At 38.8% G+C, this 53230-nt stretch overlaps 3 protein-coding genes and 4 non-coding genes across 7 annotated transcripts; 5 read left to right on the plus strand and 2 right to left on the minus strand.

Moving 5' to 3' along the window:
• Nucleotides 1-4117: 4117 nt before the first annotated feature.
• trnar-ccu (transfer RNA arginine (anticodon CCU)) lies at nucleotides 4118-4190 on the plus strand. The gene has a single exon. It is a non-coding gene; the product is annotated as a tRNA-Arg (tRNA).
• Nucleotides 4191-4199: 9 nt separating this feature from the next.
• Nucleotides 4200-4271, plus strand: trnam-cau (transfer RNA methionine (anticodon CAU)). The gene has a single exon. It is a non-coding gene; the product is annotated as a tRNA-Met (tRNA).
• A 737-nt stretch (nucleotides 4272-5008) lies between these two features.
• Nucleotides 5009-5081, plus strand: trnar-ccu (transfer RNA arginine (anticodon CCU)). Its single transcript has one exon. It is a non-coding gene; the product is annotated as a tRNA-Arg (tRNA).
• Nucleotides 5082-5090: 9 nt separating this feature from the next.
• trnam-cau (transfer RNA methionine (anticodon CAU)) lies at nucleotides 5091-5162 on the plus strand. The gene has a single exon. It is a non-coding gene; the product is annotated as a tRNA-Met (tRNA).
• A 755-nt stretch (nucleotides 5163-5917) lies between these two features.
• On the plus strand, nucleotides 5918-28462 carry marveld2a (MARVEL domain containing 2a). The gene is made up of 17 exons (XM_053241467.1): nucleotides 5918-6199; nucleotides 6301-6364; nucleotides 6549-6572; nucleotides 8482-9659; nucleotides 13614-13646; nucleotides 13751-13899; nucleotides 13987-14158; nucleotides 15467-15517; nucleotides 16206-16314; nucleotides 19710-19764; nucleotides 19997-20648; nucleotides 20892-21059; nucleotides 21999-22126; nucleotides 23527-23709; nucleotides 27165-27336; nucleotides 27577-27618; nucleotides 27881-28462. The coding sequence occupies exons 4-17, from the start codon at nucleotides 8499-8501 to the stop codon at nucleotides 27977-27979; spliced, it is 3174 nt and encodes a 1057-aa protein (XP_053097442.1). The 5' UTR covers nucleotides 5918-6199; nucleotides 6301-6364; nucleotides 6549-6572; nucleotides 8482-8498; the 3' UTR covers nucleotides 27980-28462.
• Nucleotides 28463-30528: 2066 nt separating this feature from the next.
• On the minus strand, nucleotides 30529-39587 carry erap1a (endoplasmic reticulum aminopeptidase 1a). The gene is made up of 19 exons (XM_026943707.3): nucleotides 39371-39587; nucleotides 38701-39231; nucleotides 37438-37576; nucleotides 37162-37296; nucleotides 36943-37063; nucleotides 36456-36610; nucleotides 36238-36351; nucleotides 35756-35887; nucleotides 35537-35668; nucleotides 35064-35132; nucleotides 34694-34851; nucleotides 34527-34606; nucleotides 34246-34429; nucleotides 33983-34139; nucleotides 33257-33441; nucleotides 32996-33157; nucleotides 32737-32877; nucleotides 30998-31079; nucleotides 30529-30763 (listed from the first exon to the last, which is right to left on the minus strand). Exons 2-19 carry the CDS (start codon nucleotides 39168-39170, stop codon nucleotides 30614-30616), a joined length of 2766 nt encoding a protein of 921 aa, XP_026799508.3. The 5' UTR covers nucleotides 39171-39231; nucleotides 39371-39587; the 3' UTR covers nucleotides 30529-30613.
• Nucleotides 39588-47708: 8121 nt separating this feature from the next.
• On the minus strand, nucleotides 47709-52759 carry LOC113544740 (transcriptional activator protein Pur-beta). Its single transcript, XM_034312706.2, has one exon. It carries the CDS (start codon nucleotides 52689-52691, stop codon nucleotides 51651-51653), a length of 1041 nt encoding a protein of 346 aa, XP_034168597.1. The 5' UTR covers nucleotides 52692-52759; the 3' UTR covers nucleotides 47709-51650.
• Nucleotides 52760-53230: the final 471 nt, after the last annotated feature.

Raw genomic sequence — 53230 nt, forward strand, 5'->3', positions numbered from 1 at the left:
TCCCATACTAACTTCCTTTATCTATTTATTTAGTTCTTGCTAATTTCCTGGCCAATGATTTGTTGTTAAGACCATTAAAAGCTTAATATTTGGCCATTTTGGGGCTTTTTTTTTGTGTAGACTTTTTATATCCATTATATGTTACCAAGTAACCGGAAAGAGCTCTCTGTCTGAAAGACTCTCCTGTGACTGAAAACTTACTGGCCATTACAAAGCCCTGACACTGGAGACTCCTTTCATAAACATTACATAAACATTTCCTTACAGAAACCTTCACCATATCAACAACTTTATGTTTTTCTTCAATTTATTTATTCTTTAGCCCTAGATTATGTAGAACGCCTACGTCCCTGTCCCATATACATCCCTGTGCCAGCACTACTGTCCAAGCACTATTGCTTTAGAAAATTAATCAACACTTTCTAACCAATCTGGTTTGAGAATTGAACAGTTCTGTGATATAAGTACACATATATACAGTAACTGGTGTAAGCTTAGTGACGTGAATAATGCCACCTCTGTGTGTAATGTTACGAACATGTTTGCTTTTACGTAAAATCTATTAAATAATTCCTAACTAGACATGCATCATATGACACATAAGATACTTATTAATTATACATTAATGGATACTGAGACAAAGGATTTGGAAAATCCTTCTATAACTCATTTTTGTATTACTTTGTAATAGCTTTTGATTCATTTTTGATATTAGATATGTGACAGTACCCTACTATATGTGACCTTGTTCTCGTTGTCAGTGTTGTCGTTGCACTGATAATGGCAAATATAAACTTCAGCAACAGTATACTCTAAACCTGAGACCACATTCTGTGTCACATAACAATTTATAGAACAGAAACGAATGACTCAGTAAAAGTCTAATTACAGTACAGTTTATGAAATGCATCCACACCTACATGCAGCCTAGAGTATATCTATAGACCATTTCATAAATACATAGGCAGTGGAAACTCCTCAATTTCCACTCTGTCCTAATGACTGGAAGGCTTAAATCTTAAGAAAGCACTGTTTAGTACATTTATAAGCAGGCAGGAAAATAATGACCGAAAAATTATTCCAAACTCACTGGCACTAAGAGTGAAATAACAATTGAGTGCACCGAGTTGAGAAAAGACACTGATGACCTTAAGCTCACCAAAGGTAGCAAAAGAAACATGACACAGATATCATGCAGAAAGTCCAATAAAAAAACAGGGAAGACTAGAAAAGAACGTTCTCCAACCCAATGCTTTGACTACAGAAATCAGAGAATGAAATAAAACCATGAAAAAAAAAAAAAAAAAACTTCCAGTTTAGACTATCCAGATTATATGTGATGTATGAATAACTAATCAGTTTTAATTCTCATACCCAATGGTTAGCAAGAGGAAAATTCACCACACAGACTCCTTTTAATAATAAGATGTATTATCACATTCACCCTCACTCTGATCTCTATGACTCTGCACCTCTGTGTGTCCCCAGAAAGAAACTGCTTTATTCTGGTCAGGGCCAGATTGGTTCTGGAGTCTATCCCAGGAACAGTGGGCATGATGCAGGAATACACCCAGTACCATGTACACACATTCACACATTCACACCTAGGGCAATTTAGAGCTGTCAATCCACCTGCCAGCATTGTTTTGGAAGAAGGGAGGAAACTGGAGAACCTGGCAGAAACCCACACAAACACAGCAAGGACGCTACAGAAGAAGAGCAACAACGCTACCTGCTGCACCATCATACCATCCTCACTTTAAATTTAGCTACTTAAATAGAAATTGTGAATAGAAATTATAACAAACTTTCCATTTCCATTGAAAACCAGACACTCTGACTGAAAGCTAAACTCTTTTAAACTCAGTTTAAATTATGGTTTTTGTAATGGAAAAAAAAACTAAATCATTTCAGCTCTTTTCCTCCTTGAACCAATAAAATTCAAGTGAAAAACAAATAGAACCATTTTAGTGAAAAAAGAAAGTACAATAATGTGGTTGCATAAGTATGCACTCTTTTATAATGGGGCATGTGTGCTCAGAATTAACCATTCAAACTCATGTTCAAAAACAATTATCTTACATTATTTATCAATGAAGTGATTCTGAATAAAGATCAGCTGTTTCTGTAGGATTTTCTTGGTTTCATCTGACTGCTAAAGCCATGGTCCTCAAAGAGCTTACAAAGCATGTACAGGATCTCATTGTTGAAAGATATAGATCAGGAGAGGGGAACAAATTCTCTCCGTTCTGCTCTCCGGACCTGCCTGATCCATCCTGATGCCCTACTTCTGGTTGGATTTTTCATCACTTAGAAATCACACGCTGCTGCTGAGGATGGCTCCACACAGACAGCCTAAAGTTACATGAGATTACAATGACGATGGTACAACTTAGAAACCATCAAGATGGCTTTGGACTTCAACTGATATGAACAGTTTTGCTACGATTGCTTAGGACTACTATTGTCTTGATAGCTTTAGGACTGCAATTCCGACTAACGGTTTTCATTCAAGTCTCTATCAGTGAACAGTTGATAACGTCAACAAAATAGACTTCATGCGTAAACTATAATGAACTTTCGTGGTTACACAATTGCACTTTTTGACTATATAGTATACAGTTTAGAAGGGAATTATTTATAATCGCACTATCCGATGTCACCCAGATGAGGATGGGTTCCCTTTCGAGTCTGGTTCCTCTCAAGGTTTCTTCCTCCTATCGTCTCAGGGAGTGTTTCCTTGCTGCTTCAATAGGGATAAATTCATACATTTAAAATTTATATCCTGAATTTATATATTTCTGTAAAGCTGCTTTGTGACAATATCCGTTGTTAAAAGCACTGTACAAATAAAATTGAATTGAAAAGAATTTCCATGTACCATGGAACATCATGAAGGCCATCATCAACAAGTGGGGAAAAGGGGGCATCACAGTGACAGTACAAGACAAGAAGACAAGAAGAATTTATCAGGGAGGCTGCTAATAGACCTATAGCAACATTAAAAGAGCTGCAGGACTATCTGGCAAGCACTGGTCACTACCTGCACATGATAACAGTCTCTCATATTCTTCACGTGTCTGGGCTATGGGGTAGGATGGCTAGATGGAAGAAAAAAATCCAAGCCCCTCTAAATCACCCAAACCATGCGGTAAAATGTGTCATGGTCTGACGAGAACAAGTTAGAAATGTTTTGGGCATAACCCTAAAAGATATGCTTGGCGCAGGAACAAGACAGCTTATAACCCAAAGAACGCCATACCCATGGTGAAACATGAAGGCAGCTGAAATGAATAAAAAATTTTACCTTCCAGCATGATAATGACCCAAAGCACAAATCCAAGTCTACAAAAGAATGGCTTCAGAAGAAGGAGATCAATGTTTTGGAATGTCCCAGTCAGAGTCCAGATCTAAATCCTATCAAACCTGTTGAATTCCCCCAATTTGATATCTCTGGAGTATTTTTGCAAGGAATAGTGGAATAAAATTGCCAAATCAAGATGTGCTAAGTTGATAGACTCTTAACCAAAAAGACTGAGTGCTGCATTACAAGTAAAAGGTGCTTTAACAAAGTATTGGGTAAGGAGTGTGCACATTTGTACAACTAGGCTATTGTATGTCTTTTCTATTTCTTTTTCCCCCTAAAACTGCCCTACAAAAGACAAATGATAGTATCATGTCATATGAGGAACAGGTCAACATTCATTCCTGTTCATGCTGAAATGAGTTTTTTCAAGTTCAGTTCGTCGTTATGGACTGAATGCAGTAAGAGGTTGCATCCAAACCATATTTATAAATGCAGGACTGGGAACACTGGGTGTGAGTGAGGTGGAAATATATCCTGGATGTCATGTCAATCCATCACAGGGCTCTATGCGCACACACACCTTCAGCATTCCGAGGCCAATCCGGCTACTGGCATGTTTTTGGGAGTTGAGAGGACACTGGAACACCCAGAAGAAACCCACGGGGACATGGGGAGAACATACAGACAGTAAGGTTTTGCGATTGACCCAGGGATCCTTGAGCTGTCAAACTGCAAAGCTAGTTTGGAAAAGATCTGGCTATGAGCTTGAGTGAATGTGTGTGTGTGTGTGTGTATATGCCCAAAGCACAAGCCCCAGTGGCCTAATGGATAAGGCACTGGCCTCCTAAGCCAGGGATTGTGGGTTCGAGTCCCATCTGGGGTGAGTGCAGTTAGCAGAGTGGCGCAGCGGAAGCGTGCTGGGCCCATAACCCAGAGGTCGATGGATCGAAACCATCCTCTGCTAAGAGTATGGGTTTTTAATGCCTCTAACACAAAGAAGGCCTGGGTAGCTGTTTGGTGCATTTACCTGACAGGTGCAACTTGTAATTCTCAGACTACAACCTGGAAAAACCAAGGAAAATTCCTACTAAACTTTGGATAGTCTTCTCAACTACAAGTCCTTTCCCAATTTATGGTGTGACATCAAATCAACATGGCTGTGCGCAGCATCAGAAGTAAATAAAGTGCTGTATGAAATGTATTCATAAAATTTCCATCCTACAAAAATCATATGTTGCATAACTAAAAAAAAAACAAATAAAAGAAAAATGGAAATTAAATGTAAGTTTCAAAAAAATGCAAAATGGAGGCATAAAATGCTGGACAAATTTGGGGCACATCTGAGACTGAAAGAAGATTAAAATCATCAATGCAGTGTGGCATATTTACATAATTCAATTTCAAAAACTTCAATCTAATATCTCCCATTATTGGTGAAATTCATTAAAGAAGTAGGCCTCTCCAATTCCTAAATCCCAGTTTAACTCTGTATACATATCCTGCATTATTCTGAATTATGTGGCTATGAGCTTGAGTGAACATGTGTGTGTGTGTATATATATATATATATATATATATATATATATATATATATATATATATATATATATATATATATATATATATATATATATATATATATATATATATATATATATATATATATATATATATATATATATATATATGCTCAATGCACAAGCCCCAGTGGCCTAATGGATAAGGCACTGGCCTCCTAAGCCAGGGATTGTGGGTTCGAGTCCCATCTGGGGTGAGTGTAGTTAGCAGAGTGGCGCAGCGGAAGCGTGCTGGGCCCATAACCCAGAGGTCGATGGATCGAAACCATCCTCTGCTAAGAGCATTGGCTTTTAATGCCTCTAACACAAAGAAGGCCTGGGTAGCTGTTTGGTGCATTTACCTGACAGGTACAAGTCTCTAACACAAAGAGGGTCAAAAATGTTGATCTTTTCATTTACAGTGAAGATGCATCCTGTGAACAGTGAAGTACTTCCATGACATTTATCAGCAGACATTTTCCAATTCTTTCTACTCTAAGTAAGACTAAACGTAATAAGCCATTATATTGGAGGATGTATTCATAGACTTACCTAAAAAAAATCTAATTTTGCATAAGTAAAGCAAACTATAAGGCTATGGCACTGGCCACTGGCCTATATCACTCATCACAGGTAGCTAGCTAGCTAGCTTGTGGCTAACAAAAGACGAACATGGAGGCGTCCATGTTTTTTTTCCCACTTTGTATGTGGAATGCTCAGAGGTAACTACTAACGTCCTTTATCTATTTGTTTAATTCTTGCTAATTTCCTGACCAATGATTTGTTATTAAGATCATTAAAAGCTTAATATTTTGCCATTTTGGGCTTTGCCCTTTTTTAACCCTAGGTTAAATAGCACTCTACTTTACTAGAAGGTTAATTTAACACTATTTTGTACTATTATTTTATTCGTGCTGTATTATTTTGGACAGTAAACACGCTGAAATAATTTCTAAACCTGCCGCTTTTCCTTCGTTCTCACTGGAGCGTGGAGTTTCAGTGTGTGACGTCACGAGCTGGGATAGGCTGGTCACGTGGTATGAGTTTCCGAACCGCTGGTTTCAGGGAAAAAAAAATTTGCGAAGGTGTAAAAGCGTACGTATAATTTGGCTTGAGAGCGGTAAGGTAGGAGAGTTCACGTTTCGTTACTTATTCAGGTTAATATTATGTATTTAAACTATACTTTCTGTGAGTTTATTGTCTCTTTTAAAGTACTTTCCCAGAGAAAGGAAAGGTTCACTTCTGGCCAACACCACTCAGTGCTACCTGCTAACTTGTTTATTATGGCGCGCGCTGCATGATGACTGGCTGTGCTTTGCTCTCTCTGCTAACGGGTGTGCGTTTATTTTGCCGAACCATTTTTTTTTTTTTTTTTTTTGCGTAAATGAGTTATGCGTCTATGTACTCACTTTTGAATATTGTTTATATGATTAACAGTGTAGGCTGCATTGCTGAATTCCAGGAGCACAAAGGCTGTTCCCACTTACTTCAGCAATAAAATGTAGGCATGCTCTCACCTGCACTCATACAGCATTATCAGTGTCATCTGATCCATGATTAGCATTTTATTTGTAATGAATGTTATTTTTATTCTTTCAAGGACATACATTTGTTGTTTATTTGCTGGTTGGACGTTTAGGAGACAGACTGATAGATTTATAGCCCTTTTTTTTTTGTCCCTACAGGTCTCTGTGTTAATTAATGGCCAGGTAAGGTTTGCCCAGAAATGCATGTCAGTATAGGTCTTGGTGTGTGTGTGTGTGTGTGTGTGTGTGAGAGAGAGAGACAGAGAGATTAAGTGGTATTCTATCAAAATAATTTTTTAAATAATTCCGTTTATTTTAGGGGGGCACAGCGGTTTAGTGGTTAGCACTGTTGCCTCACACCTCCAAGGTGGGGGATTGAATTCTGCCTCTGCCGTGTGTGTGTGTGTGTGTGTGTGTGTGTGTGTGTGTGGAGTTTGCATGTTCTCCCTGTGCTTCAGGGGCTAACGCCAAGTACTCTGGATTCCTCCCCCAGTCCAAAGACATGTGTTGTAGGCTGATTGGAATCTCTAAATTGTCCGTTGTGTGTGTGTGTGTTTCCTGTGATGGGTTGGCACCCTGTCCAGGGTGTCCCCTGGTATAGGCTTCAGGCTTCAGGCTCCCTGCAACCCTGTGTGGGATAAGTGGTACAGAAAATGGACGGATTCTGTTTATTTTATTTCAACAGGTAAATTGGACTAAGTTAAGAAGATATAAAAGTCAGTGAACTCTTACAAATGTAACAGCTAAATAAATACTAAATAGAATCTTAGAAAAATAACAAAATAACTTGAATACACTTGTTCTGTGCTTTGGTGAACGGGAAGAATTCAGTTTTCCTCTAAATTCTGCCTGCACAGTATACGTTCAAGCCGTGCTCAAGCTCAGCAGCCTTTTTCTCTGCGAGTGAACCACAGGGTTTGGTTACAGTAGTATCAGAGCTACGTTCATGTTACACAGCTTGACAATCCGTCCTCGTGAACAGCTCGGTCTCCAGTATTGTCTTACTGTTGGTCCTCAGGTCTCATTTCCTAATACCCATTACATCCTGTGGACACTATATATAGGATGTATTTCATTTAGTGTTTTATTTCCCAGACTAGGTTATCTTATCCTGCCTTGATCTGAATTTTAGAAACTACACATGTATTTTACTTGCAAATGAAACTTGTCATCATAAAACAATACAAACATGAAGTACCCTCTTGTAAACAGAGGAACTACCATCTAAAGAGTTTTTCCAACTTCCCATCAACACACTGAACATATAGTCACAATTTGGCCAGCAGGAACCAGAGCTTTTGGGGAGCTGTTAAGGCTGTATTAGACTCCACTGCCACTCAGTAACCTCGGTATTATCCTGGTGTCCTGGGCTGCTTTATTTGATTACTAATCCATTATCTATTCCCTTGTGGACTTTGGATTAGGAGAACTTTTCAGCTTCCTGTCTGGGGATGTGTAAAACCTGCTTAAGTTGATCTTTATTGCGTCTCTTCAAATAAGAGCAACTTACTAGGGATGAAATTATAACAATGTGTCATGGTGTCAATCTAAAACCACCAAATATTATTCAGTGTTGCACACATACTGTTCTTCACCTCTCAGTGTGGTGGGTACAGGCTAATTAACTAAAGGCCTACTTTTTACATTACTGAGCATAGCAATTTAGGGTGACTGATGAAGATTGCAGTTTTCTTGACATAGTTTAGCCACTTATTCATTCTTGTTTTTTTTTTTTTTTTTTTTTTTTTTTTTTTTAAGTGGTACAACTACTCACCATGAGCACATGTAAACTACTGTGGTAAAATATGTATACAAAATGCAGAAATGCAGTTAATTTAAATCGCTTTAATGTCTGTAGCTGGAGTAAAATGGGTAACTGGGGTAAGCATAAACCTAATTTGCATTTCTACATGGGACTTCCAGTGTAAAACTCCAACTCAAATTGGCCAGAGGAAAATAGCAGTAAAACAAATTAAGAAATCTTTTAACTGTAAAAATCAGCATCTTTTGTAATTTATATTTCTCATGTAAAGGTATTCAGGTCTGTTGTATAATTTTCTTTGTTCACATAGCTAATTTTCTGTCTGTCTAGGTTAAACTGCATTTCTGATGTCCTCTAGTGGTGGTTCTCCTGGCCGCTTTGGGCGTGCCCAAAATGCACCTCACTATAACGATGTGCCTCCAGGCTCGTTACAGAGGAGTAACGACCTCTATAGTTTGCAACATCAGAGATCATCGGATTTGGCGCTGAGCTTGGACCCTCTGCCTCCTCCTCCTCTCCCTGACGAGCCTCCGATTGGACCAGAGTTTGACCCTAGTGACACTGAAAACTGCGATAATCCATCTGTTGACATCAAACCTGTCCACCGCTTCATTCCTGACTCGTGGAAGAACTTCTTTCGAGGGAGCAACAGAAGCAGCAATAGCTCAGTGCCTGTATCCAGTAATTTGAACACCACCACAAAGGGCATTAGGTGCTCTCCTCCTCATTCGCCCTCAGCCTCAGGGTCATATAACGATAAGTTTGGGGGCTCTGGAGGCAGCTATCATTCCCGCATAGAGCATGAAGCTATGCTAGGAGAACATCCAGAGTCGATGGATGGTCGCACTGCACACACCACTGCATACACTGCTCTGACCTACAGTGAAAGAGTTGAGGAATACCACCAGCGTTATGCCTACATGAAGTCCTGGCCAGGGCTGCTAAGAATTCTTGGTTGCATTGAGTTGCTCTTAGGGGCAGCCGTTTTTGCTTGTGTCTGTGCATACATTCACAAAGACAATGAGTGGTATAATTTGTTTGGTTACTCTCAGCCTCAAATGTATGGTGGATATGGTGGTGTGTACGGCATGTATGGGGACACTTATTACACAGGACCCAAGACACCTTTTGTCCTTGTTGTGGCGGGCCTGGCATGGATAGTGACTGTGATAATACTCGTGATGGGCATGACCATGTACTACCGTGCTATCCTTTTAGACTCAAACTGGTGGCCTCTTACAGAATTTGCAATCAACCTGGTTCTTGCTATACTTTACATGGCTGCTGGTATTGTCTATGTAAGAGACACAACACGAGGTGGACTGTGCTATTACCCCGTTTTTAACAATGGCATTAATGCAGCTTTCTGTCGCACTGAAGCTGGGCAAACAGCAGCTATCATTTTTCTCTTTGTGAGTATGCTGGTGTACCTGATAGGAGCTATTGTGTGCCTGAAACTATGGAGACACGAAGCTGCACGCCGCTACAGAGAGAAGTACGGCCATGAGGTGAGACTGCTGGCTGATTTACTGCATCTCTCTGGGATACACTATATGGCCAAATGTTTGTGGACTCCTGACCATCACACCCATATGTGGGTTTTTCCCAAACTGTTGCCACAAAGTTGGAAGCACACAAATTTGTAGGATGTGTTTGTATGCTGTAGCATTATAGTTTCCCTTCACTGGAACTAAGGGGCCCAAACATGTTTCAGCATGACAATGCCTCTGTGCACAAAGCAAAGTCCATAAAGATTTTGTTTGCCAAGGTTGGTGTGGAAGGATTTGAGTGGCCTGCACAGAGCCCTGACCTCACCCCCACTGAACCCCTTTGGGATGAATTGTAACACTGACTGTACACCAGGCCTGACCTCACTAATATGCTTGTAGCTGAATGGGCAAATTCTCATAGCCACATTCCAAAATCTTGTGGAAAGCCTTCAGAGAAGATTGGAGGTTATTATAACAACAAAGGGGGACTAAAACTGGAGTGTTATTTTCAAAAAGTACATATGGGTGTAATGGTCAGGTGTCCACAAACTTTTGGCCATATAGTGTATATGAGACCTCATTTATAAAGACATGCATAAGGACTGATTAGACTGTTTCCACCCACAAAACTGACTTGCAGAAAAAAATCCATCTATAGCTGTCTATTACGGGTGTAACCATACACAAATTTCAAATTCGATAGGATATGGTGATGCCTCAAAACAATACAGCAAAAATAAGCATCGTCTGAGTATGTGCCTTAGAGTTCCATTTTCAGTTGATTAAAACATTTAACATTATAAATGTACAGTAATTAAAATGTAAATACATTCAGACCCCTCAGCAGCATATACTGAAACTAAAGCTGTGTAATACAATGTAATCAAATTAAACATAGTTTCATTATTAATTAAGCTTTGAAACTAGCCCAAAAATTCAGGCCATGGAAAAAGGGAAAGCATTTTCATTCTTAATTGACTTAATTTTTAAAAAAAATTAAAGTTTCATTTTGGTCTCATCTTACCAGGAATCCTGGTTCCAATAACAAATAGTGAACTCCTGGTGGTTAGACAAAATAAAAGGCTTTCTTCTAAATAGTTTGTTGGCATGGAGATGACATCTAATATTCTGGAAATCTCTAACTCTGGATCTATCTCTATCTCTATCTCTGGATACTTCTTTTTCTATCTAACCATCCTCCTCACTCTGCATGAGGGCAACATACACTTGTGTCATCATTTTATTATCAAGATTCATTCCCATGTTCGGTCACTTTCACTTATGTAACACCATTGTGACTAAAAGTCTGGTGCATGAGCAAAAAAAGTTTGCTTGCATATTTTTTAGTTTTCTGTACATAGAATTTTTTTTTTTATCAGTTTAACATAAGAGCAAATCTGTGGAATATTGTCCTTGTTTGTATCCTGTGAGAACTCCTGAGTTTGAGTAATGTGAAGTGACTAATGTGAACCTCAACTGATCAGGTTCAGATGAATAATTGGCATCAGTTACTGCAATTTTATATATGGATTATTTATATATGGATTATTTATTTATATATGGATTATTTATGGATTATTTATTTATTTATTTATTAGAGGAAAACAAATTCAGTCAAATTTCAGCCATTCGTTGCATTTTAGTAACATTCATGCAGACCAGTGGCGGCTGGTGTACAAGAAAGTACACCCTCCTTCAGTTATATGTTTTTATGTATCAGGGCCTAAATAACGATTGTGTGGTCCTCACCGACTTCTATAAACAAACAAATAACCTCAGTTGACAACAAGAAAACACAACAGATTTCAATATCTAGTCATTTTTTCCCCCAAAAAGTAAACCAACATTCAGAAACCAGGTGGGAAAAATAAGTACACCCTTCCTACTTCCACAATCATTAAGTGAGTAATTAGCAGCCAGGTGTTACTAAGGAAATGCACAAGATTAGTTAACCATCAAGAAGTGTGACTACCTCTATAAAATCAGAACTTCTGGCAGTTTGGTGTTCTGGAGCACTCAGGTGTGTGTCTACATCATGCCTAGAAGGAAGGACATCAGCCATGACCTCAGAGAAGCAGTCTGGGAAGGGTTATAAGGCCATCACCAAACAATTTGAAATTCACAGTGAGAAGGTTTGCTTACAAATAGAGTGCCTTCAAGTCAGTTGCAGATTCAGTCCAAGGACAGACTGTTTAATGTTCAGAGATATAGAAAGCCTCAAGAGCTACATCAAGTGACCTACAGGCCACTGTAAGCACATTAAATGCATATATTCATGGCAGCACAATCAGAAAAAGACTGAACAAGTATGGCTTTCACGGAAGAGTGGCTAGGAAAAAGCCCCTTCTGTCCAAAAAGAGTATGGCAGCATGACTTATGTTTGCAAAATTGCATCTGAACAAACCACAAAAGTTCTGGAACAATATCTTCTGGACTGATGCCCTCAAATATCAATGAACTAAAGCAGTATTGGAAAGAATGGGTCACAATTTCTCCAAAACAATGTGAAAGATTGATAAACTTCTACAGAAAACATTTACTTCATTTTGATCCTAACCCCTTCTGCTCCTCCTCGCTGCCTGACCCATCCTGATGCCCTACTTCTGGTTGGAGTTCTCATCGGTTGAGTTTGCTCGCTGCTGCTGGGGGTGGCCCCATATGGACGGCCTGAAGAACTGTTTGGATTGCTGGGGATGGTGCCACCTGGGGGCTGTGGAGGTGGCTTGGGGATCACATATGGGGAGCTGTAGTGTAATGGCTTGGGACTGCGATTGCTGTGGTGGCTTTGGGGCTGCAGTTGTCATGAGCACCTTCGTACTCAGGACTCCATCAGTGGGCAGTGGATAGATTTTAACCAACCGGACTTCTTGCAAAAACTGTGATGAATTTATTGGTTGCACAATTGCACTATTTGTCCATATAGTACACAATAATAGAAGGGATTTATTTATAATTGCACTATCCGTTGCACCCAGATGAGGATGGGTTCCCTTTTGAGCCTGGTTCCTCTCAAGGTTTCTTCCTCATATCATCTCAGGGAGTTTTTCCTTGCTACCGTCACCACTGGCTTGCTCATTAGGGATAAATTCACAGTGATAAATTCAAATATTTACAGTATATTTTTGTGAATCCATTTATTTCTGTAAAGCTGCTTTGTGACAATGTCCATTGTTAAAAGTGCTATAGAAATAAAATTGAATTTAATTGAATTGAATTGAACTTCAAGTTATTGTTGCTAAAGGTGGTTCTACATGTTACTGAATTATAGGGTGTACTTATTTTTCCCACTTGGTTTCTGAATGTTGGTTTACTTTTTGGGAAAAATGACTGCATAGTGAAATATGTTGTGTTTTTTTTTGTTGTCACCTGAGGTTATTTGTTTATAGAAGTTGGTGAGGACTACACAGGTGTTATTTAGGCCCTGATACATAAAAACATAGAATTGAAGGAGGGAGTGCTTTCTTTTTCCTATGACTGTATATATACACACATTCAACATGATCAATAGGATTATATAAATGCACTTGTTGTAACATGTTATTGGTTCAAACACTGACAATCGATTTTACTGTACCAAGACAGCTAAAAGAACCTTTTTAGCTCCCTGACTTTTGAATTAACATCTTAGGTGTTGGTCTGCCCTCTTGTTTAATTTTTCTCCCCTCAAAACTATGAGCATCAAAAGACTTTTCTAAAATCAGGTCGACTTTAGCAGTGTCTGCCATTTCATGCCAAAAAGCAGCTAAGCTTTTGTTGAGATGGTTTTTTTTTTCTTCTTCTGTGCAAAAATATAGTTCATTAAAACATTGAATTCCACCAACATTGATGAAAAATGTAGACACATTTTGGTAAACATGTCGTTGCCGCATTTTAATGAAATTTTAGGGGAAGCCTGGTTTCCCGTGTAAATTTTAAAGCAATCACCTGTGATGCAGACATTCTCCCTCATATGTTTTAATTTTCCTTCCTCAGATGCAGACAGAATTACCTGTGGCTCGGCCTGTGGTAACTAATATTTTGCTTTATTTTATATTCATGAAGAGGATCTTCTTAACGTGGTGATTACCCAGCTTTTATTGTTTCTTGTTTTTTTTTTTTTCCTCTGGTAGGCTGGACTGAGGATCCCAGAGCCTGTCCCCATCTCTTCTGCTGCACCAGTTCACACAGATGCTCCTGCACCTTCCAAGGCAAAAGTGGTTAAAGGACATATTCCACCTGGACACATTCCCAAACCTGTGATTGTGCCTGACTACCTATCGTGAGTACTTTTTACTTTTCGCTCTAAATACACGTGTGCATGCAAGTGTGTGAGATTTTTGATTCTGTATATTTTGTTTCTTTGCAGTAAATACCCAGCAATTCGAACTGATGAGGAGCGGGACCAGTACAAAGCTGTCTTTAATGACCAGTACTCTGAGTATAAAGAGCTGCATGCAGAGGTTCATGCAGCACTGAAAAAGTTCGATGAGATGGATAGCATGATGCGGAGTCTGCCTCGAAACCTGTCCAGCCAGGAGGTCTGTTATTGTGTACTAAATCTTGTTTCTTGCAGTAGCTAATTATTTCAGTTTATCTTTGCACGGGAGAAAACTAAGTAGATTCAAGTTTATAATATTAATACACTTATGCCTAGCAATATTAGGATTGCTTTTGTTCGTGCAAAATGAGCAACAGGAAATGTGCAGAAATACAACAGTGAATGTCACTGGGGGATCTCCCAAAGTGTTTAGATATCATTTAGTATTGTCTGTCTTCAACCTAAGTATTCTCAGATAATATTAATAATGTATAATATGTTTGGCAGTCTGGGATGTTGCTGTAGCTGAATTCTGGTAAACAACCAAGCTAAAAAGTCAGTTTTGGCCAAAATAGATTTTTCTGCTTGTTGCATACTTTGACACCCCAGTTTTAAGAAACCATAAAAACAGGGTGTCCCAAAAGCCTTTAAGAATGCCTATGACAAAAGAAGAACGTATTGAAATTATTCTCGTGGCTGGATCAGGAAGCTGTCACAAGGTTGCGATGGACTTTAACAGGCAACATGGCAAGCACATCACACACATCACTGTTGCCAAACTTATTAACGGATTCAAAAAGACTGGAAGTGTTGCGGACCAACCGAGAAGTGGACATCCACGAACATCCACTGACGAAGGCACAACTGAAGTGGTGCTGGCACACATAGGTCCAGCCACGAGAATAATTTCAATACGTTCTTCTTTTGTCATAGGCATTCTTAAAGGCTATCTGAAAAATATATATACAATATTTTGTATATAATATATACAAAACAACTAAGTATTTATACTAAGTATACTAAGTATACTTAGTATAAAGTACTAAGTATGAATCTGTGTGTGGAGACTTTTGGTACACCTTGCATATTTCCTAAAAACGAAATAGACCCAAACCTAAACATATCTGTTTATAATCAGATATCAGCTGTCAAAATGTCCGTGATGCTCCTGTGCCGCAGTCCGAATGGAATGTTTAAATGCAAATTTCTCCCATTTCACTTTTGTGAGTAACGAGATCTTAAAATGCTGTAACTTTACCTCTGGCTGAGGTATGCACAAAGAAAAACATATTTCAGTTTTCAGAACTGTATATATAGTAGACAATGTCAAAATTTCACCAACGGTTTTCCCAGGCTGCCACACATAACTTATGACAGATTTGGAAAATGCATTCACTAGGCTGTACCTGTTCGTGTGTTTTATTTAAAATATTGAAATTTTATGTACCTCTTCTGCACACACACACACACACACACACACAAAAAGCAGAGCTAGTGCAATTTGAAACCAATTTATTTGTTCCCTCAGGAGTCCGACCGCATAAACCGGATCCTTCAGGTATATCAGCAAAAGAAAAATGTAAGTTCAGTGCATTTTTACAGACAAATCCTAAGTCCTAGTTCACTGTATGTACAGTGTTATACCCTGGTCTGCTGAAGTCTTTTATAGCAGTGTGAATGACCAGAGGAGGAAGAAGGGTGGGAGGGAAAGGGCCAGGCTCATTTTGTTTTTCCGGAAAGGAAATGACGCTGGACTCTTGACAAAAGAGGGATTATTTAAAAAATCCTTTAATACTTTAAAATGAAAACATGGTGAAATAAATACAAACCACAGATTAATGTGCCTGGCTGTCTAAAGATAATTATACATTCAGTAAAATGAATACCTAAAACTGCATAATTATCAATGTGGATTACAGACAGATCATCATCAACGAACGTGACGTGATAGGCAACTGCCTAAGTCACCACCATTTGTTTAAAATATAGTTTTATTTTTCACTTGCTTTAAACAAAATTCTTGTTTAATATGAATAATTAATATTAACATGTGAATCCTAATAATGTCCTACTCTCTGGGATGGGGAAGATGAACTTTATTTTCTTGCAGTGTTAGCATTAATTGGCACCTATAGAATTCTGCATCAAATAAAAGTTTGCATAAAAAATTGAGAGATCTACATTCAATTTGCTGTTTGTAACCAGAAGTTCAAAACACCAGGAATAATAGATTGTTTACTTATTTGTCTTGCTTTTTTTATATAAAGGATCCTTCATTTCTTGAGAAAAAAGAAAGATGTGAATACCTCAAAAACAAACTCTCTCACATCAAGCATCGCATTCAAGAATACGATAAGGTCATGGCATGGAATGATGGCTATGGATAAATCTTTTCCTGACTTCATGACAGTACATGCTATAATGGTCCTTCATTTCCACATGGAACATTGCATTATACTGCACAAACAGCCACGAAGATGTGAAATGACCCACATGCAATGACTTCAGACAGTTCAGCCAAAGGAAAGTATGAACAATATTTGCATAATTGTCTTAATATGCTCAACAAAATGCAGTATTGACTGGGGAAAAAATCTTATCTATATTAGTGGGTCATTCAGTTCCTCATTTTGGTTGATTAGACTCAGCTTGTGTACAACTACTGCTTGATATATGATGTTCTTAGAAATAGTTTAAAAAAACTGTGACTTGTTTGACTGTTTATTCCCCAATATGTATTGTATATTTACTATTACAAAAAAAATGCACTTATGTTTTTATATCAAAAGTTTTGGTTATTGTCCGCATATGTTCAGTTTGTCATTTTATGTGGTGTGTGCATACACAGAGTTGATATTCATTTATTTATGCACTTAGTGACATTCCCCATATTCCATAAAAAAAAAAAAAATGTTTTACATTTTCTATTCAGCAGGTTTTAGTGTGGAATGTATTAACAGTATTTCCTCATTTTTTTTTCATTAAAAATGTAACCAAACTTTTAAGTGTATAGATTTAACTGTTATTGGTCAATTATAAGGCATATACTATATATGTTTAAGATATTAAAATGTACACGAGGCAAGTTCCTTTGGTACACCTACCATCGTCATCATGTATAAGCAGTTGCTTAGGACCCCTGAGCCACCAGGGGACCCTGCAAGAATGCCAGATTTATATATATTAATATATGTATAAAATATCTTCTGGCAATAAGGGACAGTGAGACTATACAGGTGGCCTTTGTAGGTGTAGAAGTAATGACTGCAGTTCCCAACTTGTCAGCACCTCCATACCCCATCTATCAAAGTGAAAGATAATAGTAGGAGGGAAAATAGTAGGAACCAGGGCTTACACAGAGCATGGCACGGCTATGCATTTAACTATTCTGTAAAAGAAAATAACAAGTAAAATTTTAAATATTTCTATATCTGTCCCATTCAGGGGAGAAAAAAAAAGATTGTTCTGTGCCATCTTTAAAAATGGACCAGTCACCTCATATGATGTGGCTGTTGTGTTCTCTGAGCTAGGAGTAAAGTAGGCCATTTTCCCACAGGCCTGAAAGTGTTGCGTGTTTTTTCCCTAACCTACAGCATGTTGTTTACTGATATACTGATATATTCTACACACAACATCCTGTCTCTCAGCTCCAGCTATGGGTACTGGTGGCTCAACAGTTAAGACTCTGGGTTACTAATCAGAAGGTTCGTGGTTCAAGCTCCAGCCCTGCTGCTGTTGGGCCCTCGAGCAAGGCTCTTAACCCTCTCTGCTATGGGGTTGCTGTATAATGGCTGACCCTTCACTCTGACCCCAATTTCCTAACAACCTGGGAAATACAAAGGAAAGAATTTTTCTGTAATGTATATGTGACAAATAAAGGTTTCTTCTTAGGTCATCATAACATCAGTGCACTTCACAAGGTGAGTTCACACTACACAGATTCTCAGATTGTCACAGTGGATATACACACACACACAGCAGACTGATGTATGCTGCCGTTAGCTTGCGCAGGTTTGTTATTACTACGAGTCTGGACTTATAAGAATGGGTAATGAGAGAACTCGACTTTGATATTCTACATCTAATTTAACAGACTGAGGATTGTAGTATTCATATTCATATTCTATGATTCAGACAATTCAGTATGAACTAGTACATTCAGAAATAAAGCTGTACCTTTCCTTGTTGCTGGAATGGTGTCATCTGAGATGACAGTGTAGTTAGTACAGAAAGTTTTTTTTTTTTTTTTTTTTTTTTTTGTGATGGGATTACAGAAACTCAAAGCAAAATTCTTGTATAGCTTGAAAGTGTGTGGGTTTAATGAACATTTCAAAGATTCCTTTATTCCTTTATGCCTTCTATCAAAATATATTAGTTATTAAAAGTGAAAAAATGCTCAAAAAAAATTCCAACATGAAACTGTTTGTCTGGATTTATTTAATAATAATAATAATAATAATAATAATAATAATAACAATATAACCCAGTATAAGAAAAAAGAGGGCACTAAACTGTACCTGTCCTTGTTCTTTGTATGTAGTATTAGTATGTATCTTTTGCCTAGAAAGGTGCGTGTAGTGTACTTTTAAAGCATTAGTCTTAAAGCTTTAGGGACCATTCATGTGTAAAGGTTGCCTACATTACATCATAACATTTCCAGATGAAAGCTACTTATTAAAGGTACATATGATCTGTCCTTAAAGAGACCACCCCAGGAACAAGGAAAGATAGTTTAGTAGCCCACCCTTTTTTCAGAGAGTGTAGCTGTTTTCTTCTGTATGCCTGCATGCTGATCAGAGTTAAGCCCTCAGACACCAGCAGTCGTGGAGAAAGTGCACTAAACCGCACTGGAGACGCATTTTCTCCATCTTCTGCACAGGTTCCTGGCTCTTAATACGAGTCTAATGCTGGAGAACCCATTTCCATCCGAGTATTAGCCACACAATCAATTCATTTTTAAATGTACTGTTAGTCAGTTCTCCAATTATAACACCCTGTAAAGTAAACTATACACCTTTCAGCCATTTGTTTTTGTTTGTTTCCCTAACACTTCATTTCAAATAAAACTATTTTGGACGGTATATACACGGACCCAGAATACAGAGCCGCAAAAAATTAGCTTTTTTTTTTTTTATTATTACATTTTTATTTTTCTCATATACTGCTGCGGGAGTCAAAATAATTTTTTTTTACACAAAGAAAATTAAGGAAACGGTTGATTGAATACCAGCAGTGCCTCGACCTCCTGTTCAGACAGATAAGTATCACCTGCCACCGCTCGTGGTCTAAAGAGCCAATAAGACACGCCCTTGTTGCCAAAGAGGCGGGGCTATGACGCAATTTCAGGCTGTGGGAGGGGGAGGAGCTTAGACTACCTGTACACAGATGTGAAGATTGGCACGGAGTGTAGAGCTGAATCACTGTGAGGAGGAGTGTTTTGTAATAACAGGTGAGTTTCTTTTACGTTTGCCTCCATAACAATATTGTTCTTGCATTCCAGCTCGTATTCTGTGCGCTATATTTATATAAAATATCTAGTTTCTTTCTTGTGCGTCCTAGTGGCTTTAGGCTTCAGATATAAGAGCGAGATGATGTGTTCAATCTGAGTTTGTTAGCCTTCAGTGGAAGATTTTTAGTGTTTTTTTTTTTTTTTGCGGGTCTGTTTTGGGTTACAACTTGATTAAACTGGATTACTACAGACCTACTTCCAGGTTACTTTATCCAGGAACTGGATTGAATGATTACACTTTTGTCTTCTCCTGCAGAATAAACAATGTCTTCCAAGCCGAATGGGAGTCCACCTCCCTATGAGTCTGAACATGAATAGTAAGTCCATGGAACATTGTTTTATAAATTTTTATATAAGGATTTGTCCAAAAAAGAGTAATTTGTCCATTTTTTTTGCCATTTTGGTAGTTCTTGATATTGCTCAACACCTAGGCCCTGAAGTTATGTGTTCACAGCATGCTCATAGTTTGCCTTCCTGGTCAGATCAAATGAATACATTTAAATGTTTGTTTGTTTCTTTCTTTCTTTCTTTAAATCTCACCACCCATAGCGATATGGTGCCACAACCTGCATACTCCTATTATGCAGATGATGAAATCCAACACTTCTATCGCTGGAACTCGCCGCCAGGTATCATCAAAATCATGACGGTCATCTGCATCTTCCTGTGTGTTGGTGTTTTTGCATGTGTGGCATCCACTTTAGCCTGGGACACCTCTGGAAGTGTGACAGGCTTTTCTGGCAGCTACGGCGCAGGCTATGGTGCAGGCTACGGTGGAAACTATGCTGGAGGCTACGGTGGAGGCACTTCCTTTGGTGGAGGTTTTGGTGGTGGACCCTTCGCCTACGGCATTCTGGGTTCACAAAACGATCCGAGACAAGCAAAGGCATTTATGATCACAATGGCCATCGTTACCTTCGCAACTCTGATGGCGATCTTTATCATTATAATCTCCCATCAGCATTGGGCACAAAGCAGGAAGTTCTACCTGATTGTCATCATCATTACAGCCATCCTGGCTCTGTTAATGCTCGTGGCCACTATAGTTTACTTGGTTGGGGTAAACCCCATGGCACAAACCTCAGGCTCAGTGAACTATTACCAGGTACAGTCCCTCTGTGCCCAGTACCAGGGCCCTCAGCCTACAGAACTCATGATCAACCAGTACCTGTATCACTACTGTGTCGTGGATCCACAGGAGGTGAGCAGCCAGTTTTTCTTCATGCAGAATGACGACCAAAAGTCCAATGAAACATACATTATCTTCTTTAAAAAAAAAGCCTATTGTTTCAGATTGTGTAACTTTAGATATATGTGGTGTTTTTATATTTAACAGCATGTTTTTTGGTCAACTAGTTTTTACCAGAATCAATATTTTTAAAGTAGTAATATTCACATATTCATTTAAAAGTCCTGTCTTCCACTCTGTCCTCCACTTTTGCAGGCAGTCGCCATTGTTTTTGGCTTCCTGATCCTCGTTTGTCTTATTATCATCATGGTTTTTGCCATCAAGACCCGCAAGAAGATTAACGCTTATGGGAAAGGGAATATCCTGTGGCGTAGAGAGAAACCTGTCGAAGATCCTAACTCTCCTCAAGATGTAGAGGATTGGGTAAATGGATTTTCCAAATCATCCATGCATGTTTTGCCAAGAAAAAAAAATCTATCTTTATTCCAAAAAATCAGTTTTTGTTTCATTATATTTTGTTTTTTAACAGTCGATTCTAGGTGGTTTTTAAATGTCTTACATACAATTCAAGGCATTTTTGGAGACAGTTGACTTGTTTACTGTCTTGTCTCAGAGGAACTGTTTTTGAATGATGTGTTGACACACTCGTGATAGAAGGAAGGCACTTCGGTTTCTGACTTGTTAACCCATGAGCCACACTGAATTCTGTCCCAGCAGCTGAACTACATGCATTTGCTCTTTGCTAACATTGTGCAGGTGGAAAGACAGGTTTCTCTGTGCTGTAGAAGATGGGGGAAGGGAAATCGTGTACCTGGTTTCTGGGTGTGGTGTGTGGTGATAGTTTCACTGCGATGCTTTCTGGAACAGGCCTAGAGATACAGTTAAGAAGTAAAAAAAAAAAGGTTATTTTTAGTGAATAAAGCAGCTCACCAGCTGATATTTATATTATATATTTATATTTATATAATATTACTTTTTATATGCCACACATTACTGTTTTAGTGTAGCTCGGAGTAAAAAAAACATACATATGGTTAAACTGAACCACTAGGACATCATTAAAGTCATAATCAGAGGTATTATGAACTATGGTAAGATGAACTAGATCAGTGCTGTTAGGATGCATTCATTTTACACACACACACACACACACACATTATATATATATATATATATGTATGTATATATGTGTGTATACATATATGCCTTTGGACAAATGCAAGTCACAACTTGTCTTTGACTCTGCACTTGCTCAAAACCATATATTCAGGACTTTTTTTCCCCCCATTTGATTTATATCCCAAAGTAAATTCAATTAAAATATTTTGTTGTGGGTTTCTCTCTCTTTCTCTCTTTCTCCAGGTAAATAATGTTTCCGGTGATCCAGATCTTGTAAATAGTGAGTTTCCTGAAAAGTTTGGAGGTTCGAGGGAGCACTTGGATGACAACAGTACAAACTATGACAGACCTCCTGACAGTAACAGCTTTTTGTGAGTACGCTTCTTCTTTCTATCTATCTCCTGTTGTGCTTGCTTTTGTGCATGTCTGTGGTTGCTTATTTGTATGAAATTTAACAGAGAAATTAAACATGGTGTTCATATATCTCTGCCCTGTTACATAAATGTGAAAAGAATGTGTTCTTTTGCTGTTTTCTTTTGCAGATTTAATGGTTTAACATTCTGATAAAGTACATGATAAACTAAAAGCAGAGCAAATCAGAGAGATACACTCTCTCTCTCTCTCTCTCTCTCTCTCTCTTTTGTGTGTGTGCACACGTACACTACTGGGTGTGTGGGTATGCGTGAGTACATGCAAGTGGTTGTTCTGTTTTTTTACATGAACCAAAATGGCATGCAAGAGTTTGTTTTGCTTCTCTAAATTATGTCATAGGTCTTTTAAGCCCCTCTGGTTCTAGGCCCTTGATACAACTTCTCTGTCTTCAGTTTATTAGTGAGACATGAATTTCTACATACATTCACTGTCCACTTTATTAGGAACACCTGTACATTCATGCAGTTATCCAATCAGCCAATCATGTGGCAGCAGTGCGATGCAAAACAAACAAACAAACAAAAAAAACAACATGCAAATACAGGTCAAGAGCTTCAGTAATGATCACATTAAATGTCAGAATGAAGAAAAAATTTGATCTCTGTGACTTTGATCATGGCATGGATGTTGGTACCAGAAGGGCTGGTCTGAGTATTTCAGAAACTGCTGATCTCCTGGAATTTTCACACGCAACAGTCTCTAGAGTTTACAGAAAATGGTGCAAAAAACAAAAAACATTGAGTGACAGTTCTGTGGAAATGCCTTGTTGATAAGAGAGGTCAGAGAGAATGGCCAGGTTGGTTCACGCTGCCAAGACTGATATAGTAACTCAAATATAATAACTCTTTACAACCATCATGAGCAGAAAAGAATCTCAGCATGCACAAAAAACATCCAACCTTGAGGTGGATGGGCTACAACAGCTGAAGACCACATCAGGTTCCAATTCTGTCAGCCAGGAACAGGAATCTGAGGCTATCATGAGCACAGACTCACAGAAACTAGACAGTTGAAGATTAAGAAAAAAAAAAATCACTTGATCTTTACCCAGTCTTCACCTGTCTTCAACTGAGACATCTTGACAAGCAGCACATGATTATCACCAATTATATATTTTTAAGTTAACTGACTGTTAACCATTTGTCTACTTTGTTTATGATCTCTAAACAAAATATGAAATTTTCAAATCCTTACGCTGAGCTTGTATCCCAATTTTCTAGAAAGCATCCTATTAGTCAGTATGGTATAGCTGGATGTGAAAGCATTGTTTTTTCACAATTAGCTGTAGTATGTGTTATGAAAGCTACAATATGTTATTTGTTTTTTGTGCGTGGTGCAGGGGTGTGGAGCGCAATGTTCCAGTACAGAATTCAGTTCCCTACTACAGCAGTTCAGACATGGGCAGCTCAGCAAGCAAGCCTAAGCACAAACGCGCAGGACGCCCCCGCCGTACTGACGGTAAAGACTACGACACGGACTATGCATCATCTGGAGACGAACTTGATGACGAAGACTTCTCCGGGTAAGTTCATACAATGCTATTTTTTTAACATGCTCTTTTTCCTCAGCACTTTAGAAGCTTGATTCTCTAAGAAAGGGTGTGCAATATTATTATTTTTTTCAATGAAGCAATGATCCTGGAGCTCACTACGAACTACAGTTAACCCACTATAATTATAGCTCTTCTTGTTCTTCTTCGTGGGGTTAAAATGATGCCATTCATAATAGGATATGAAGTTATACAAACAGGAAGTTATTAATTACTTAATCTAAAACTCAGTAACATAAACAAGCATCAAGCTTTAACATAGCTTGACCTTGCTTGGGATTGCATTGCGTGTAGCGCACACTAGCAGTATGTCAGCCCTTTTTACTGATAGATTGGTGTGATCACACCAATCTACAAATCTTGATTACTCTGTAAGGGAGCTAACTGAGACCTCATATAAAATATGGCCAGAATTATGTGGACACCTGACCAATCACACCCATATGTGCTTGTTGACCATCCCATTATATATTTAGTTCTCCTTTGCTGTTATAATAACCTCCACTTTTCTGGGAAGGTTTTCCATTAGATTTTGGAATGTGGCTGTGGGGATTTGTGCTCATTCAGTCACAAGAGCATTAGTGAGCTCAGGCACTGATGTGAGAAATCTTTAATGCTACAGCATACAAAGACATTCTAGATAATTATGTGCTTCCAACATTGTGGCAACAGTTTGCGGAAGAGCCACATATGGGTGTGATGGTCAGGTGTCCACATACTTTTGGCTGTATAGTGTAGCAGTATATAATTGGACTCTTCGAAAAACCTGATTCATGCATGGAGCCAAATGTGCTTTGATCTGTTTTGCCAGACGTGTTTAAATCAGCCCTGAAAAATCTGCCTTGTGTGCCGAGGTTTAGGCCTCTCACTAAAGATTTCAGAGTCATGAAAGCAGCTATAAACCACTCTATAGCAACAACCAAACAGTCCCCTCCAAAAGTATTGGAATGGCAAGGCCTTTCAGTGAAGGTATTTGAGATTGAGATCAAAAGATGAATATAAGATAGATCAGAATTTCAGCTTTCATTTCCTGATATTTTCATCTAGATGTGTTAAACGACTTAGAACATGGAACCTTTTGTTTGTACCCACCCATTTTTCAAGTGATCAAAAATATTGGAACAGGTGTTTCTTGTTGCCCAGGTCTGCCCTGTTAGATTGATTTTTTTTTTTTTTTTTTTTTTTAAGCAATTAAAAGCTCTGCATGTCTGTTCTTGGTTTGAGCCCTGTGAAGACTGCTTTTATTGTTAAAAAGGATAGATAGACCTTTCCATGGGAGAAAAGCAAGCCATTTTGAAGCTGAGAAAAGATGGAAAATCAGTTAGAGCCGTCGCATAAGCATTGGGCAGAGCCAGTAGAACAATTTGGAATGTCCTGAAAAAGAAAGAAACCACTGGTGTGCTAACAACCAGACATCGAACAGGTCTGCCAAGGAAAACAACAACAGTTGATGACAGAAACACTGTGAGAGCTATGTAAAATATAACGGTCAGTGACATCACCAACAGCCTCCACAGGGCAGGGCAGTGAAGGTATCACAATCTAACATTCGAAGAAGACTTGGAGGGCATCAATATAGAGGGCATCACACAAGATGCAAACCACTCATCAGCAGTAAGAATCAGAAGGCCAGGTTGGAATTCACTGAGAATTACAGAGATGAGCCACAAAAGTTCTGGAGCCAAGATTAACCTCTACCAAACTGATGGAAAGGCCAAAGTGTAGAGAAAGAAACAATCTGCTCATGATCCAAAACATATGACTTCATCGGTCAAGCATGTGGAGGTAGTGTCATGGCTTGGGCTTGCATGGCTGCTTCTGGAACAGGCTCACTAATCTTTATTGATGCTATGACTCATGATGATAGCAGCAGAATGAATTCAGAAGTCTACAGAAACATTCTGTCTGCCATTTTACAGAGAAATGCAATTGTTATTTACTTTAAGGCTATCTGTTCCTAAACTTTTGCTCACCTAAAAATTAGATGGTCTGCCACTAAAGGTGCCATGTTCTAAGTTGTTTAACACATCTAGATCTAAATATCAGGAAATGAAAGCTGAAATTCCGGTCTATTGTTTTGTTCATCTTTTGATCTCAAACCCAAATGCCCTGTATAGCAAAAAAAAAAAAAAAAAAAGAATTGGCCTTGCTGTTCCAATACTTTCAGAAGGGACTGTATACCTGCCATGGTGCCTCGTCATTCTGAACCTGTGCTAAATCGGTTTCAGTGAAACATGGCATATATGACGTTGGTATTTATTGCAAATACTGTCACACATCACCACGTGACTTTGCTGATAGTTCTCTGTGTGTCAAAAAGATATCCAGTTGATTGTCGCTTTCCCTGGCAGTTATCCAGGGTTTATAGAACCAGCTACATATCTTACCAGTTATTATAACAAAAGATTATTTATAAGAAATAAGACTTTTTATAAGAAAAATTTATATGGTATAAAATATTAGTAAAGAAAGAGGTCCCTGCCTGCAAAAAATCTTCAGTTCTTGAAGAGGTCATAAAACAAACTTTGTGGTCCAGTCAGCTATTGAAATGCAAACCTGGCATAAGGATTCTTGTATAATTAAAACCATCATTGTTGGTTTGTCTCAAGAGGCTTTTTGTGGTCTTCTTCCCTCTCCCAGATTAAAGAAACAACCTCCTGTAGGGTAGAGAAAATAACTTTTAGAAAATCTGGAGCTCTCCTTCTGAACTGCTAGACCATCTTTGTACATAAATCAGCTGTATCACTCACCATCGCATCAACAACTTAACTACAACTTTGACCAGTTTCATTTGCATTTCAACTTGTTAATTTGTCGCCTTACTGACTGACAAAATGTATAAAATCTTACATTCATGTAACTTTTCATGATAACTCTGGTCAAGATAACTTTCAAGAATATATCTTTCTCTCTAAGATGAAGCACCTGCTGGTTGATAGTCTACACAAAGTTACTAAGTGACATTAATCATAACCAAATAATCAGTTAGGCATGAATCAAGGGATGAATTTATCACGAAATGTCACAATGACAAAGAGGATTTCCCCAAGGGGAAATTCTGAAAGGAAGTTGGCACAGGAGTGTTAAAAACAGTTTTGAAACTCAGCCCTGGTTCGAGGATCCTCTTGTATTGTATGTTTTTGTGTTTTTCTTTATCCTGCTGTAAAATGAAATAATGTAGGGTGACTCGTGAACAAAAAAAAGGTGAAAGTAAGCTGATCTAAGACTTTTGTGTATAGACACACTGATTTGGAGTGGCAGTATGCTTATCTAATCACTTGATTTGTGCTAAAAGTAGAACTTGTCGACCTAATCGTTGGAAAATATCTTTTAAAGTCTTATTCACAGTTAAGTACAAACTTAAGTACAGACTTGAGGACATATTTGTTTAGATTGTGACAGGGAAGTTTGTGTTTCCTCTTGTTCAGTGAGTTTCCCCCCATTGCTGATGATCACGAAAGGGAGAATTATAAGCGTGAGTTTGACAGAGATCACCAAGAGTATAAGGGTCTGCAGGCCGAGCTGGATGAAGTTAACAAGCGGCTAGCTGAGGTTGACCGCGAGCTTGACGAGCTTCAGGAGGGGACTCCGCAGTACCTGGTAAGAGAAAACATGATTTTCTGTCTGGGCCCTGTCATTCATTTTGTTGAGTACTGATTAAGAATAATAGGAAGTTCCTCAGTTCATATACACATACAGTATCAGATATTGAAGAATGAAGATTACTGTCTATACAATCATTGCTGCTTTAATGCTCCTTAGTGTGATTAGCCTGCACGCAGTTACAAGAAATATAAGTTTCACGTACTTGTTTGCTGACCTGTCATTGTCCTGAAACAGGATACCATGGACGAGTACAATGCACTGAAGGAAAAAAAGCGGGTAAGAGTGAATTAAATGGAAGTTTTCTCATTGTTCTGTGCAAACGTATACCTGCTGTTTTAGAAAAACAAAGCGCTAATCTTCACTTCCCGTAAAATAGAAGTGAAGGGGTTTGAGTTTTTACTTTCATTGTGTTAGTTTTTTTTTTTTTTTTTTTGCTTATTTATCCATTGTAACGTGTTCATGGATGGGATGATGATAAACAAGGGCTTGACTGGTAGAACTGTAGATTAATTTGTCTTCTTTATTTATGTCTCAAAAGAGCGGTGACTACCGGATGAAGAAGAAGAGATGCAAGGACCTGAAGGCGAAGTTGAGCCACATCAAGAGAATGGTCAGTGATTATGACAGTAGAAGATAAAAGCTTTTAGAGACTCTGGAATGCCAGACTAGACTTCCTACTGAATCCATCTGATGTCTGGTGTCGAAGTATGGGAGTCGATCTCTGTTACTGGATAGCACACAATTCAAGAGGATTTATGCATTTTTACATAAGCTTTTATATATATATTTTTTTTTTGACCTGGATTCTGTGATAAACTCAGCTGTATAAGTGTAGCTCTGTGTCATGGTGAAGAATTTTAAAGAGCCATCAGCATTTTTACCTGTTGGCATAACCTGTACCAACCTCTTCTTTTAACTTATTTATACTTAATGACCTTTCTGTTTGTTTTTGGGTGAAAATGGCAACTTTTTTTTTAAACTTGGTTGGTCATTGGGGACTCAGGTTTGCGTATTCTGTTTTAAGTGTTGTAATTTCATAATGTTGCATGTATTGCTTTTTAAACTTGTTTGTATCTGTAAATGTATAGATTTTACTTATTTTTATTAGATAAATAAACATGTCTGTCTACTCTGCAAACAAATAGTATTTTATAGAATATTTCTCATTGCAAAGGGTTATAAAAATAAATAACTTTTTTTCCCCATCAGTAGAATTTCCCAAAAAATACTGTGTGTGTTTCCTCATTATTTTAGGGTACTCTGATAACCTTTAACCAAAACAGGATTGGCAACTCTAATTTGCCCTGAGGGAGAGAGGGAGAGAGAGGGAGAGAGAGGGAGAGAGAGAGGGAGAGAGAGGGAGAGAGAGAGGGAGAGAGAGGGAGAGGGAGGGAGGGAGGGAGGGAGGGAGAGAGGGAGGGAGGGAGGGAGGGAGGGAGAGAGGGAGGGAGGGAGGGAGAGAGGGAGGGAGGGAGGGAGAGAGGGAGGGAGGGAGGGAGGGAGGGAGGGAGGGAGAGAGGGAGGGAGGGAGGGAGAGAGGGAGGGAGGGAGGGAGGGAGGGAGAGAGGGAGGGAGGGAGGGAGGGAGGGAGGGAGGGAGGGAGAGAGAGGGAGTGTGTGTGTGTGTGTGTGTGAGTGAATGTATGTGAGAGTGTGTGTGTGGAGATGCTCTACGATGGAGTAGTATTCCCACCTTTTCACATTGGGTCTTATCAAACTGCATATGACTCAATTAATTCTTCAGTCATTCTTAAGAGCATTAACACACAAAGTTTGGAATTCCTCAAAATCCAGTTAGTTCTGAAAACCCTTTGTATCCTACTAAGCACTCCTGGGGTTGTGTACATTTTTTGTATCCTATGGGAGCTCCTGAGTTTGTGTAGAAGACTGATTAATGTGAACCTCGACTGATTGGCTTCAAATTGTCTAATTAGCTTGTGTTATTGCAAATGTATAAATTACTGTCAAGTTCATCTAGTTTATTTAAAAGTCTCACACAATATTAAGGAAAATTGTGAGTTGTTTCATATTCATAAATTGAAAGAAAGCAATCAAAAACAACTCCATTAGGGACTAGCCATTAGAGTGAAATAAATTCCATGGACTCCCTCAGCACATTTTATAAATTTTTATCAAACACTTTAAATATTATGCTCATTATTTAAATGTGTACAATAATATTTTGGCTATTGGTTGGAGCCGTAGAGTGTTTTATGAAATATTCTATTAAAACTGTCATTAGATTCATGTTGACTTTACTTAGAAGCTTACTTGTTTTTGAGTTACTGAGTTCTGATTAAATCCATTAAATTTAAGTGTCCAGTCAAACTCGTTAATAACAAAGAAGGCAATAATTAATGTAATAACTTTGCTAAACAGCAGGTTGATTTCCACCACTCTAACAAAATCATCATAACCAGAGAAATCACAGAACCTCTGGCTGTGGGAGTTCCTGGACCCTGCTGTGGGAGTTCCTGGACCCTGCTGTGAGAACCACTCTTTTCTGGAGTTTTGTGGGTGTCATTAAATATAAATTACAGGTGATTGGCATTCATTAACATATGTACAAATATGAGTACAAATAAAATCTGAGTTCCCTAAACCTTTCTAAATCTGGTGGGAATTTTTACACACTTTATTAAATGGTTGATAAATGAAGCTCAATGCTCCTGGATTGATCAGGACCATCAAGACAATGTGGTTATTGAAGATGAATTGTTTTTAATTTTATTTAAAAATATCTCCATACATTTTATGTTAAAATAATTTTTTTTATTAATTAATTTTCCCAAAAAACAACAAAACTCCAAAAGAAAAAAAAAAAAGAGTTTTATGGGACAGCTCACCATATCAAAGGGCATTAATTGACATCAGGGCTATTATTTACACATCGTCCAACATTTTAGGGATAAATCGCTTAGTTCAGTTTAACTGTAAGTTAAGCTTTGTAAGTTAAACTTAACTTAAAGTTAAGCTTTGTTCCTCAATTTAACCTGAATTTACCTTACTAACACATGACCCCAACTTGTTCTAAGTGGATTTGTGTGTTAAAAAAAATGTATGAGCACTGCCCACAAGGAATTAAAAAGAATGTGTTTGATCAAATGCATGGGAGAAAGAAACATTTTGAATGTTTACAGAGAAAAGTAGAGTGCTCTAGGTTTTTTCACTTACGGTCACACACACACACACACACACACACACACACACACACACACACACACACACCATAAGCCAGATCAAGAATGTTAATTTCAGCTCTCTGGCTTCAGTCATGTACTATGGCTGTTCAGCCAGTCTTTAAGTAGAGGAATATTTCTATCCATCCAGCGGATATTCTCCTCGATATTCTCCAGGGCCTGCTGGATGCTACGCAGTCCTGAACCCATGTCTGCCTGCAGTGAACCGAAGAAAGACCGTACCTGTAGGAAATTATAATTAGGATTTAAAATAGGGAAAAATCAGGAAAATGGAAATCCAGCATACTGCTAACTCCTTAAACATGGTTCATGGTTTTCCAGCAGCTGCATCAACTGTAAATGTGTAAATGGGGTTACTTCTTTGGCAATATTAGTGCAGGAAACGGGTTCATATGTAGCTGCTATTGTACTTTACTTAGTTTTAGACTCCTGTATGATATTTGGAGATACACATACCTCCTCTAGCATCTCCTTGGTTGAGTACTGATTGGTTACTCCAACAACCATACGTGAGACCGAAGACGAACCAAGATCAAACCTGGAAGAAAAAAAATAATTAGTTCAACATTTTACTCTGTATTGATGAACTAGTGGGAAGACGACGACAAAAATATTTTAATGAAACAAAATGCAATAAAGTTAAGAGCAAATGTTTTAGTCAGATTATTGTTTTAGATTTCTTTTATGTAACAATCTCCAAAAATACTCAGTGGTACGTGACTTTTACGGCATTTAGTGCCGTATTCTTTACAAAAATATGGTGTATTGTAGTCCATCTGGTGCTATACACAATTTGTCAGGCCCCATGTACCCCATCCATCAACAGAATGATCATTTGGGTGGTGCATCATTTTCAGCACTGCAGTGACACTGACATGTGTACAGGTAAGTGTACCTAATAAACTGGCAGCTGAGTGTTTACCATAGTAGACTTAAAGTGTACCTTTCCTACTTTACACACTATCCATGCACCGCACTTACTTTGGTCTACACTGAGACAAAACTATAGTAGCTTAACCTATAGTAAAATAAACATGTTTTTACTTTACATTATTATATTTGTTTGAAGAAACTATAGTATTTGTACAATAGCAATATTGAAGATGAAGGAATGATTGAATTATAGATTACAATATGGGAGGACGAGGATGCTCCAAACACATAACATCTACTAATGGTTTGTTCTATCTTTTATTATTGGATAGTTTGATGAATATGAATAGGAGTGGCTTGAAATTTTTTGATAAAAATTCATTATAAGCATATTATATTCTGGACTCAAACTTGCCCACATAAAAACCTGAATACTGTGGACCTCATAAAAGTAGAGAATTTCGGTATACTCAGAAATAAATTGTAGAAATGTATTATGACTAGTAAACATTTAGTTTACTTAGAGTACCTCTAAATATACTTCACTATATTACTTACTCCAGTATCCTCATTCCTGTCATTGACTACCATGGTGTCTCAAATACCAACAAATAAACAGTGAACAGCAGTGAAGAACTACACTATGCTTTGTGAAGAACTACACTATGTTCTTCTTCATTTATTAATTTCCAGTAAGCATTTTATCCTGGTCAGGGTTGTGGTAGATCCGGAGTCTATGAGTGTGCGATGAGAATACACCCTAAGTGGGATGCCAGTCCATTGCATTGCACCACGAACACAAACACTCACACACACATGCAAGGAAAATGGAGAACCCGGAGGACACCTAGCTGATTAAATCTAAATAATTCAAGTAACAGATATTACGCAGTGGTCGTTTAACAGTTGAGGTTTTTGCTCGTGACCACAAGGTTGTGAATTCAGGTCTACCAGAGCTCTAAGATTCTGCTCTATGCCTGGACACTGTTCTGTTTCACTTCTAAATTGCTCTTCCAAATATGAACAAACAGATGTTTACTTTACTTTACAGATGTTTACTTAAGGGTTTCTTCTGGGTTCTCCGGTTTCCTTCCACCTCCCAGAAACATGTCTCTGGCTATGCTAAATTGCTCCTAGGTGTGAATGAGTGTGTGAATGAATGAAGTGTGTATTCTAGGGTGTATTTCCACTTTGTGCCCAGTGTTCACCGTGACCTTGACCAGGATAAAGCAGACTGAAAATGAATGCATGGATAATTCAGTCTATTTTAACTAACACACAATATGGTTGTTTTTTAAAAGTGGTCCATAGTTTGTACTCACTTCTTAACCAGTTCTTGCCAGTTGGCTCTCAGGAAGTTCCAGGCCAGTTTATATGCATTTGGGTTTTTACTGACACTAATGACAAGTGATGGCAGCTCATGGGTCTTCAGGACATCTCCTTCCAGACCTCTCTCCATTAGCCTGGGTTTATAGATCAAGAGAAAAACACAACGTTATTGACTGCAGTCCCACTAATATCATTGTTAAAATGTGAAGTTTGTTTCAATGTGTGTTTATTTTGATTTTTGATTTGCCCAACCATTCTAGCTTGTGAGCCAGTGGGCTGTAGGTCAGCGCTGCTTTAATCTGACTCTTTTCCGAGGGATACATCGTGTAACGGTACATTTCCATAAGGAAGTCCCATCCTTCTTCTGTTCGAGCACCCTCGGTGTACACAACCAAGCGGATGTCAGCAGGCAACCTGCAGTTTCGTAGCATAAGGCAGAATGTATACATGTGGATAAGCAGTGCACGTTTTTTACTAGAGAAATGGTTAACACTGTTAATGGTGAACACTGACCTCATGTTTCCACCTGACTCCTTCCACCTGAGGAAAAGATCCTGAGCAGTGCTAACACAGGGCGCATAACGACGCACACAGGCAAAGAGGAGCAAGTAATTCCGCAAGATCCTCTCTGACACTGAGCCCTCATCACTCCATGTCTGTGTGTCAATCAGTCGCTGGAACAGGTTCACTAAGTAGGCCTTTAAACAGAATTACAGCATCTGCAGTTTAATAGTCTTTAATAGTCTCTATCGCCCTGTTAAAAGAACACCTTATTTCAGAATGCTAAGATGGTAACCATATTTTTTTAGGTTTGATTGTATAATAATAATAATAATAATAATAATAATAATAGTAAGTGGGACAAATAGTAATACTATAGTGATACTGGTGGTTGTAGTAGTGGTAGTGGAGTTGTGGTAGTATTAGCAGTGATATTAGTAGTAATTCTAGTAGTGATAGCAGTAGCAATACTGGCAGTAGTAGTAGTGGTAGTACTTGTACTACAGGTAGTAGTAAGAGAAATAGTAGCAATGGTAGTAGTTGCTGTGCTAATACCAGTAATAGTAGTAGTGGTAGTAGTAATCATAGCAGTAGAAGAATAGTAGTGGTGTTGGTTGTAGTAGTACTACTAGTATTACTAGCAGTAGTAGTGGTTGTGGATGTAGTAGTAGTAGCAGGATTAGTAGTGGTAGTAGTTGTAGTATTAGGAGTAGTAGTAGCAGTAATCAAATATCCCACCTTCAGCTGGTGCTCCAGAGCTGCCATGTTTCTCTTTTCCATGAGTTTGTAAAGAGGGACGAGTTCACTGAAGCCCTGTGTCACTGGCATAATCTCAGTCTCATGCTTCAGGTACAGACTCAGGCTCAGGGCCTTATCCAGAGAAACCTTTCCAATTCTGAGACAAATAAAATCGTGATGAGTCCACAGTTGAAATACCTTTCAGTGAATAGCTTCCCCATATGGAAGGTAATGATTAAACTGAAATGAAAAATAGCTCTCACTTGACCAGCTGGAAGATGTCGTGAATGAGGCTTGCTCTGTCGTTCCCACTAAAAACTGTGTGATTGTGCTGAAGCTGCCTGATCAAAGCTTCCCAGCCGTGAGCTTCGTAATGGACAATATAATAGCCTCTCATATCCACATTGAATTTAATCCACTCCACTTCCGCAGGCAAGTACAATACATCTGGGGAAAAGGTGACGTTCAAACTTTAATAAAAAGGAAATTGGTATAATTATAGGAATAGCTTTCTGTTCTTCTTTTCAGTTGACATGGTACATACCTTTTCTAGTTTTCAGCAGAAAACGCTGGACAGAGCTGGAGCTGCTGGTGATGTAGGTCAAAGGCACTTGCCAAAGGAAACTTGTTTAAGGTAAAACAGAATAAATTCAGTTATGACACTGAACCATTATAACTACTAGTAAAAAAGAAACAGGAAATACATCTTACCTTGAATTCTTTGATGAATCTGCCCCTTTAAGGTACCTCTCCTGTTTTAGTTTGACCTCTCGACCTTTGATCTCCACAGTAATAATGGGAAAACCCTCCTGCAGTGTCCAGGTGTCCATGATAGCCTTCACATTCAGGTCATCCTCCATATACCATTTCTATTCATATAGTTAGAATTCCATGGTAAGGACCAGAGGTTTATTGTTCATAAAATCCCCTACATATTTAATAGTTAAGCTAGTAAGCCTCAGGCAGCCAGAACAATACAACTCCTGTAGTCACATTGTAGATAAAAAAGTTCAGTGGTTTTGCCCAAAGGGCGTATACAAGCTATTATAAGATGTTCAAGAGCATTTTCACATTGACATACAGAAGCAGAATGTCTGGACTTGCTGTCAGTGCAGAATCCATCTGTGTTAATATCATCTGAGTCACAGATCTGAAAAAGCCAAAACATTTCACTCAAATATAAACAGCATTTAAAGAGAACTGATGAAGCCTCTCTCTGTATGTGTCTACTTGCAACTTTGCTGCACTGAAATCTATTAAATTCAGTTGAGTGCTGTGTGGCTGCAAAAGTTCTGCAAAGCTCAACTTTATGCAAATTTGTGTTTTTAGCCATAGAATTGGGGGCTTCATGAAAGAAAGACTTTTAAATCAGCTTTACCATATCTATGTTAATGACATAGAAACAACCACCACGGGCAAGCAGAGGCTATATGGCAGAATATGGTGACAAAATATGCAAACTGGCAGTGAGTGCAATGAGGACATTGTACAAATCAGTGAAAACATCTGTTATATTGCCTAAATGTAATGTTTTACATCAAACAATGAACTTACATTTGTCAGACTGTACCAGAGATCAGCATTCACAGTATTCTGGTAGCTGTGTTTCTTCAGGTAATGAATAATCCCAAGATTAAACACTTCTGGGGTCAGAAAATCTCTCAGCATGTTCAAAACACAGGCCCCCTGACAGCATATGAAACAATGATGAACGTAATATTGGAAGGGAAGTTATAAGTTTATAAATGAATGCTATTTCAGCTGCTTCTGTACCTTCTGATAGGATACATCATCAAACATTTCTCGGATCTCTGCAGGATTTTCCACAGGGGTAGAGATGGGGTGTGAGGAGCTTAAAGAATCCACGCCCATGGCAGTGAAACACTTCTCTAAGAAGTAGTCATTCTAAAGCAGATACAAAATCAGTGAACCATTAAGAATAAACCAATGACACATTAACACAATGTTTTTCATTCATTTGTTTTCAGTAACCGCTTTATCTTGGTCAGAATTGTGGTGGATCTGGAGCCTTATAATCTTGAATACATTTTTTAAAACTTTTTTTTTTGCCACTTTCTCTAGAGGTTTCATCAGTTTGAATGAAGAAAGGATGAAGAACTGATAAAGCCTTATGCATGACTGGTGAACTGTCTTCAAGATCATAAGAGGTGTCCAGATGCCAAGTCCTACTACTACTATGTGACCTTCAGTTACATAATGTTAATAATGTAGAGATGAAAACCACTCAGCCTTACCACTTGCAGCTCAGGATAGGTGATGTTTGTGGATACAAATTCCATGAACTTGGCAAAGCCCTCATTTAACCACAGGTCATTCCACCACTGCATCGTTACTAGGTTACCAAACCACTGGGGAGAAGCAGTGTTAATAAGTAGGAGTCTACAATGCAGTTCTGTTAGCCAACAAAACAGTGCATTTTATAATAAAATGTAGAAAAATTCAAATCCGCAACCTGATGGGCTAGCTCATGGGCAATGACCTTTGTGATGCCCAGTTTGTCAGAGGTAGAAGACCTTTCAGGGTCAAAGAGGAGCCCAGATTCTCTATACGTGGTCAAGCCCCAGTTCTCCATAGCACCGGATTGAAAATCTGGAATTGCTGCAAGATCTGGAAATAATAGTACAATGTTCTAGTTGATAAGAAATAATATGATTATTCACCAAACCAGATGTTTCATAGTGCAAACATCCAGTGCAGTTGTGTATAAAATATTTTTAAAACTTTAAAAGTAACAACAAAATTAATTTTGGTCTGGGAGGAGTGGAGTACAGCACAATTTGCTGATTTCCGATTTTCAAATATACTTGACCCAACCAATAGGTTAATTACCAGGCTTAGTAAATGTGTTAGACCACACAAATCACCAAACTGGCTTTCACAACCTGAGTTAGGCTCCTCTGTTATGCAGTAAAATACAGCACCCTAAAATGAACATTCACCTTGTTTGGGAAGTGGATATGGGATGCCAAAGTAATCATCATAAAAGTCAAGCAGTGTTACTGCCGTGTTGAGGGCATATCCTGCCTGATTAATCTTCTCTGGAACAGTGTACACAGATATCTGGGAAAAAAAAACATGTCCATGTTAGGAAAAGGAGCAAAATACACTGAAGTAGCATAACTGGAAGGCGAAAAAAGAAGAAAGCATCACTAACGGACCTGAACACCATGTTGACTTCTCTTACTGATGGAGACAAAGTCACAAACAATGAAGGCCACTAGATAAGTGCTCATCTTCACACTCACGTCATAGTGATCCTCCAGCAAGTCTGCTGTGAGCGCCACCGTTTTCAACTTAAAAGAAATAAATGTTTTTGACACATCATGCACAACAAACACAAATGTACAAATTTATGCCACAAGTTTAATTAATATAACGTCTGATCTGTGATGGTGACAATTCTGTAGTGAATAACAAATAGCAGCACTCTGTACCTTAGGCATGTTTGAAATGGAAATATGCCTTGGCTCCCGGCGTACGCGAATAGAGAAGTTGGCTTTGAAGGCTGGTTCATCAAAGCAGGGGAAAGCAGCACGAGCATGTGTAGGCTCAAACTGGGTGGATGCCAAAGCCCTGACATAGACACAAATCAACAAATCATTTGTACTTCAAAGTCCCCCATAAACTACTGGTTTAAACTACTGGTTTCTGTCAGCAAATCAAGTTTGGAGTTAAATTCAACACAACATCTAAAGACATACTCTGAAAAAGTTGAAAGCTTCAGCTTCAAATTCTTCAGCTTCAAATTCTTCACTCAAGTTAAAATAGAAAAGTATAAACTCTTAAATTTACTTATAACATGGAAATAAAAATACAAAAAAGATTCAGAAATAAAAAAGATGTTTACCTCAAGTTGCACACTGATTTTAGTTACTGATGGTAAATTAATGCCCCTTTCACCAAGAAACCAAGGCACCATGATGGTGGAGGGAAATGGGGGGTGGACTTTAGCTAATAACAGCTTTATTCCTAATCTCTCACATGTTAGCTAGCGTGATAATAACTGTGATGATGCAACCTAGCTGAATGCGATTTGTTATGAATTTAGGACTGGTGTGCTGTCTGGATGTGCCTAGTATTCCTGGGATAGGCTCCGGATCCACTGCAACCCTGACCAGGATACAGTGGTTACTGAAGATGAATGAATGAATATACTGAAGGAAAATGTACTGAGTAGAAAAAAGAGATTTTTTCTTTTCAGATGTAGTGAGTAAAAGTCAAAAGTATTCTGTGAAAGAAAAGCTTGAGTAAAGGACAGATACTTAAAAAACCAGACTTAAGTACTTGGATCTGGAGCCTATCCCAGGAATACTGGGGGCAAGGCAGGGACACACCCAGAATGGGAACCCAGTCCATCACAGGACACCATTCACACACATATTTACACACTCATTCACACCTACTGCAATTTAGTGTAGCCAATCCACCTACTGGCATGTTTTTGGGAGGTGGGAGGAAACCCACAAGGAAGCCCTGGAGGAAACCCACATTGATATGAGAAGAACATCCATAGAAGCTTCACACAAACAGTATCCTGATCTCAGGATCGATCCAAGGACCCTGGAGCTGTGAGATGGCAACCTACTGTGCCACTGTGCCTTAACCAAGATCAATCTGATCAAAATCCACACAATATAAAACCCGTAGATAAAATAAACATTCATAAAACCTTATTAAAATACAAGACATACTCCTACCTGACTTCACCACTCCGTGTTGTGTATGAGCCTTTATAAAAGCCATGAAAACTGTTGGACAGGTTAGCTGAGAAATCTAATTGGATAACATGTTCGCCTTTTATAAACGTAAAGTTCTGGGAAGACAATGCAATCTGCTCAAAGGGTTCAGACTCGTGCACACGAAGAAGATGAGCATCGCCAGACTGCAAAACAACTGCTTTGGAGATGTGAAGATTCTTGCTGTGAAGAAGAATGTGCTTGGTGTCCTGCTGCACTTCCAACTCAATCTGTACTCTTCCAGTAAAGTTGAGGAAAGTAAGGTTTGGGTGGATTAGTAAATCATAGCGAATTGGCTTTACTGTGTCTGGTAATCTCAGTTTCCATGGGGAAGAGGAATCGGTTGTAACAAATGTGCTGTTTTCGGGGTCCTTGGAATCAATAGGAGGGATGAGAGAAATGAAAATGAGGAGAAAGCTGAACTGCAGCATGTTGTTGCTGAAGGTATATTCTTCTCAGGAGGAAGTAAGAACATCAGCTTTGTGTGGAGATCTGTTGGAAAGGGCAATAACAGGGTTAAAATGAACCAGAACTACATGTTTATCCACGCTTAAACGATGACCAAACCTGAAGGAAGTGTAAAGAAGATTTATGAATGAAGCTTGTTTGTTTGAAAAGAGAAAAACCACACCTGAATGCTGATATCCCTGACAGCCATGTCGTGCTAAGCGAAAGCGAAACTAATTGATTTCCTCCACAAACACGTACTGCTGGAGCCAACCCGGAAGTAGTTTGTGCGTCAGTACTATTGACCTAATGTATCACCACATCAAGTTATATGTCATTTGTCGAAGAAGAACTCTGACAGTGCTGACGGCCAGGTTTTTATTCCACGAACTGGTAATAAAACACCACCACTACAGAAAACAGCGCCCTCTGCTGTTAAAAGAAAGAAATGAAAATATATATGATTGTGCTACAGCAAAAACAAGACTTACAAATCTTCAAGTCCTTACAATTGTTCAGTTACTCATCTTAAATCATATTATTCAATAATTAGTAATTATTCAAGAGTTAAATACTGAATAATGAATCAATAATAGGAAAGGGTATTTAGTTAAAAAAGTTCGAAGAGAAGCTGTAGCTAAATGCTATGCTATGTTGATGTGGAGTTTTATAAAAGTCCACTGTGCAAACAAACCAGAAGTGCAAACCCAAAATCCAAGTTAAAAATAAAAGGTCGACCTAACAATGCAGGGAAATCAAGAATGAAAAGAAGGAAACAAACAGAGATGAAGTCGTAATTCAATAAGGCGTTTAAACAAACAACAGGCTTAATCTCATCGCTAGAATAACTATGAGCAAGACTTCGTGAGGTTCTAATGCAAGTCTGCACACTTTAAAGGAAAAACACAGATTGTGTTCAGGTATGTGAGGTGTAGTGTAGTGTAGTGCATGTTTCGTTGACTCTGAGTGTCATGTGTCATGTGACTGATCATGTGGCGGTGTTTGTAGTCATGCATTTTGGGAAATGAAATCCATAGCAAAAGTGGTTAGCGGTTGTGGAGGATTCTGGGAAATTGAGTCTGTGTAGAGAGAAGAAGACGTGGCATACAATATGTTACTTATGACTGTTATGTAGGTGGGTACAGTGGCTTAGTGGTTAGCACCCGTGCCTTGCAAATCTGGGGTTGGGGGTTCATTTCCTGTCCCTGCCCAATGTGCACAGAGCTTGCATATTCTCCCCATGCTTTGGGGGTTCCTCCAGGTACTCTAGTCTCCTCCTCCAAGCCAAAGACATGTTGTAGGCTGATTGGCATTTCCAAATTGTCTGGGTGCATGTGATTGTGCCCTCCAAAGGGATGTCCCCCACCTTGTGCCCTGAGTCCCCTGGGATAGGCTCCAGTTTACCCTGTGACCTAATGTAGGATAAGCTGGATTGATGGACAGATTTTTATGTAGCTTGATAGATGACAAACTAATCATTTACTATAAATGCAGGTTAGTGTTTTAACCCCATACTAGAGTGCCACCACAGTAGAGTCTCTGGGTCTAACTCTGCCACCCCACTGACAACTGGCCCTGCGTGTTTGGTGTTTCTTTTTAAATGAACCATAATCAATCCTGTTAGAGTGGACCTGAAAGGAAACAAGCAGACTCAAAAGGGAGCTCAGTTCTTCTACTTCTTCTTCTTTCTGTTCATTTTACCATTGATGACCTCTCTGACCTCTTTTTGTTCACACCATGACTTCTTCAGAACTCAGAACTCAGCTGTGTAACACTGACTTATGGATAATGTCATTCAAAATGGTTCAAAAACAGAACAGAAGTGATTTACAAGTGTCTAGAGAAAATCAATGAAGAGAAGGAATTTTGTTGCAGAACCATCAACCTCAAGTCATGCTTCATGACACCTACCTATGGTTCTCAGGTAAGTGGTTAGTGTAGTATATGCAAAATACATGCATACACTATATACTACATATTACAATTAGCAATACACAGGAACTATAGGTCACAATATTATTTGCTGTGTTCACATGGCTGTGATGGCTTGAATTGATAATCAAAAAAAGAAAAGATCTGAGACCACTTGGAAAGTTAACAGGGTGACAAGTGTAAAAAATAAAAAGGGGTTAAGTAAGAAATAAACCTAAAGGATTTTTTATTCTGCCTGCTTTTGCACTGATACAAAATACACCAATATATTATTGGACTTGGACTTGTAAGTTGAGTTCTCAATTACGTACTGCAACTTAGTTTTGACTTAGCTTTGATTTTTATTGGACTTGGCATGTATTGACAGGTGTAAATAGGCTATATAAAGATTTTGTTTTCAGTACTGTGCTACTACAACCTACCTTCAGAATTACCTGAAAAAAAATCTTTGCTGACTTAATTAATCAAGTAAAACATTCATTATTTGAAATACTCACGGTAAGATGCCAGACTTAACTTGAGACCTGAGACCTGCTGACTTGACACTTGATATTTGAAATGAAGTAATGATTAACACTTGCAAAATATCTTGTGCTTTTGAACAGACAGGACCTACTGTTCTCAATATTTATGGACAACATTTAAAAAAAATAATTACAGCTTTGTGTATCTGGAGTAATATCAACAGGAGTAATTTTGGTCAACAGAGAGCAGGTTGCTATACATCAGTGCTACTAGCGCAAATCCCACTGAGGAAAGCCATAACAACCTCCATGCTGAGATTTTTCCAGGAAGCTTGCCAGCTTTACAGGAGAGCTAACATCTTGTGGAGATGTGTAGTAAATAGATATGTCTCCTGCTGCCACCCTCAGCCACAGAGCCTATATTAATACAAACATAACATATTGTAACATAAAGTAATGGTGTAATGTGTGGAAATTTTATGAGCTAAAACACCGTCAGAGTTAGAGTACAATGACAGCTATTGCTGCATGAAGACCCTTCAGTTGCTTCCTTTAATGTCTCTCCAAAGGCTTGCTTTACATGCATTCACACAGTGCAAGACTAGAGACAAGCTGGAGTTACTGATATAAGGGGGGAAGTCCTACATAACATCTACAGTATGTGCTTAGACATTTGGCTAATTCTCAAACTACGTATATGTTAATATATTATGATATAATAATATATATTTTACTTATTTATATACTAATTCGTGATGCTGATTGGTCAGAGTTTTTTTTAAATTCTATAACAAGACAAATCACAGGTTTATTTTATTGTGCTCGTTCTAATATTTTAGAATTTCTATAGTAACAACTTACACAGGGACTTGTATAGCTCCACATAATCTAAGACTAAAACATAACGCTCCACATAATCTAAGACTAAAACATAACGCTCCACATAATCTAAGACTAAAAGTGTTTAGAAATATGATGTTATTTCACAAATACAAATCTATAGTCATTGGTATGGTGAAGCTTTCTGACATTTATTAAGCATTTATGTAAGGAGTCTCCATTGTCAGTGCTTTGTAAAAGTCAAATTATAAAGAGAGAGGACAAAAGAGATTGGTAAGAGAGCAACAGTTAGTTGTTATAATGTAAGTGATCTTGTTTTGTGCATGTTGCACAAAATTAAATTTAACTAGAAACTGATAAAATGCTGTCTCATTTTTCAATTAATAAAAAAGTAATAGTGGGATGTGTGTTATTGGAAAACGCATGCCAGAATGTTGTCGGTGATCATTTTCCTATAACAGCACACCCCATCATTTTTTTTATTCCTTACTTATGTATTATAATGAGGGTTGTATTCAATCACCATTTCAATTACCATTCCAGATTTACTCCTCCCTTTACTGTTATAATAACCCCTGCTCTTTTGGGAAGGCTTTCCACTAGATTTTGGAGTGTGGCTGTGGGGATTTGCTCATTCATCCACAAGAACATTAGTGAGGTCAGGCAAGGAGGCCTGGGTCAGCTTTCCAGTTAATCCCAAAGGTGTTCAGTGGGGTTCTTCCACACCAACCCTGGCAAACCATGTCTTCATGGAGTTTGAATTGTGCACAGAGGAATTGTCATGCTGGAACATGTTTGGGCCTCTTAGCTCCAGTGAAGGGAAACTATACTGCTACAGCATACAAAGACATTCTATACAATTGTGTGCTTCCAACATTGTGGCAACAGTTTGGGGAAGATCCACATATGGATGTGATGGAACATTTGGCCATATAGTGTATATAATAAAAATTCTTCTTCTTCTTCTACTATTGTGTTTATAATGCAATCTTGTTTTTATTTAGATGCTGTGGGTTTTAGGGTAATCTTGATAATGGTTATCTCGTATAGGAATTCAGATTCTGTTTAAAAATACTGAATTTTTTTGGTGAAATACACTCACCATCCACTTTATTACACCTGCACATTTATGCTGTTTTATGCATGTGGCAGCAGCAAAATGCAAAATCATGATACAGGTCAGGAACTTCAGTTAATTTTCTCTGTGACTTTGATTGTGGCATGGATGTAGGTACCAGAAGGGCTGTTTTGCGTATTTCAGAAACTGCTGATCTCCTAGGATTTTCACATACACCGGTCTCTAGAGTTTACAGAGAATGATGTAAAAAACAAAAACTTCTTCTGTGCGGAAGGTCTGCAGGCTGAAACACCTTGTTGACGAGAGAGATCAGAGGAGAATGACCAGACTGACAGGAAGTCTATAGCAACTCAAATAAGCACTATGTACAACCATGGTGGGCAGAAAAGCATCTCGGAACAACACACCGAAATACTCAAACCAGCCCTTCTGGTACCAACAACCATGCCAGGATCAGTCACAGAGATCACACATTTTCTTCATTCTGATGTTTGGTGTGAACATTCTGATGTTTGGTGTGACCTGTATCTGCATGATTTTATGCAATGTGCTGCTGCTACATGATTGTTTGATTAGATTACTGCATGAATGCGCAGGTGTACGGGTGTTCCGAATAAAGCGGACAGTGAGTGGAAGGTCCACTGAGAAACTTTAAAATAATTTGTTTTTATAAATTAATTGCAGATATTTATGCCAAAATGGGGGAATAAATATAACATTATGGATCAAACTGTGGCTAACTGTTCTTATTAGAGCCCTTTGTAAGTTCATTTGGAAATATGCACATCAGCATACCAGCAGCAGCATTAACATGTCTGAAACAGCCTCCAGCACTCCATAATCATCTGCTGTTTTGCATGTTCACATGCGCAGAATGATGACGTGTGCCTCGATGTTGCCATGCACATTCAACACACACAGCAACACGGGCTAAATATAGCCTGGCAGCACAGCAGTGCGCTGGGATCATGGTTTCCTCCTGTAAATGCAGGAGCCCTCCATCATGAAACAACCCCCCAGCACAGACACACACACACATGCACACATACTTACAAATTTGCTGCGGTAGTAGCTTCATTTCCCAGTGAGACTCCTGCGAAAGGGGTTAAAATTCAGTGCCTGCAAAACATTTATTAGGTTTAGTGTTTTTTTTCTTCAAAAAAAAGAAATAGTAATGGCTTCATTTTTTCTATTTGTTTTACTTGCATAATATAATTGTGAGATCCCAACTATAGGCAGTTATGAGTGATCTGCTTTAACCTGTAACCACATTCTGTGTGTGTTCAACTGATCCACAAATGAAAGCAAGAAATGTCCTTGCTGGGGTTGAAGAAACACACTAAACAATGTACATGCCCTTCTATTCTCTGCTAAGCCAGATTATTCTCCAATGGCATTTATCTCACAGCCTTATTTTCTGTATCTCAGACAATGCAACACACCATGCTGTGGCATTATGGTTTAATGAAAGCACCACGTTTCACTTAATCCAGAGCCTGTAAACAAATCAAATTTGATTCTAGTACTCTTTAGGGCCATGTATGTGCTTGAGGATAATGCAAATAGAACTCATATTAGATATATGATATCAGCTCATCTCACCCACAGCACAGTGGCACAGTGGGTAAAGCTGCCATCTCACAGATGGTCCTGGTTCAATCTTAAGTTTGGTTTACTCTCTCTGTGGAGTTTTGCATGTTCTCTCCATATCTGTGTTGGTTTCCTCCAGGTTCTCCAGTTTCCTCTCACTTGCCAAAAATATGCTGGTAGGTGGCTTGACTATGATAAATTGCCACTAAGTGTGAATGGGTGTGCATGGTTCCCTGCAATGGATTCAATTCCATCGCATTCCCTCCCACTCAATTCAATTTACAATTTTATTTTTATAGCACTGTTAACAATGGACACTGTCACAAAGCAGCTTTACAGAAATATATTTATTCAGGATATAAATTTTAAATTTAGAGCGTGTCCCCATCTTGTGTCCAGTGTTCCCGAGATAGGCTCCGGATCTATTGTGACCCTGGCCAAGATAAAGTGGTTATTAAACATTAATTAGCAAATGAATGAATGATCTCAAGCTGCCATGACATGTCAGTGAACAGCTTGGAATGATAGTTGGAGACAGTACTTTGGTGCATTGGTAGTGGATGTACATCAACAGTACAAAAGTCAATTGGTATGGAACAACTAGTGACTTTGAATTCTGCCCTTCACTAGGCTCCACTTTACAATTTTAACACATCCTATCAATATCTGAAACCACATGTGTAGCTATTGGCTTTCCTGGTATCCAATAACATAGCATGCTTAAGTTTTTGACTGCTATCCTGTGCATAAACATAAGAACTCACTAAAATGGTGGAACCCAGAAAGTACTACTCTATTAATAGGGTTAAAGCACAGTGCTTCCCATAAATAGTAGGGGTATTTATCTTAATAGCAGGTTTTCCGATCCAGGAATCCAGATACTCGCTAAGCACCGGAACACTTGCATTGAACAAAACAGAGATTATGTAGAAAAATTATGCACTTTTGTGATACCTATTTGCAACAAATATGCAAAATAAAAAATAATAAGTTTTTCATTTGACTCTCCCTCATATATTACCATATATTACAGTTGCACTACCTGCTACACCATATGGCTAAAAGTTTGCGGACATCTGACCATCACATCCATATGTGGGTTTTCTCCAAACTGTTGCCACAAAATTGGAAGCACACAGTTGTATAAAATGTCTTTGCATGCTGTAGCATTAAAATTTCCCTACACTGGAACTAAAGGTCCCAAACCTTTTCCAGCATGACAATGCCCCTGTGCACAACGCAAGGAAGTGTGGAAGAACTCAAGTGTCCTGCACAGAGCCCTGACCTCAAGCTCACTGAACACCTTTGGGATGAACTGGAAAGCTGACTGCAACCCAGAACTCCTCACCCAACATCCGTGCCTGACCTCACTAATGTTCTTATGGCTGAATGAGCAAATCCCCACAGCCATGCTCAAAAATCTAGCAGAAAGGCTTTTCAGAAGAGCAGGGGTTATTGTAACAAAAAAGGGGTTTCATCAGTCCAAAGAATCTTATTCCAGAACATGGGAGTCTTTTTTGATGTTTTCTGGCAAAGTCTAATCTGGTTTTCCTGTTCTTGAATGTTACCAGTGGTTTGCACCTTGTTGTAAACCCTCTGTATTTACATTCATGAAGGCGTCTCTTGATTGTAGATTTTGACAATGATACACCTACCTTCTCCAGAGTATTCTTGACTTCTGTTGATGTTGTGAAGGGGTTTTTCTTCACCAAGGAAAGGATTCCGCGATCATCCACTTTAGTTGTCTTCTGTGGTCTTCCAGGCCTTTCGATGTTGTTGAGCTCACCAGTGCTTTCTTTCTAAGAATGTACCCAACTGTTGATTTGGCCACACCTAAGGTTTTTGCTATCTCTCTTATAGATTTATGTTGTTTTTTCAGCCTAATGATGACCTCCTTCACTTGCATTGAGATCTCCTTAGACTTCATATTGGTAGCTCCAGTCGAACAGCTGCCAAATGCCAACTCAATACCTGATATCAACTCCAGACCTTTTATCTGCTTCATTTGTCTTGAAGTAACGAGGGAATGGACCACACCTGGTCAATTAACTTCTTGTCAGTCAATTGTCCAAATACCTTTGAGCCCTAATGGTAAATGCCATATTTTTGTGGAACCTCTTAAAATAAAGCTGAAAGTCTACACTTCGATCACATCTTGATTGTTTTATTTCAAATCCATTGTGGTGGTGTATAAAGGCAAAATCACAAAAACTCTGTCATTATCCAAATACTTCCGGACCTAACTGTATATTAAATAATCCTAGCATGAATTTAGCAGCAGGCCCAGTATCCCTATAAACAATCAGTGATTATCTAGGAATGCTGGACAGGTCAGCTAGGACACAGGAGTCTGAGCCACTGCTATATTTCCCTCACCTTAGAAAGTACCCAATTTATTTTTACTGGGCATCTGAGAAAACCATCAAAAATCACCACTAAATATTGGGCCCACAATCCCACTGTCTTTAAACACAATGTAACTTTTTTTTTTTTTTTTTCAATCAGACTATTTTTTTAATTTTGAACATGGCTGATCTGGAAGTCCATTAAACCTTGTAGTCAAAATTCAAACACAGAACTTGCAAGAAAAAAGATGTCAGCACCAGGACAGCGACTCATTTACCATCAATTATAAGTTTCTTTATTCTGGTACAAACATACATAGCATTTTCTAAATATAGACTTGTAAATCTCCACTTGAAAAAGTGAGCACCCATAGAGAAATGGATGGCCTTCCAGTCTGTGGTCTGTTGGAGGCAGTCTGAGGTTACAGGATAGTCAAGCACCAGCAGGACTGGAGTGTTCACCTCATTAGAGATCCTGTTATAGGACAATTTTATCTAGTCTGCCTCCTAACCACTTCAGCATAAATCTTAGCGGGAGGTATGTACGTGATGGGCGCACAAAGATAAATTGAGGATACCTATAACCTGAGTAGAAACCATATATGGGCTTGGTGTTGACCTTAGCATATCTGCCAGAAACACATTAATTGAAAAATAACTATTCCTTAGACTTGTGAAGGAACGTTCCATTAAAAGCAGGGTTCACACTTGCATGTCCAAATCAGTCCATCAAGTAATCGCTGAGCTCTGGAGAATTACCTGGAACAGCAACACAGTTAACAAAATCCAACACATGACACTTGTGTGTTTCTAATTAAAAAAAAGAAAAAGAAATTCAGAAAGGATTTATGAAATGTATGGAAACAGCCTATGGAACTTGCACATTCCCCAACTTTCAATCACAGGAAGACAAATCAACCTGCTGTAGCAGGATATATAGCCATAAACTCATCCCTCTGTGTGGATATTGCTTCCTGGCATTACTTTCTTGGTGACAATAAATGAGTAATAAGTTAGATGATTTTGCAGAGAGTATCCTAATTGGTACAGAGCTTTTGAAATATGGTGTAGTGCATACAAGTGTAATTAGTGGAATGCCTGTTTATACCCACAGTAAGACTCTCCTCTGAACTGATTAGTCTGATTATTCTAGCCACATATAACAACATTCACACAACCAAGAAAACTAGCATTAGTTCAGTTTTACATTACGTCATACATTACGACGACCACAGAGAAGTCACGGGTCCACAGAATGATCACAATAATCAGAATGATTTCCTTTTTTGAGCTTGAAATGAAGTGTAAAGGTGGTTTGGGAGCGCAAAAAAAAAACAACCAAAAAACAAACAAACAAACAAAAAAACACGCGCACACACAGAGGAGCAGTCAGCACAGCTGAAGAGGGGGAAAAATATCTTGCCAACAGCTGCTTGTGCTCTGTCACACTTTCATTGGGCTTGCTTCTACCCAGCCTAGTGCTTTTACATTTCACGTCTAGCCAATTGTACTTGAGTGCTTTAACAGCTGACCGGCATTAATTTTAATAAAAAATTCTGACTGAAAAATCTCTGAACATGTCAGTAACAAAAGGCTGAGAGAGTTGCCCTACTTCCCATGCTAAAGATGATATGGTCGGAACAGTAAAGAAAGGGTGTTTGCTACAGCCTTGTTGATGCAATTACGTTTTTGGAGGGTGTCTGTGCACAGTGGGTTCAACAATCGAGCCCTTGTGTCTTTCAGCACTCAAGTGCTAACGGCACAGCTGAATCCTGGACAGGAATGCTAGCCTCCCCATGCCACTCATGTTAAAATAGACAGTCTGCTAAGTCAGCTCCCTGCTGCAGGACAACAGCTGCTGCGATTGCAGGTTGAAGGAGAACATGAATGAAATGGAGCAGAGATCTCAGCAGTGCCAGTGGCACACACGACTGACCTAGGGGGGAAAAAATCAAAACAAAACAGAACAAAACAAACAAAAAAATAACAACAATTTAAAAAAAAAAAAAAAAAAAAAAAAAAAAAAAAAACACTGAAGTCACTCTGCTCCGGTCATAATCTGTGTTAAAAACTGCGCTCTATTCTTCGATTGGATCTTCTGCATAAAACAAGTTTTGCGTTTATTAATTGGATCTTGAGCGTTTACAGTAGGACACAGTTACGGAAACAGCTGCCATTTAACATGAAACAGTACAAGTCAGTAGGGATAACAAAAGATGGTTTTATATATGAATACAGAACACTTAAGCCTCCCAAAAGGATCTCTTAATTTCATTGCTGTAAGTAAGAGGCAAAAAAAAAAAAAACCCCAAAACAAAACAAAAAAAAAAAACAATATCATGACCTACATCACTCTCAGTAAACTGCACCATAATCCTTGGGATACTGTTGATCCTTTTTTAAAGTGCAACAATGAAATGTGGCAAACAAATCAACGCAACACTTTTACTAGCCGTGGTCATTACCACTGGGTAATTCACATATTCCTAGTAAGAAGACCAAAACAAAACGTGACCAGCCTGGATGATACCTAAAGAAAACAAGTGACATCTTTGTTGGTTTGCTCTCTAAATGCAAGTTGTGGAGTAATAAAAAAAAAAAAAAAAAAAAAAAAAAAGAACAGTAACAAAAAAAAAAAAATGTAGCATCAACACAGCTACATATACCATGTTTAAAGAACTTAATAAATTAAATAAACAACAATATGGGGAAAGCATGCACAACACCACAATTAATACAGGACAGCTTGATGAGCTCGAGTGCCATCACTGTGTTTACTTAAAGAGCAAGTTCAATCCAATAGTGCTAATTTGACTGATCCCATGCTAACCAGTAATGTTTTCTTTTTTACACTGTTAGCATTGTCTGGTTGAACTGTCCCTTTAACTTTAAAAGTCATTTAGACAGGCAAATTAAGCAAAAAAAAGTCAAATACAATGTAAAATTTGATGGTGTGCTGGAGAAAGGGTTGATATTTGTGTAATCTGAAACAGGCTGTACATAACATTAACATTCTTTAGTTATATACTTATATATATTCTCCAAACTTTTGCAAAACAAAAGATATTATTTTCAAATTCCATATTACTTTTATCTTAGAAAATTTGCCTTAGAGGCTTTAATATATTTTCTACTTAAGGTATTAAAAATATGCTGGTTTGTTCAGTTAATTCTGTCATAAAGTATAATCTGCCTTTATATTATTCTAAACAAACAAAAAGAACAGGAACCAACCAAAAAGACTCATCTATGATTTTTTTTTTGTCCTTTAAATAAAAAAAGGAGTGTGGTTTCATTGCCTTAACTGGTCCTTATATCTACCGAGAAGTTACACAGAACTTAAACTCCAATATAGCCATTCAAATCTGGACCAGAGCAGGAACAGACAGTGCTCAAATCACCTGTTTTACATAGCTTTTTTTTTTTTTTTGCACTTCCAATCCACCCCTAAATTAACATTTCTTTAATTATTTGATGCAGTTTATTTTTCTCAAAATGTATTAATCCTATAATTCCTCGTCTTCTCCTGATTGGAGGTGGTATACCTCCATATGGGCCTTCAGTCATACTCATAACCTAATTAGTTAATTTTTCATATAGTATAGTATAGTAGAGTATATAACTTCTCTTCAGTTGCATTCTGGGAATATTTCTATGACTTGCCCAGATAGTTTATATGCTAATAGCCCATCATGGCCAGGTGACAGCAGTGTTATTCTTCTGGTCCACATGGACAGACGATTATGGTGTTTTGCTTCCATAACCATATAATAATATTATAAAGAAGGCAAGTCAAGAGATTTCTTTTCAGATATACTGACCAATTAGCTTTCTGTTCTGTTGCTTGAATTTCACTGCTTCTTTTATTTCTGCAGCATTAGTGTTATAAAAGTAACTGTCACCTTAGACAATTAAAACTTGCTGGTTTAGGACTATAATAAATCAGAACTTTCCTGGAATAAAACAGAACTCGCCCAATGGCTCTAGACGGTTTATCCTCATCACACAAACTTCACAGAGCTATATATATATATTTTTTTCTTTTCTGTCAAATGAAAATCACGCCACGAATATTTGAGTAGGCTATTTTGAAGTCCGATTCGTCATGCACTTTCTGCGCTCGTTTCTGCACACATTTTTATACCGGATCTCATTATATGAGCACTACATACAGACTTTTTAAACTTTTTTTTTTTTTTTTTTTTTTTTGTAGCATCAGTCGTCATCCACGTCCTCCCCCTCGGACTCGTCTCTCCGCTCGTACATTTTATCGCGCTGTCTCTCCTGGATCTCCTTCATCTCCTCGGCGTAGCGGCAGAAGGCGCCGCCGAACTTACTCCAGGCTTTAAACGGAATCGTGATGGAGTTCCGGTAGCTGGGCTTCACCTCGCTCACGCGCAGAAACACGCCGTACTTGTTGGAGCCGACGTCGAAGAAGAAGCGCTTGGAGTCCACCATGATGGAGGTGCCCTCAGGCAGCTCACTGTAACCGCCTGAGGCCGTGCCGGCCCCGGCGCCGCCGCTGAGCTCCTCGTCGTCTCCACCGTAATCGTCGATGAGTTTGGCGAGCGCATCGCGGAACTCGATCAAGCCCTGCGCGGGTAGTGCGATCGTTTGGCCCGCTTGCGCTCCGCCGCCGCCGGGGCCTCCGAGACCAAAGCCCGGCCCTCGATTCACGGTCTGTCGAATGCGCAGGAACCTGCCGCGCTGATTCTCCTTCAGATCTAGGTAGTATTTACGGTTCTCACGCACCAAGAACTCACTTTTGAGAGCCCGCCGAGGGCCGCCGTCGTCTCCGGGGCCTCCCCCTGAGGACTGCGCGATCTGCTCGGGGCTGCTGGGCCCAAGCTGGGCGTAGTGCTCGATGAAATCGCCGAGGTAGTCGCGGAACTCCGCCGCCACGGACATGGAGAGGGTCAAACGACTTTTCGAGCCACCGGCGCCGACCTCGGCGATCTTGATGAAGCGGCCCTTGGAGTTTTGCTTGACGTCCAAATAGAAGCGTTTGTTCTGAATGTCGAGGCGCTTTGACGCCAATTCCTGCGTCTCTTGCTCCCGCTGGAACTGCGAGAAACCGCCGCCTCCTCCACCACCACCACTACTGCCTCCGCCACCGCGCTCACTCCCGCTGTCTCCATCCGCCATCTTCACCACCGCCAGCCAACTTCTCCCCCTGCCTGCACTGGTGCTTGCGCACAGCGGACGGAGAACGTCGTTGACGTCAAATTCACGGAAGTGGAATCCTCGCGATCTCATTAGCCGCGAATCTGTCAATAACAGCCACGTGCGCTAGTTCATAGGTTTACGCGTTTGTCATGAGCACTTCAGGGGCGGGTCCGCGGTTTTTTATTGGTTGGAGATATTTCTCCACACAGGCACTTCCTGTTGTTGCTTTGAAGGAGAAACGTTCCTGAAGGTCTGATCCAAGATCAACTTTCCCCATTCCATGTGTTAAATATCACCATAATATACAAGGCAGAAGCTGAACACAGATCAGCTGCTTAACCTGTCAGTTTTTAACCACAATTTCCTTTCTTCATGCTGAACAGCGGCATGACGTCAGAAAGGTTGAAAAAAAATTAATAAATGCTTTATTTACGAATTTACACCTGCTGGTCATGTATTTCATGTATTTAAAAACATTACACACACACACACACACACACACACACACACACACACACACACACATATATATATATATATATATATATATATATATATATATATATATATATATATTCACCGTCCACTTTATTAGGAACACGTACACAGATACAGGTTAAGAGCTTCAC

This window comes from Pangasianodon hypophthalmus, chromosome 17 (genome assembly GCF_027358585.1).
Source record: "Pangasianodon hypophthalmus isolate fPanHyp1 chromosome 17, fPanHyp1.pri, whole genome shotgun sequence".
In the NCBI taxonomy this organism is placed as follows: Eukaryota; Metazoa; Chordata; class Actinopteri; order Siluriformes; family Pangasiidae; genus Pangasianodon; species Pangasianodon hypophthalmus.

Coding starts and splice junctions, on each gene's coding strand:
- erap1a (XM_026943707.3), bottom strand. CDS start 39,170: ATGCTGCAGTTCAGCTTTCTCCTCATTTTCATTTCTCTCATCCCTCCT. Junction 34,140..34,245: donor GACATCTTCCAGCTGGTCAA/GTGAGAGCTATT, acceptor TATTTGTCTCAG/AATTGGAAAGGTTTCTCTGG. Junction 32,878..32,995: donor CTGGCTCACAAGCTAGAATG/GTTGGGCAAATC, acceptor CTATAAACCCAG/GCTAATGGAGAGAGGTCTGG.
- LOC113544740 (XM_034312706.2), bottom strand. CDS start 52,691: ATGAGATCGCGAGGATTCCACTTCCGTGAATTTGACGTCAACGACGTT.
- marveld2a (XM_053241467.1), top strand. CDS start 8,499: ATGTCCTCTAGTGGTGGTTCTCCTGGCCGCTTTGGGCGTGCCCAAAAT. Junction 13,900..13,986: donor ATTGTGCCTGACTACCTATC/GTGAGTACTTTT, acceptor GTTTCTTTGCAG/TAAATACCCAGCAATTCGAA. Junction 27,337..27,576: donor AGGGGACTCCGCAGTACCTG/GTAAGAGAAAAC, acceptor GTCCTGAAACAG/GATACCATGGACGAGTACAA.